Here is a 71,886-nt window from a genome sequence, read left to right as displayed (position 1 = left end):
CTTTGCAGAGGGGCTGGAGCCTCTAGTGCCTGTGCAGAGCTCTGCGCCCTGGGGCACTGGGGCCTGCATGGGCAAATCCTGCGGTGCCTGGCCACAGGCACTCACCGCCCTTGGCGTGCAAAGGGGAGCCCAGCGGTTCCTCCTCTCTGAGCGCGGGAGGGGAGGCTGCAGGGGACAGCAACGGGTGCAGCCTTGCCTTCTGGCAAAGGAGACTTTCCCAGCACGGCAGCTGACTTGGCTGCTGGAGCCAGAGCATCTGGGCAGCCTCCTAGCTCCTGGGCTCAGCCACAACAGGGGAAGCCTGCGCCGGCAAGGGCCCAGCGCCAGGCCCTTCCTCAGGCACAAGAGGTCATGGCTTTTCAAGGCAGAATCTCCGCAAGACCGCTGCAGTCTTCCAGCCATTGCTGACCCTTTTGTAAGGGGAAACGGGGGCCTTCCCTCACTGCTGGAAGAGGGGGGGGGTTACGTTGTGGCTGCCACAGACTGCTGCAGGGAGGGCATGTCCTTTCCCTCTCAGGGTGAGAACAATTCCTTCATGGCCTGACTTTTCCACCAATTCGTTTGCCCAAAGAAAAGACACTGACACATGATGGAGAGACAGGGCTGCTTCTTTGGGGAAAGGCCTGCAGAGGGTGGACGGGCAGCACAAGTCTGCAACGGGCTGCGCCTGAGGGCTGGAGCTGTCCTGCAGGCAGCGAGAGAGGCCAGGGACCCCATGACTTCCCCGCACACTCAGGTGGCCCCTGTGCGCAGAGCACCCTGGCATCAGGACGCGGCCGAGCACCAGCAGCTTCCTCGCAGAGGACAGTGCCACCGCTGCCACGCTCTCCTCAGGCGGTAGCACAAGCCTTCATCGGTGCCTCCAGATGCAGACTGCCTCCCTGGAGCTCTCAGCATCAGGATGGTTTGTGTCGCCAGGGAATGGATGGATGGGCTGATGTCCTCCTGCAAGCCTTGAAGGGCTGAGAGGGAAAGGAGGCGAGCAGAGATCAAGGCCCTGTATCTGCACAGGCCCCAGGCATCCCCTCCTGACACAGCCAGTCCCACTCAGCTCTTCCCACAGCCAGGTGAGAGCCAGGGCAGAAATGGAACATCTGGGAGCTGCTGGCCAGGAATGTCCCAAAGGTGCCTGAAATCTTCTCTCTGCTCTACCCACACCGCCCCCGCTCTGCACGGGGAGCAGAGCCCTCCTCGCCTGGGGCAGGCATGGCAGCTCCCTGCCCAGCATCTGTCTTCCTCCCACCAGTCCTGCCTGACACCCTGCCCTCACTCACCCTCGCAGATGGCCTCCAGCTTCTGCCTGCTCCGGCCCCTCATGCGCCGCCCAACGAGCCCTAGGCACACACACAGCCCCCCATAAACCCTGCTCCACAGCCCACCCCCAGCAGCAAACACGGCCCCCAGCCCTGCCCGCCTGGCCATGCGCCCACCTCCCCTCGGGCAGGGCTGACCCCAGGGCGCTTTCCCAGTGGGACACCCAAGGGCCTTGCTGTGAGGCACTGAACAAGGCTCCCACCAGCCCCACACGTGTGGCCAGAGATGGCAGAGGGTGACACGGAGCCCCCGGGCACCCAGGCCCTCCATCAGGCACTCGGGGCTGCAGCAGCCACAGTCGCAAGGCTGCTTCTTGCTGCCAGCGCAGCAGCCGGGGCTGGGGCCGAGCTGTCCCAGGACAGAGAGGGACCGCAGCGGTTGGGGCTCACCAGTGAACCTCACGGCCGCCTCTCGCAAGGACTCTTGGGGGCTCTCCAAGTACAACAGGCTCTGGCGCAGGTATTCGTCCACTCTTCTCCTGCCCCTCGCCAGCTGGGGAGAGCACAAGGGCACGGCCTTGGCACACACACCCCCATGTAGCCAGGCAGTCCCTCCACCCTGGACCAGCTTCCCCGGCCTTCCCCTGCCAGGACACTCGTCACTCCCACACACAAGCTGGGCAGTGCCGAGCTTTGGAGGGAGCAGAGGGCAGGCTGCTCCCCAGGCACGCTGAGGTGCCCTCCCACTGTAGGGCCCAGCTGGGCCAGAGGCTGCTTTAGCATCCCATGGGTCAGCAAGGGGAGAGGAGCCTGGAGAAGAGCCTGCCGGGGCAGTGTGCTTGGAGAAGGGCAGCGTGAGTGCTGCTCCAGGCAGGTGGCTCTGCGATGCAGCCGTGGTGAGGGGCACAGCTGCCTGCCCCACATGCTGGCCTTGGAGGCGAACAGGCCTTGTCCGGGCTGGGTCTGGGCACTTTGTGGCCGTCCTTACCAGGCACTTGCCGATCCTCCATGTCTGCGCTGTCTCAGCCAGGTGTCTGAGCTGCTGCCACTTGAGGAACTCGGCAGCACCAACGAGGGCTTCCTGAGAGACCTGCACAGCAGCAGAGACTGGGAGATGCCACCGCAGCCCAGGCGACAAGACCCTGCGACCCCCTCCTCTTAGCAAGCCTCAGGGCCTTTCCTGGCCCCCCATGGGAAGAGGCAGCAGCTGGGACCTGGGTCTGCCATGGGCTTCAACGTCCCGGGCAGAGACGGGGAGCAAGCAGCACCTCAGGCACCTCGTCCTGCCTTGGCAGCACAACAGCGAGCCCCAAGAGCTGCTGAGCTGCTCTGGGCATGCCCCAGGCCAGACTTCTCCACGAGCCCTGGGCAGAGCACAGGGGCGACAGCGCTTGGGGGTCAAACCCCATCCTCGGACACCTGCAGGGACAGCTGGGAAGCTGGGGCTCTGCACCTCCTCAGGCACTCAGCAGCCTGGGCCTCAAGGTGACCCACGTTCAAAGGGGCCCACTGCCAGCAGCCCTTGCTCCTCACGCTCACGCCCACCCAAAGGGGGTCAGCATTGCCCTCCCCAAATGACCGCTCACGTTGCACATCCATACCTCGGCCACACTTGGGCTTTCATCATGCAGGTGGAAGAACAGGGGCAGCAGGCTCCGGTGCACTTGCATCTTCAGCTGCTGGTTTTTGGTGCCCGCTACAGTCTCCATCACATCTCCGAAGAGCTGGATGGAGAGCTTCCGCACGCAGTCAGACTCCTGGGGGGGGAGGAAGAGGCGACACCTCAGCACTGGCTGCTCCAAGCCCATATGGAGCACGGGGGGCAGTGTGGCTGATAGGGAGATGAAGGTTTCGGAGCCTCCCTCTGCACCAAGGAGCTGTGGGCCAGCTCTGCAGACACTGCAAAATGGCCTGTGGTGGGAAGCACAAATTCACACGCACAGGGGAACACACCACAGCCGTGACCCCGCACACAGCTTCACACGCACACCAGCAGCACCCCCGGCTCTCCCCACAGCCTTACGTCATCAAAGAGTGGCAGGAGCTTCTCGGCCAGCAGCGGAGCCGCGTGGGTGATCCTCTCTCCCTCCATCACAGGGACCACATGGCTGAGCACCAGCAAGGCCTTGGTGCTCATGTCCCTGTCCACATCCTGCAGGTACCTCATGAGCAGCGGCAACAGGTACTGCAGTTCTCTTACCTGGGGGAAACACAACCTCATTTCCTGAAGAAATAAAGACTGCCCTGGCCAAAAGGCCTGCCTTGTCAGACACCAGCTTCCCCGCTGGCTTCCCAGAAGCTGGCACGGCAATCACTGCAGCAACCTCCTGGCTGCCTGGGCTTATCGGCACAGCCATGGGCCTGGGGGGGTCTGAGGCATAGGGAGGGAGGAGAGCACAGCACAGGCTCCTCTGCACCTGACCAGTGGCCCTCTTCTCCACCAGACTTGAATGGGCACCGTGCTTAGTAACCAAGGCTGCCTGGAAACCTGCCCTGGCCATGAGCAGTCCTAACCCTAGCCGGCTCCTGTCCCGCCGGGGCTCAGGGCCCCATTGCCAAGGCCCTGCGGACACCCACGGCTTGTGCACAGAGGCTACGGCGCAGCGCAGAGACCCCCCCCCCCCCCAGGCAGCACTCAGCACGTGCTGGCCTCTGCAGGGTGTGGGCTGCTGCCTCGTGGCCCGGAAGCTGCCTGTGCCCAAAGCCTGGCCCTGTGCTCAGGCTCCCCTCAACCTCCCAGCGGGACGCTCCCTCTGGCCACAGCACTCCCGCCACACAAGCCCTTTGGAGCTGCCTTGCTTGGTGCTGCGCCACGATCTCTAGCTAACACAGCTCCAGAGGCCCAGCAAAGTCCAAGCCACCCTGTTCCACAGCACTCCCTACCCAGACCCACGCTGCCTGCACACCTTCACCCCGCTGTCCCCTGCTCACCATCTCCTGTCTCTCACACAGCAGGACGAGGCCTCTGAGCACCAGCCCATGCATCACGCAGCAGCGACTCCGCAGAGACGTCCAAAGAAAGAGGTCCAAGAAAGCGTCTTCGTCTCCACGAAGGTCACTGCAGGCCAGCAGCTGAAACACACAGCACACACAAACTGGCAATGGCGGCAGGACTCCCTGTGTCACGCAGTGCTGGATCCCACCAACAGCTCAGGCCAAGGCCACCAGGCACACACAAAGCCCGGCCCAAACGCAGCACTGAGTGCCGAGAGCCCCCAGGGCCACGCTCCCTGCCCTCGGCCTCATGGCGCACTGCGCAGATCCCTCGCCTCCTCCTCTGCTCCTTGCCACCAGCTGCAGCCTCTTATCCTCAGGCCTTTGAGGAGCCATTGACTAGAGAGCTGGCACAAAGGAGGCGTCAAATCCACGTGGCGACAAGAGTTACCCCACCACACAGGGGCCAAGGCCAAGGGCACTAATCGCACGGCACCCACTGCCCCAGCTCCCTCCACTCGCTGCTGGCCATCCCACACCTGTGGGTACAAGAGAGCACCGGAGCTAGAGGCACCCCAGCAAGGCACCGCCTGCCAGCAGCCTCACCTCCACGAGGAAAGCCATGGCGGGGATCTCCCGGCAGGACTCCTCGCTCTCCAGCAGCGCTGTCAGCCGTTGGAAGAGGAAGACACGCAGCTCTCTTGGGGTCTTCCTCATCTCTCTGGCACAGGGAAGAAGGCACTGTCAGCTCTCAGCAGCCCAGGCAAACCTCTTCTCCAATTGCACTCCCAAGCCCTCTCACCAGGCCCCCATGGGCCATCACACGGAGGGCAAGGCCACGTTTGTGCGCAGCTCTGGCAGCATTTGCTCGGGGAGCCATGGTCTCTCCCCACCACACCTCGCCATGAGAAAGTCACTGCCCAGCGTCATCAGGCTCCTTTTGGCGGGGCAGACTGGAAAGACACCCTTCCTGCCCTGAAGTCCAGACTTCCAACACAACCCATTTGCTGCCCATTTTGGATTGATGCCCCCTGGGCTCTTCTAGTGTTCCTCCGGGCATCCTGCCCCTTCCCTGCTACGCTGCCCTTGCCAGGGATGTCTGCACACACACACCTCAGGGCTCTCAGTGCAACGAGCCCAGGCCCCTCGGGAGGGCACTCTAGGGCTTTGCGAGGGGACTGCTGCTGCCTGTCACCCTCTCTTGGGCCTCCTAACACTGCCTCTCCCCCAGCAGTGCGCAGAGCTGGGCAGCGATGGAGCAGGAGCTGCCTTGGCCGCTCTACTCAGCCATGTCTCCATCACAAGTGCTGAAGCTGCAGCCCCTTTCTTGCACGGATGGGCACCCCTGCGGGGCACCCTGTCTGCAGGGGAGAAACGCTGGGGCAGAGCGGGGACAAGGGGGCTCTCACCTGGCCAGCAAACCCACTCCCCTCTGGTAGGTCTCAGCGCTGAGCAGCAGGTCCCAGCCACCCTTCCTCGCCAAGGTAGCCAGCTAGTGAGAACCCGCCTGCAGAGAAGTAACCTGCCGCCACTTCGAGAGGCGCAACATGGTCCTCTAGAAGCCCATAACGGGAAGACTACATCTCCCAGAACGCCCTGCGTATTAAAATGGCCGTCCGGAGGCTCGGTGCCGGAACACTGCGCCTCCCGGGATGCTCTGCAGGCCAAAATGGCCGCCCGGAAGCCCGGTGCCGGAAGACCAGAATTCCCTGCGTGCCGCGGCGCTCAGTGAGGTTTGACCCTGTGGCGATTCCGTTCCGCTCCGTCCCGCCCCCCCCGCCCGGGACCCGGAAGCGGCCGCAGAGCCCGGAGCGCGGCTCCGCGATCCCCGACACCGGCCCGGGGCTTCCCCGACACCGCCGCGACCAGCCCCGGGTCAGCTCCGACACTGCCCCTGCCCCCCCCCCCGCGACCCCCCGCAGTGCTGCCCCTGGGATCCCCCCGCCTGACACGGTCCCGATCTGACCCAGGACCCCCCCCATCCCCGCGCTATCCAACCGCGCAATAAGCCACCCCAAACCGCAGGACTTAACCTCCATTTTCAGCCACAGAAAGAGCCCATTGATCCTCCATTTCCAGCCCCCAAAATGTAGGATGTAGCCTCTGTTTTTTGTTCCCAAAACAGTCAACCTCGCCACCGTTTTCAAGTCCCCAAAACACGTCTCAGTCTCCATTTCTGGACCCGAAAACAGAGGACTTAGTCTCCATTTTGAGTAGTAAAAACAGCCAGCTAAGCCTCCACTTCAGGCCCCAAAAACACAAGCCTCGGTCGCTGTTTGCAACCACAAAGGCAGCCAACTAAAAGCCCCTCTTTCTGGCCCCCAAAATGCAGGATTTCTCGGCCTGTTTTCAGACACAAAGGCAGCCAACTAAGGCTCCATTTCTGGTCCTCGAAGTGCTCAAACTAGCCTGTGTTTGTGGCCCCAGAAACGCAGGATTTTAGTCCCCATCTTTGACTCAAAAACGGGGAACTTAGTCTCTGTTCTCAACCAGAGAAACAGATGGCTAGGCCCCTGTTTCTGAGCTCAAAAATGCATCCCCAAGTCTCAGTTTTGGGCCCCCAAACCTCACAACTTCCCTTCCTGCCTGCCCTGGCACGTGGCCCCCCAAATCCCTGTTTTTGGGACGCAACCTCCTGCTTGCCCCTGCCACTGGCCTGTGTGCGGGGCTCACGGGAGCAGCCCCATCCCGGGCTGGCCCTGGGCGGCTCTGGGCCGTGCTTGTGAACTCGGCTGGGGTGGCCCTGTGGGGAGGGCCCGGCCCCGGGTGCGAGGCAGCCTGGGTGGCGCTGGGGAAGCAGGGGGTGCTGGGCTGCAGCCCTTCGCGCTTTATTCCCTGGCCGAGCCTGGCCCGGCCCGCTGCAGCCAGGCAGCCCTGCACCCTGGCTGTGCTCATAGCCCCAGCCCCGGTGCCCCCAGCCTGGCGTGGCCCCACAGCCGAGCCCTGCCGCTCTTCACCTGAGGCCACCGCCGCTGCCCTCCCAGCCCCCAGGTCACTATGGAGGGATGGAGGGAGGGGCGGACAGCTGCCATGAGGGGCCAAATTGAGCTCCCCACCCGCGGCAGCCCACACTCACCCCTGGGGCTCGCCCTGCCCTGGCCCCATTCCCAGCTCCACCCCATGCTCCTGGCGCCACCCCTGGAGAGCAGCTCCACCCCCGGGTCTGCACTCAGCCCCAGGTGCCTCCCAGGGACTCCTGGGGCCCCTTGGCCCCCCCTAGCCCCCACTTGCCCCCCGGTCCCTCCACTCCCCATGGAATCCCCAGGGCCCCTCTCATCCCCTGTCCCACCCCAGTGCCCCCCAGTGTCCTCAGGCACCTCCCGGTGCCCCCATCATCCCCAGTGCCCCCCACTCACCCCTGGTCTCTCTGCTCCCCTGTGTCTCTACTACCCCCAGGCCGTGTCCCTGGGCAGGGCATGGCAGGGGGGGCACCAGGGCCATGTTCTGGGCGCGGCAGGGCCGGGGTCAGCGCAAGACCTCCAGAGAGCCCAGACACAGCCGGCACCTTCCCTCTGTGGACGGAGCTTTATTGCCCTCCTGCCCCAGGGTGCTGGGGTCCCCCAGAGCAGGGCACTGGGGCTGCCGCCCGCCACACACAGGAAGCCTCGGCACGCTGCCGCCTCTGCTGAGCTGCAAAGACAACGCAGGGAGGCACCATGGGTGCTTGGCAGCCGTTTCCCCCACGGCCCTGGGTGCCCCGCGGTGCCCAGCTGGGGGTGGCTTCCCTGGCCAGGAGCCTGGGGGCCGTGCAAGTCCCCTCTCCCCACGCCCCACTGGCTTTCAGCGCCAGCGTCCCTGGCCCGGCACCCACGGGGCCTCCGGATGCCTCCCTGTCCCTCGAGGCGGGAGCCCAGCTGCCATCACCTACCTCCAAACAGGAATGCCAGGTCCCGCTGCTGGAGCCACTTGATTGGCGCGGTGTCCTGGAGGACGCCTGGCACACAGGAAAACGCAGCCATCAGGACATGGCCCTAGCCCTAAACCCCAACCCCGGCCCTGGACCCTGACCCCGACCCCGACCCGGGGGACGCAGCCAGGAGGAGTGCGAGAGCTCGGTGTTGCCTCTCACCCAGGACAATGACGGCTGCTGCCTGCGATGCCTGGTAGCTCCCCGTGCAGCAGCTCTGGGTCGTGCTGAAGAGCCTCTCCAGCAGTACAGGGCAGTCTCGGGCCTAGGGCAAAGCAGGGACGTGGGAGCTCATCTCCGGCTGCAAACGCCCCTCCGCCCACCCACGGCCGGGCAGCCCTGCGGCGCAGGAGCCATGGGACATCCGGCCGCAGGGACGTGGGCCCCAGCGCAGAGCTCACTCACCAGGTGACTGCAGACCTCATCCTGCAGCTCGGCTGCACTCAGCCCAGCGCTCTCACCCTTGAGCAAGTTCGGGTACCTCTGACATTAAGGGTCTTATCCAGCTGGTTTTTCCCTGTCCTCAAGTATGAAGGTTTCACAGTCTCTCTAGGCTTCTGTCCCAGCGTTTTGTCACCCTCTGGATGCAAAATGTTTTCTTTGTTAAAAAACTTGTTTGCATTGGAATTTTTCATCTTGTAAGCACCATGTGTAAACAGTGAGAGGGGGAAGCTAGTCTATTTAGTCTATGCCATGAGGCCTGGGCTATCTTTTAATAAGTCCTCTTCCAGACTGGCTTCAATGGGCTATGTATGAAAGTGGGACCTCTCATTTCTGTTTCTCTGTGTGTCTAGTTACCATGTACTGAGTTCAAGGGAAAAAGTCTGTACATAGGTGACAGAGCAGAAATATTCAGTACTACTGTGCTTGCTAACATGCATGCTATTTCCAGCCTGCCTTCAACCCCCCCCATGTCTGATATGGGGAAAGAACTCCTTCTCCTGCAAGGTACTGGAGAATTCAATAAATGCTTGTTACTTAAATTACTGCTTGCCTTGGTCAGTGAGGAACAGGACAGTGAAGCTGAACCAGGTGTCTGGGTTACATAACCCATGTCTTTTCTCTAGTCTTCCCTCCTCGCTCAAGCTAGGAGAGAATATCTATGAGGCCTGGTTCTTAGGCTTCCTTGAGTCCACATGGTGAATAATGCATGTATGTGATCTATTTGCTCTGTGGTGTGGTTTTCTTTTTTTTCTTTTTCTTTTTTTTTTCTCCAGGTGACTATTCCTATATCAGGATATAGGAACTGTCTCCCGAAGTCTGTGCCCATCTCATAGCACTACCACCAATGGCTTGCCTCAGTCATTTGGAGGTCCTTAACATAGACACCACTTGCTCCATCTGTCTTGACTACCTGCAGGACCCTGTCATGATTCCTGGTGGCCACAGCTTGTGTAGAGCCTGCATCACCCACTACTGGGAGCCAGTGGTCAAGGACTTCAGCTGCCCAATGTGTCAGCATGTTTGTGCTCAGCAAGTCATGTACCCCAACCGGCAGCTGGCCAGCATAGTGGAGACAGCCCGGCAGTTGCCTTTTGTCAAGGAAAAGATGCAAAACGAGAAGCTCTGCTGCCGGCACCATGAGGTCATCAGTCTCTTCCGCAAGGAGGACCAGGAAGCCATGTGTGTGGTGTGTGCAGTCTCCCATGGCCATCTTGCTCATACAGGAGGGCCCCTGGATGAAGCCCTCAAAAACCACAAGGTAAGCAAATGGTATCTCCCGGAGGTACTGCTAGAAAGCATTTCCTTCACAAGGTTTGAGATACCTGGCATTCCACTCCAGTCTTTAAACTTCTAACCATCTCATCCTAAGTAAGGAAGTAGGGCAGTTCAGACCCACCAATACTTGTTAAGTCACAGGAATGCAGCAGAACAGTCTGGGAACAAGTGTTGCATCTCTAGTTTGACTTTGACGCTAAATATTTCAAAAGGGTGCTGGTGACCAGAGAAGCTCTAGAGAAATTTGTATTCAAGCACCACAGTTTGAAAGTGGAGTCTAGGGATCAGAACATGAGTAGATTATGAAAGAGGATGTAGGACCTCCCCAGTTCTGGGAAGGAGTTTAATCTAGGCATAAGAGCTGAGTGCAGGCCCAATGACTACTGGCTCCTACCCGCTCTAAGCAGCGAAGCAGAACTTATTAGCAGATTCCACTCTTCTCTGCAAACAGGGAGGAGAAAGACAGTCCCTGCTACAGAAGGAGGAGGGTACGTGCTGGGGGCTCAGGGTTTCGTTTCTATGATCCAGTAAAGAAACTGGAGTCTAATGGATAGAGCAAGGAGGAACAGGAACTAAGGCAGCTGTATGTAGAAATGTACCTATACCTCATGGCCAGCTTGAGGTGAGACCACCCAAAACTGCAGTAATGATTCCGACATCAGAAACTGATGTTACTGCTCACGGGCTCTCCATCTTGAAGCTGAAGAAACATTCCAGCAGCTGAGTGGGATGTGTGGTTCACCCTCTGAGGCAACCTCAACCAATTGAGGTGGCTGTGTTGGTGGCTAGAACCAACAGTCTGACAAGTGTACTTATTCACTTCACCCGACAGTAGATGCATGGTCAGCTAATTAGCTTTCTAGAATACTCCTGTGACTATACTGACATCTAGTGGAATTTAGGCATCTAATTCATCTAAATTTAGATGTCTTAATCTTGGACAGAATCCCAGCAAAGGTGTCTGCACAAGTTGCATCCAAAATGTTGGAGGCATTTTTCAGGGCCCTCCCCCATTCTTCTTTTTTTTTTTTTCTCGGAATCACAACTTAGGATTCGATTAGTCGTTTTCAGAGGCAGGAGGGAGTGTTAGAGCAAAATTTGTGATGTTGAACTGAGTAATTCCTGCTGTCCCATATCTGAGGGTGGAGTCAGAAGTTCCATTTTGATTCAGAGATACAGTAGGTTTCCTGGAAAGTTGCTCTGGTGATTGACTCCCTAGAAAAAATTAATCTATACAGTGTAGAACTATCTTGCTTTGGCTCCTTGTCTGCACTTCTAGCTGCTGTTCAGAAGCTAAATTTTGAAGGCAGAGGACTATTGTAACCTGTATTGCTGCTGTACACACAGGTGTTCAGAACTTTAACCCAGAAACACTCTGTGTAGTACCTGATGCAGATGTTCAGTGTGAATAGCCAGAGGATTGCTGGAATTTATAATTGACACCCCATGAAAGCAAAGTGCGTGAAGTGACATGTCAGATCAATTGGTATATGATTCTCAAGTGGTATGATCCAAGCCTTCTCAGTGCTGGTTCAGCATCTGATGCCTTGGACCATTTTGCCTGAGTAGAATCTCTTGCCCTTCCCTCTCCAGGATAAGCTACAAGCTTGCATGGAGCATCTGGGCAGAAAAGCAAAGGATTTGAAGGAACATTTATCCATGGAGAAGAAAAAGCCCAAGGAGCTGAGAGTAAGTGGAAGAAGGGGCAGAGCTGGGAGGAGTGGGGTAGGGGCCTTCTCTTTAGGCCCACCCAGCTGGAGTGAACTGGAGTGGTGTGGTGAGCTCAGAAGAGTTGACAAGAGGGGCTCTTCCCTTCCCTGGGGGTGTTGCCTCAGGTCAGTCCCCAGCTGGGAGATGCTCTCTAATCTCCTGGTGACTTCTCTGTCCCACAGGAGTTAGTGTGGAACTGTCATAAGCGCATTACCTGTGACTCTGAGGAGCTGCACTCCTTCCCAGAGCAAGAGGAGGACCAGCAGTTGCATTGCCTGAGAGCAGAAGAGATTGAGATGCTGGGGGGGCTGAAGACCACCACAGCACACCTCTCGGAGCAGTGCTGCTCTCTCAACACCCTCATGGTGGACATGGAAAGATGCCTGGAGTCCAGAGCAGGGGTGCTCAAGGTTTGTATGCTGGGGCTTTTCCTGCCACCAATGTGTGGATCACAGCCTTTCAAAGAAGCTCTTGTGGCAGTCGCTTTCTCTGGGGCAGGGGTGAAGCTCTGCCTTGCATTTTTAGAGGTCACTATTAATCTGTATGGCCCTCTGCAACCAGGAGCCCTGGATCTCCCTGTTTAATCTCTTCCATGTGGTCTAGCTGATAGCAACATGACTTTGATCTTTCTTGGTGAGGTGAGGAAAAGGCTGAGCTTTAAACTTAGTCATGGTAGGTCTCCACCTTGGAAAGCAAGACTTTATACTCAAAGGATAAAAATGGGGTGTGACTCATCCAGATGTCATGAGCCAGACCTTACAAGTGCTGCCTTTCTTTCCATTTCCCCCAAATAATTAGCAGAATTAATAACACCTGGGTTAGATAAAGCCCAGCACTAACAGGCAAAAGGATTGCTGGGCATGCAGACACACCCTACAATATTTATGCTGATGGGGGGGGTTTTGGTGGGATCTGACTTACTGTCTTCCCTCTTCTTTTCTAGGACATGCAGAGTGTCCTGCAGAGGTGATGTACCCTATTCCTCTTCCTATTTGGGGGGAGGGGAGGGAGGGGATAGGGAAGGAGCCGTTAGTAGTTGAAGATGCAATTGCTTGGTAGGAGTGCTCCTTTCCTCTGGGATTAATGCCATGCCAGTGTTTCAGTGCAGTGCTAGGAGACTGGCTGCATTGCACTGTAATAGAATGATCCCCCTGGAAGATAAAACCTGATATATTGGTGGTCAGTTCCATCCTTTGCCTTTTCTCAGACCAGGATAGTTATACTGACTCTGGGCCAAATCCCAACATATATGAACTGTCAGCTTCTTCCCCTTAATTTTTTCCTGTCATGGTTTCTCAGTGGGAATATAGACTTTTGGTAAGCTTCCAGCATTTCAACCTTAGCATAGCAATAATTCCTAGAAACAGCTGCTGTGTTGTGTACTAGGGAATGGTATCTTCTAGACGCTGTGATTGATTTGATTGCTAGATAAGGTCACTTCTTTCCTTAGGCATGAAACACTTAAGAACCTGGAGTTACCTTCTGTCCCTCTTGAGCTGAAGAAGGTAATGGCCTGTTTCCCTAGGCCGTTATTTCAGCTTAAGAAGATGCTGAAGAAGTACACTGGCAGTCAAGCTATATAGAGACCTAGGTCTGGGACTTGAGTCCAGTCCTTGGCTCTGAAAAGTGTCTTCTGTTTGGCATTCTGAATTCACCTGTATGTCTAGGCCTGGTTTAAAATGCTGAAGTGACTAGACTTGACTCTTCTCATTTAAATGGTTATCTTGTTGGTGAACCCAATGAACGGGCTTGAGGGCTCATTTGTGGGCCCCTTTGTGGAGAAAGCCCATTATATCAGTGCATGTGCTCAACAGCACCCCTGTCACTCTGCCAAAGTGCAGAAGTGACCCCTGGTCCCAGTATTGTTGGTGCCTGCCTGAATAAGGGGTCTAGAGTGGGGCGCTTGAGAGATGAAACAGATGATAGTGCAGACTATCAGAGGAAGGTAAGCAACTTCAGGAGAAAGGTGGCATAGCATAGAGCTAAGACAGTTTGGGGTAGGGACTCAGAGAAGGCAATTCAAGCGTGTGGTATGGTGAGGAGATGGGGCGTGGAGGGTTGACAGATGCCCAGCTGCCTTGTGGTCAATGGGCAAATGGCTGTGTAATTGCTCTTCTCTAGCTGATTCTTCTGGGGTGAGGTGTGTGAATCCATTGCTCCCTCCCCCTTGGTTTTCCCTGCTTTCTCATAGTCTCTGCTCTGCCAAAGGAGATGTGTCTCTGGACCCTCAGACAGCTCATGCCAGTGTGGTGCTCTCGGAGAATCTCAAGAGTGTTTATTTCACTGACATCCCCCAGGAGCTGCCACACAGCTCTCGGCGTTTCACCGCTTACCCCTGTGTGCTGGGATCATCTGCCTATTCATCAGGCTGCCACTGCTGGGAGGCTGAAGTAGGAGACAAAACCCACTGGGCCCTGGGTGTCTGTTATGTGTCTGCCAGCTGCCATGTAGAGGACCCCAAGCAGGAGACGGGCTACTGGAGGGTGCATTGATGGAATGAAAAATACGTGGCCATGACCACCCCCTTCACCCCACTGCTGCTTGGTGTCTGTGAGTGTCTCTTAGAACTGAGTCCCACCCTTACTGTCGGTCAGGACACTGAACTCTGTGGGAGGCTCTCTAGCATCATGGTTTTGATATGGAAGAACCATTGCTTTCCTGGAGAAAGTCTTATGTAGGCTGTTTGAACAGTGGTCACCAGCTGACTTGTGGAACGGTCACCTGCCAGACTTTTCTGCTGTGACAGCTTAGTACACTATTGTTCAGACTCGTGGGAAGAGCAAAAGAGTCTTTTAAATTTGTCCCTAATGGCACAAACTGTTGGTAAGTACAGACATGGTCCCTTCAACAGCGGGGATGTAATATCTCTGAATATTGATTTCAGTCTTCTTTCTCTATATTGTCAGGAGGCAGACACCTGTGGTGCAGCATGAGCACAGGAATAGTGTGCCCCTCTCTACAATCAACTTAGATGTTGCAGATGAAGTTGAATGGGTATGATGTACAAGGCAGCAGCTGAAGCACTTCCTTGAAGCCATCAAGTTAAATTTGACAAAATTTAGGCTCTTGCTTAAAATGCAATCTGTTTCAAGTGTGAAGAGAAATACTTGAATGAGCAGCTGGAATGCATGGAGCTCTCCGTGGGGACAGGTGAGGGACCAGCTGAGAGCTCATGGGTCAGGACTGGGGGGCAGACCAGCATGGGTGACCATGTAATGGGTGTCTGCTGTAGACAATCTCTTCAGGAAGAAGAAATAGGTGAGGCGATGCAGTCATATCAGATACTGTAGATAATTCAACACGAAAAATTGTAATATCTATAAGCATGTCCATTTTTGAGGGTGTTAAATATTAACCCAGGGGACTAATGACAATATAACTACTGGCTCTTAATTATTTCACTTGTTGATATCAGCATGCAAGAGGAAAGACTTGTTTACTGATTTGTTGGGAGGCGTCTTGTTCTGGTGCCCCTGGAGGGTAAATGCTTTTTTTTTTTTTTTTTTTTTTTTTTTTTTTTGCCAAAATGTGAGAGAGAACCATCAACAGTTATTCTGTATGCGACCATTTATAACAGTTATATACGAAAGAACTGGAAGAGAAAAAAAAACCATTTCTGAATTAGCATCTTATGCTCAAACTGTTTTGTGAAGAGAAATACATTTATCAAAAGTAGCACTGAAGGAAATAATCTTGGTTAGATGTTTTTTCCCAAATTAAACAGTTTTGAAGACTAGATTCAATAGTCCCTTGCCCATGTCCCTTACACTGAAGTACAACAGAAGTGTTTAAAAATGGAAATCAAAACTGATCAATCTATTTCCCTTGTTCATACTGAATAAAAGAAAACGAGTAAACAAACAGCATTTACCATGGTCAGCACAGCACTGTTTGTAGGCCCACTGCTTTTGCCAGTGATCAAGGTTTTGGTTACTTTTTAAGAGATGGAAAATAAGGGAAGAATTTTCTTAAGACTAGATGAAAATTTCAGGACTTAGTAGAACTCAGCTTGGGGTACCAAAGCCATCCTAACAACAGAAAAAACATGGAAAATGAGAGAGAGAGAGAGAGAGAGAGAGAGAGAGAGAAATGTAGGTACATTTCTGCAGAATTATCTAGGTTATAGAATCAATTTTCCTAATTTTTGAAAGGAAAGTACATTTGATTTAATTCCCGGGTTCCAAGGAGCACAGCAGGAAGGCCAGGTGCAAAGTGGAAAGAATTAGGATGTCACTAGAAAGCCAAAGACACTCCAGCTTCTATTTTTTACAGAAACAAGCCTTCTGGCTTACAGGCCTAAGCAGTAGAAAAGTTGTTGCTTTCTGCGGGCATGACTTGAATACATTCATGCCCCAAGTCTGTTAACTACTGGCACTGTGGCTATTCCAAGTCTCATTCTGACTGCTCAAAGCATACTCCAGACGGCAATACTGTGCCAAATACCATCCTTCAGACAAGAAATGACAAGCTAAAGGGGAGTCTCAACCCAGCTTCCATTTTAAGCATATGTGAATGATAAATTTGCTGCCGAGTCTAACTCTGACTCCATATGCACCTCCAAAGATCATCAGACCATCAAAGATCCTGCACATAACGTTTATGTTCTTTTAATAAAAATCCCTGTAAATAAACAGCAGTACTTTAATAGGCATCTGATCACAACTTTTTGCAAAACTTGTCCCCATTACTGCTTTTTCTTTCAATCCAGCTGCACTCTTTCCTTCCTATCTCAGTTAAGCAATTTCCCTTTCTTTCTGAGTATCTATGTTTGTACCAGTAGGAATTCAAAACTCCTCACTATTCAGATCAAGCACATGAAACTACAAAAATGCTAAGTTCCAAGCTGAGGGAACAAAACAAACCTTTGTCTCCAGTGCATGGTCAATGTTGCAAGACTGTAACACTCACGGCTGACCAAGAAATGCTTATTAAAGGTGGGAGAAGAACAGACAAAGGAAGAGTGGAGAAAATGAAACAGAGTTACTGATACAATGAAGTGGGAAGGTTTTTTGGTTCAGTTAGAACTCCTGATTGCCACAGGCTTCTTATATGAACTTAGAACTATAAGACACAATCGCATTGCACTTCATGTCTCTTTCGTAAAATAGGAATAAATACCACCTTTTTTACGAGGCTTTGAAGAGATGCATCAGCTCCAATATAATGGATTGGTATCAGTGGACAGCAAGGCCTGGCTGCTCTGCAAGGGATGGAGAGCCAGGACCTGAGCGTGCTAACAAGGTAGGCAGCAGTGACCTCATCTCTAAGGAGTTCGGTGCTGAGCCAGCAAGTTCAGGTCAGGATCAGCTCTGGAGACAGTGACCAGGGTCAGTCGTAGCCCAGCGATCACCCAGCAAGTCACAGACAAGACGGGTCTGAGGTCAAGCCAGGAAGCCAAGCCAGTGAGTTCGGATCAGGGCCAGAACCAAGGAGGTAAGAGACTGGGCACAGACATAGCTGCTGCACAGCTAGGATGTAGCACAGCCGAGGGCCAGTGATAAAGCTTCAGCTTAAACAGCAGCTCACAAAAGAAGGACGGTGCAGGCCCCTGCATCTAGCTTTCTTCACAACAGCTCTTAGCAGTGAAGGAGCAGCTAGCTAAACTCCTCAACTCGGCCAACAGAACTGGAAGGGAGGAATGTGCTCAGAGCCCCGTCAGTTGGGGCCAGCTCCAACCATTACTAAAATGGCAGTCCCTCTCAGATTATTGTTTTTAAAAGTCTTAACATTAGTACACACAATTTAATGGATTTTTTCCTAAAGCTGTGGTCATCTGTTTTTCCATTTTGTATGAGACATCATGGATTATATATAAAGGATTAAACATTCATCCTGACACTTCAAATAATCTAGTTTCCCATCAGCTCAAAGAATCTAATAAACAACTAAACATCAGAATTTTATTACATTGTGCAAAAAACTTTCATGGTAAATTATAGATTCACTGTCAATATAACTTTGCTGATGTATTCAGCTATAACTGTAAGTATAATTATTCCCAAGGAACATTACTCCTCACCATTTCAAGGCTTAAAATATTATTTTATTTTGTTGGGTTTAAAAAAAAAAATTTTTTTTTACATGACAAGAAGGATGCACAGTTTCTAGTAAACCTATAGGTGTAACTACATACTGATGTATAGAATCAAATTTCTAAAGTATAGAAACATAGCTAGATGTTGACAGAGGAAAGCTCTTAACTTATGTACTTAAATTCAGAGAATTTAAGGACAGACTGAAAATAAGTCTGTGCTTAAATGCTCTACTGAATAAGAATTAAGGAAAATATCCTTTAGCCTTTCAGTTCTTCTGCTTTGAAGTTCAACTTCTGATGGTTATTGACTGTTATCTACCATGTGCAAGACTTCAGGCTTTGCCTTTACCGCTGTACTTAGGAAAGTTAGTGGGAATTTGCAAGTGATGTATTAGGAATAGAAAAGAACATACAGCTTTATTTTGGAGTGGAAGCAATTTCACATAAATTGACTTTTAATCTTTTTATTGTCAGCAAGAGTGGGGCTGCTCTACGACAGGAAGCAATCCAGGAGCCAAGGGTGACCACGCACAGAGAGGGGCAGTGACCTTGCCAACAGGGGTGCAGTCCCACAGCACCGAGGCAGGCAAGCAGAACAGGGCTGGCGACAGTGACAGGTTCTGTTGACAGTCCAGCGATCATCAGAGAAATGAGAGGTGACAAGTCAGGTCCATGGTCAGTCAGGGAAGTCCAGTCAACAACTGGGGGACAGGGCTGAGCACGGGTTCAGGGCTGCCCACAACGTAGGTGAGGACTGGGGGCACAGGCCAGAGCTTAAATAGAGCTCCCTGGTAGAGGTCCCAGACAAAGCTGCTCAGGGTAGTTAAGGCCTACTGGTGCACACAGGGCCCTGGCATTTCTTGATGGATTAACATTAGATTTCACTACTTTGATATTTTAAGAATTCACAGAAAGAAAAATAAATCTCATGTTAGATACAAGAACAAGCCTCAGGCTCTTGTGCAAACATCCTAGTCACAGGAATTTATTGCTTTTAGACAACCATTTCTATTGACATATGCGATATATATGTTTACAAAGGATCTTAGAAAGAACGCAAATTACTTAGTGAAAGGAAGAGAAGAAATGGTTAACAAACAGGAAAGAGCAATGGCTTAGTGTTCTGTCAACAATTCTTTTTCACAGATTTCAAAGTGCTTCTCAAAGAAGCTGAAGAAACTGAAACAGAGCAAATCAAGGAACTGTGACTAAGCCACCCAGTAGATCAAGATCAGAGAACACAGATCTCTTGAATTTACAGTGGATCACAATCTGAACAAGAATCAACAATATTGTGCTGTTGCCAAAAAAAAAATCATATTGGTATGTCAATTTTATATCAAATATACCCCTTCTTTTTAATGAGGGGATAATCACAGAAAAACAGGGCTGTTAAGACATCTAGCAAGGTCACCTCATCCATCGCCGTAACCCAAAGTAGGATCAAATAGATCAGGTAAGTGCTCCAGATTACAGTTAACTCCGAGATGATAATTGTAGTGTGAATCAGTTTTCTCATACAGACAACCACATAGCCCCAGAAAAGCTTATGCTAGCATAAGGCGGTGTGAGAGAAAATGAGTAGCAAGGGGAAGAGGAAAGGCAGTGATGGTTTATACCAGCTGACTTATACGAGTATGAAGTGCTGAACTAGGATGCAACTTGTTCTTATTGAATATGTTCCTTGTTATTTTCTTAAACAGCATTTTTCAAAATTGTAAAGACTATTTTAAAATGTAATTCTGTTACCCTCAGCTTTGTGTCACCTACAAGATTAATAACCATATTCTCGATTCCATCATCTAATTGTTAATAAAAAATACCAACCAGAACCAGACTAAATACAAACTCTAGGAATCCAGCAATATAGTCTTCCTTTCTGAGGGTGAACTACTGCTGGCTATCCAGCCAGTTCTGTATAGCCCTTATAATAGATTTATCTAGACCGTATTTCTTTAATGTTTTAATGAAAATGTCAGTTTAATTAGTTTTTTGACACTCACATGACAACAGGTCATCTGCTTCTGTCCTTTCCCTAAATTCTCTTCTTTATTGGAGGAAAAAAATCAAGTTATCTGGCACGATTTATGACATGCCCACGCTGATTGCTCTCGTTCCCTGGTTATCACCTAGGTGCTAATAATAGTTTCTATGATTAATTGTTCCAGAATTTTTCTGGGGATTGAAGTTAATTAAATTGACCAATCTGTATTTCTCAGCTCCTGCCTCCCTCTTTAATAAGAGCAATTTACAGCTGCTGCTTCTGTTTTTCAGCATCTCATTCATCCTCCTAGAGCTATTAGATATAATTGTTTATGGTTCTGATATTAATTCAGTCAATTCTTTAATTATCCTTGGATCATATTGATCAGACTCAGATAAATCAGATGTTTTCAAATGGTCTGAGTGCTCCTAATCTGTTCTTTCCCCATTCTGGGCTAAGATTTTGGCATCACCTGTCCTAACTATCTGCTTGCAGGTGATCTTTTTATGAAGTCTGATAAAACAAAGGCAACAATTACTTAGCTTTCTTTATCATTTGTTGACAGATTTTCTTCTCTATTGAGTAGGGTATTAATCCTCTCCTCTGTCTTTCTCTTACTACTAATACAGAATAATTCTTGTTATCTTTGATGTCTCCTGACAGTTTAATCCTCTCATGACATCTTTTTAGTCTTTTAGTCTTTATACTTAGTAGTCTGACCCATCTTGATTTATATTTTCTTCTCATGCTTAATGTCAATAGTGAGCTCATGTCATGGTCAAGCTAACCTTACTATTATCCCTATTCTACTCAAAATTGGGATAAATGTGCCCTTAGAATTATTTTTCTGAGGAACTGTCCCTCTTCTTAGCTCCTTATTTCCTAAGACTTCCTTCCTATGAGATCTTAGCCATTAATTCCCTAAGTTTTTTGAAGCTTTCCTGAAGTCTAACTGTTTTTTTTTAGCTGTCATCTTTCCTTCCTTTTCTATGGACAACAAACTCTCTCATTTGCAAATGCTCTCACACAAAACACTGCCCACTTTCACATTCCCAGCCGGTTCTTCCTCACTGGTTAGAACTGAACTAAGAGCCTTATTTCTAGTTGTTTTCTGCATTCTCTGTAACAAAACCAAACAAATTGACCAATTCGCCGTATTCTTGTGGCTAGTCCATGCTCTTTTCCCAATAGATGTCCAAGTAGTTAAAATGCCTTATTACTACTAAGTTTTTCATTTCAGCTAGTTGATCTTAAAATAACCATCCACCTTGTTATCTTGGGTTTCATGGTCTGACTGTAAGCTCACCTTGCTGTGATGTGCTTCTCTCCTTTCATTATTATCATGTATATTGTCGCAAGTCTAATTTACGACATATTCTGCACCCCAAAACAATGTATGTTTTCTTGCTATACAAAGCAAAACAAAACATCCTCCCTTTTCCTATCCTTATTTGAATAAGGATATATTAATATCCTCATATTAATATTCTAGTTTTCTGTTAAATTATACATTAATTATATGGAACTATTCATGCTAATGAAGTCATCATTTTGATCTTATTTTAAGACTTCCAATGTCTCTTATTCTCCCTGAATTAGTACACCAATATCTAAAAGAATTAGTTCCTTGTCTTGCCTATTATTCTATTATTAATAACTTTTTTTTTAGTTTTTATGCCTTGTTACATAAGAATGTGCATTCATCCACAGAACAAAATCCTCTGATTTGTTAACAAAGCATCATGCATCTCAATGGTAGAGAGATTCAAAGCTCTTTTGAAGCTGAGGAAGCAGAATAGAGCTATCATACTCTAAGATTCTGAAACTTGACAATGTTTGTGTGCTTTCAAAGGAGGCCATGTTCAGTTAACTAGTGAACTTACTACATTATATTTTTAAATGTTAATATTTATTTTGGGAGACCATCAACTTGCTGACTACACACTTTAACTGAAACCCAACTGGTGTTTCTGTGTATTCAGGTAGAAATAATCCATACAGTGATAAATCCTTCTGGCAACACACTTGCTGAAATCATCTATGTCTAGAAAAGACTCTTGGTTTTAGGAAGCCTCTTATGTATCCATATGGATACAGTGTAAGACAAGCCCTTAGCAAACTCAAAGTTTGGCTGATAGAACTAAATTCATTATTATTATAAAATCCTCTTTATACCTGTTAAGAAACATAGGCTATTTTGCCACTGCTGTTAAATTTTCACTTATTAAATTTTGAAAGAGGCTATAGCAGTCTCTTGTAGTTTCACTTTCCTGTTCTAATGGATTCCTCATTAATCCGCTGGTATGATTAAGATCTAAGCTATTCTCATCTAAATGACAATAACAAATTGAGTGATCAATAATTAAGTGGATCGGTCTTGAACATTTGAATGTGTTTCAGCTGCTTCTTATGTGCTGTGATTGTAATTTGTTTCCTTTCTTTACTTTATGATTTTGAATATTATATAAATAACATTTTTACTTTTATATATTAAATATATATTCTTTCTCCAAAGATTTATTGCAACCTTTATTGCAAGGTTTCTATATTTAACAATAGTAACAAGATCCCCCCCCCCCAAGAAATAGCACTAACACCAATAGTTTGGCAGTTCTTTTCTTTCCCTATTTCTAAAACATAACAATACTGCTTATAAAGACAAGCACAGATTATTTTCCCTCGTGGGGTCTACCAACTGGATCATCTGCTGCTCTGGACAACCTGGAACAGATCCATCTCTTTCCACTTCCTTAACCCCATACAGTAGAACAGCTACTGCTGCTAAAAGCCATGGCAGACAGACTTGTATCTTGCGTCTGCGTGTCATCTTGTCTCTCACCTTTTGCAGCCTCTGCGGTCTGCTTCTGGGAATTCTCATCTCCTGAACTCCTCTTCTGTGAGGTGAAAGTGACCTGTAACCAGAAGAGCAATACATTGTCAGGCAGTCTTACCTCAGATGCAGCAATTTCCTTAGATTGCTTTCACAAGGAAATGAGTCCTATGTACTCAGGCTCTACCAACCCTGTTCCTCATAACTGGGTATATGCAAGAGATCTAAATGTGTGAGCAAGTGAGGAAAAGGCCAGAACATGAGCACAACAATGATCTGTTTTGATGGCCTAGTGACAAGCCCATGGGTGCATTTGTATTTTTGAACTAGCCTGAGCTGGAATGCTGGTTTGGAGTAGTCAGTAGTTTCTCAAAACACACAGAAGTATGAGGTGTTGTTATCCCCTACACTGCTGAGCTACTAGACCTTTTCACTTTTGAGAGGGGTCTGGTAAGAAAACTTAAAATTTAGAAAGCCCCTGCAGACAGGAAGGAAGCTTGGAGGCAGGGGATTGTTGGGACATTCCTTAGGCTTTGAGGCCTCCGATGCTGATAACGCTTAGAGGTACAAAAAGGAATCAGGCAGGAGTTGGGGTTGTGTGGGGAGAAGTGTGGATAAGGTGGGAGTTGGGGCTGTGTGGGGAGAATCAGGGAACTGCGAATATTGAGGTAGGAGAATGTAGAATATATATCTGTAGGAAAAAATGAGTTTTGCTGCTCATAAACGTTCTTTTCCTTCAGACACGAATTTCACTTCTCATATCATCCTTGCAACATAGGCATTATTATCACCATTTGACAATTGTGACATTTTGGCAAGAAATTGGATTACTTGCCTACATGCAATAAAAATCATAGTCAGTGCTGAAATTCAAGAGTCCATATAATATAAATGTCTCTGGAATAGAAACTGTTCCAGAAGATATATCAGTGTAGTATCAGTGTAGTTAGTGTAGACAGTCCTCAGAATATCCTTGACAACTGATAGTATAACAATAACCGGAAACATACAATAGCTATAGTCTTTGAAACATGGTCTATTTTTTCATTAAATCTATGTAAAGAAGTCTGTCTGATTTCCCCACTTGTAATAATGCAAGCTCCCAAAATAAAATGCATGCGCTTCTGATAAACTGAGCACTCTAGATTCACTGTTACACTATAATAATTGTCACGCACAGGCTGTAACAAAACAGTAATACAAACTGTTCCCAGTACAACACGCATTATACAGTACCCTACCGAACATGAAATGACTAGTTGCACCCAGGCAATGGGCAGACTCTCTGAAGCAAAATCTATAAAGTGAGACAGCTGTCAGGGTGTATTCACTTACAGTTCTAACTACCTTGACAATATCTCTTTTATCCACTGTTCTACCTACATCTCCATCTGCCTTTGTCCTTCAGACAGAAACAGAACTGCATATTTGCAGTATAATTACTTCACAAAACCATAAACCAGTCGACTCTAAGAACCAAACCTGGCCTCTGTTTGCAAAGACTCAGTTTTGCAGGTATGTGTGTAAATCACTTATGCATGCATATAAGCGGTGTCTCTACTGTACATATTGCATGACCACAATTTCCACATATAACTGACTGCATATACTTACCATGCGTGCAGGCAGGGACTAAGCTGAGGCCCCTCTGAAGTTTGCCCTTCCATGGTGTGCCGGAAGGAAGCAGACCACTGCAATTTCTTGGCTGACTAATGCTGCAATGGCACTTGCAAAACTTGTTTATCAAGTTAATGCTGCTTGTTGAATCAGTTCAACAAACAGCACTGTGATGGTGAGCACCCAGCTCCACAAAAGGCAGCAGTGCAGCAGCCAGAGCCCGAGGAGCACAGAAAGAACTATTCTTGGCTCCTTTACTTCCTCTCTGCCGAGTGTAGAGGGGAGCCGGGTCGAGGGAGGACCCAGAACAACCCTCGGGTGTCTCATGGAGGCTGGTTTCGAGAGGGAGGAGGAGGAAAGGGAGGCAGCTAAGGGAGAGCAGAGGAAGGAGAAAACAAGAGAGAAAGGCGAGCGAGAGGCACCTAGCAGAGGACGAAGAGGAAGAAGTAGCAGCGAAGGAGAGCGGCGGGGGAGGCAGCTGCGAGAGGCGGGAGCAGCCGCGGCGGAGGGAGGAGCGGGCGGGCGAGCGCAGCCAATCCAGGGGGCTCGTCCATTTTTCGGTGCGAGTCAGGCACGTCAGCGGGGTGATGCTACGGCACTGGGAAGGGGCTGGGAGAGCCGCGGGACGCGGTAGCGGTGGGCACAGCCCGGCCGCTCGGGCTTGTAGGCGCCGCCGCTGAGGGGAACACTGCTTCCTCCTTCCCCGCCCGCCAGGGCCAGCCCCGTGGCGGGGGGCGCCGGGCCCGCCTCTGAGCCGCGCTCGCTAACGGAGCCGATATCCGCCCCCGCTGCCGCTGCCCTGAGGGCGCCGACCGCGGCGCGCGGGCGAGGGGCCGCTGGGCGCGCGGGCGAGGGGCCGCTGGGCGTCCAATCAGCGGGCGTTCGGCGGACAATCGCGGGCGTTCGGCGTCCAGTCAGCGGCCGCCGCTGGCCGCGCAGGGCTGCCGAGGGGCGGGGGGCGCAGGTGGGGGAGGCCGAGGCCGAGGCCGAGGGGAGCGAGCCGAGCAGGACGGCGTTGGGGCCGGGTAAGGGGAGAGAGGCGGCCGCGGGGCGGGGCGCGTGGTGGTGCCGGCCGGGGAGAAGGGCAGTCCTGTAACGTTCAGGCGGGGGAGAGCGAGGGGTGTTAGCGGGGGTGGGAGGGTAGAGGGTCTGGGGGCGAGGGGCTGGCGGCGCCGTTCAGTGACCCCCTTCACCTGTAACTCCTCTCCCCTTGCAGGCTGTTGCTTGCAGTTACCGTCCTGGCGTCAAGAGGAAACCCCCAAATTTAGCCCTGGTCTGAGCTGGGCTGCTGGCTCCTCCTGAAGCTCGGGAGGGAAGGAGTTTACAGAGGGGACGTCCTTACCTTTCGTGTTTCGTCAGCCCAACAGCATTTTGGCTTTGATTCCATCTTGCTCCTACCTGTTGCCAGATAGTGACGGGGAGGAGAAGAGGCGCTATCCCACCATGTCCCGTTACAGCCTCCGTAACCTCTTGGGCTGGCTGTACGGGGGGGTGGACGCCAACTTTGCTGGCAATGGAGGGCCAGAATGTGCTGCCTTTCTCTCCGGGCAGCAGCGTCTGCTGGAGAGCTTGGTCTTCCTCAGTGTGGGTTTTGTGGAGATCCTTCTGTCCTTGTGGAAGCTGAGGCAGCTGCATTTCAGGGAGCTGGAGGGTCATCTGCTACAGCAGCCCCAGGCTAAGCAGGAGAGCTTGGGCAAAAGTCTGCTACTGGTGGCTCTCTGTCTTGTCTTTGGGCTGGAGGTGGGGTTCAAGTTTGCTACCAAGACTGTCATTTACCTGCTGAATCCATGTCACGTGGTCACTATGATGCAGGTAAGGCCCATGTGTGATTACCAGGAAGTTTGCTTTAGCTTTATACTTGCAAAGCAGTATTTTTATATAGTCAGTTGTGGACCAAAAGTGCATAGCAAGGGTACAAATGTCAAGAATTGATATAAACATTTTAATACTGATTTAGTTTTTAACTGGCTGAACTGAAATCTCTGAAGAAACAAAAGTCAAATGAAAATACTAATGTCAGACTTCCTGCTTGGAAAGGCAAAAGATAAAAACTCTCATTAGTTACCTTTACCTGATTATTGCTTCAAAAATAGAAAATGCTGTTTCCAGTGACAGTAGTGGTAAAATTTACCAATTTACCAATTCACCAAACTTAATGAAAGCAGGCTATTGCTAAAGGACCTATGTAGTTCACAGGTAAGTTTTTCAGGTAAGCTTTTTTCAGGGATGCAAATGTGTTTTGTGAAGTTGTTGAAGAAATGAATTACTGCTTGTGCAGAATTTTGATTTTGACTTTCTAATTTTAAAAGCCGAATGGTAAGGAAATCAGTGTTACCTGTGTCACATTTGTCTGTGGGATGAAATAACCGGGCTGGCTGAGTACCTGTGGATACACTGTGTAACTTAATGACTTGTGTCTAGCTTGCAGATGCACTTTAATATACAGTTTGTGTAGCTGTTGGAATAATGGAAATACTCATAAACAATTATTGAACTGTGATATCTGTGATACGAGCTATATTTTCCAATAGTCCTGTACATGTATCTAGAAGTCACCTTCACTGAGACTAATTATTTTTGACATCTCCCAAACTCCTTTATTATTCTGTTTAATTTCTCTACTGCTCTAGCCTCAACACTGGACAATTTACAAAATTTAAGCTCAAAAATTAATAAAAGAATGTCGAAAAGACTTTCATAAAAGCTGCCATAATAAAAACATCTGTCTAATAGCAATAACAAATAAAAATCAAACCAATGTAGTTCTTACTCTCAGTCTCCCTTTGCAGAAGGCAAAGGATCTGAGGCAACTGATCTAGGCTATATCAGATCAAGCCAGTTCTTACTTTCACTCCTGGAGAGTATTTCCTGAAAAAGGAACGGTAACATTTTTTCTTGTTGTACCAGAGGTCTAAGGAAGATGGGTATCCTTTTAAGAGGGGAAAACCAAGCTCCTTACAGAAATATTCAAGACATTTACAGCGATTAACTTGCTGTTCCAGAACTTAATTAGTAGGGTATGTAAATTCCTTAGCAGTGATGCAACATTAGCTCATAGGACTATAGGACGCTTGCTGCCCATAAAGTGGTAACAAGAGCTGTGCAATCAATTAGTCAGTATTGGTAATGAAGTGGATGTTAGAGAATATTGGACTGAAGCTGTCTAGAATTAATTGCTTAGCATAACTTGCTTAGCATTAGTAGCTAAATTTGCTGAAGCCTTAGGCCTCGGGCTGTGAATTTTTACCTAGATAAGTAAAAGGGGGCCCCAGAGCCGGTTCAAGCTGGAGGGATAAAGAAGTTACATGGACAGCAGGAGTAGCCAGCCTTGAAGATAAGAAAAGAAACAGCCTGCCTAGAGACAATGAAGGGGCCCAAGGAAGAAGGGGAAGAACCCAGACCTAACTATTACTATTGGTCCAAACTCTCGCTTAAGGGGTGGGGAATTTAGATTATAAGGGTATAATTGCCCAGGGATTTCTTTGTTCGGGGTCCCTCTTCAGAGGCCCCCAGCTCGAGCTGTAATTACCACACGTGTATCACTAAATTTTATTTCTCTCCAGTCTGACTTCAAACTTCTGCCTCAGCAGGAACCTAGGGTCGGACCCTGTTATGGAGGCCAGCGAGCCGAATAGTTTCCATAACATGGAAAACATAAGTTATGCAAGAGCTGCAGAAATAAAGTAGTAAATTTTAGCTACTCTAGGTAGTAGCCCGGCAACATATTGGGACATTTACATCTTGAAGTTTGAGTTTCTCTCAACATCTGAGTATGCTGGGGTTGTAATAATGCTGATTTAGGAAAATCTGCTTGCATCATGGCCTTTTTTTTTCCCCTCCACCAAAAGTGATTCATAGCAAATGTACTAAAGAGGCACCGCTGGATTAAAAAACAAACAAACAAACAACCTCCCCCCCACCCCCCAATTCCTTTCCTTTCTTACCATGTCCAATCTGGCAATACAGTTAAATGGAAAATAGAAAACTAGGTGTGTCTGACTGTGTTCTTCACCTCTTTCCAACTCATACTGGTGCGCTTGCGCATTGCTGAAGTCTAGATTTGCAAACTGTGAAAGATTGTTTGAATAAAATTATTTCTGTATGAACTGGAAAAATCAAATAATGGAAACCTCTGATATCTCAAAATTGATCTGATAATTGCAGCATAAGTAATACTTTAAAGTGCAAGAAGTGAAAATACTATTAGGGGTTACCATAGTGCATGCAGATTAGAAAATTAGTTCATATTAAGTGAGCCATCAGGTTAATGTTAACATAGTTCATTGTGGTTTCATAAAGTTGCAGTCTTCTGTGAATTTTAGGTGTTTGTTCCAATATTAGATTTTTTTTTCACACTTCTGAGATGTGGATGCATTTTAATATTTTTGCCCCTAGGAAAACTGATAGAATCAATCAAAGCCCCTAAACCTGCTGCAAGATACCACTTTATTTCAGTGGATATCTAGCCTTTTTTCCATGAATGTTATTTTTGACTTCTACCTAGAGATATTATTGCAATGTCAAGGAGTAATTTTTTTGTAAATTCTGACTTCTAAAAATGAATTTATAAAACAAAATACCTGTTTTTCCCAGTTCCTTATTTCCTTTGAGTGGTTATGCTTGCTTCCAGTGATTAAAAGGGAAGGAACTTAACAGGAATTTGTGGAGGGCAAATGTAATACTTTGTGATAGCTACATATCGCTATCTTGCCAATGCTGCCAGGAAATTAAAGGTAGGGAAGGCATACTTTGCAAAATATTCCTTTTGGATTAGTTGACAAATGAAGAGTTGAAAGTAGTTTTGAAGTCCTACAGAATGCCTCCTCTCATACATTACCATAGGAATAGTGAAGACTGCCTTTCATCTCTCTGTGCTTTTTGCATGGGAGGAGAGGATTGATACACAAGGGAAAGAAATGTTGCATTGACCTCACTTAACAGTGGTGTGAATCCTTATAGACTTTGTTCTGTTTACTTCGTAGAGAGAACAGTGCATCTAAGTCCAAAGGAAGAAACGTTTTGCTCTAGGTCATGATGTTTCTGTCTTTTGATCCCTGTGCAGCTCTGTAGTCTCTCACGTGATCCTGTTTGTGATTACAGGAGTTTTCCTGAATGAACTCATGCAATATTATCTTGATATGGTCTTCAGAATAGTCCTTTTACATACAGGCTCTACTACCTACCACAGTAATGCAGATGACTAATAAATTAGATTTAAGAAAATAATGATCTCTGATGTTTAAGGAACTCAGACATGGTATTTCTTGGAAACTCCATCAAATACTGAATGACTGGATCACGTATATGTTCACTCTAGAAAATTTTTAAGCATATTAGTGCAGGGGGGGAAATATCCTTTTCCTTCTTTGCAGTCTGTCCCAGACCTACAGATATCACTTGGAGCTTTCTCCTCTTTCTTGGTGCATGGCTCAAGAAATGGAATGTGGAATAGGCTGATTCTTGGGTTGGTTCAATGCAACCATGAGTTTAGTCTCTTTCAGGTCTCCTCTCAGTAGACGAATAGTTAGGCAGTGCAATCTGCCTCTTCCTTACAGTCTACAACTTATAACAGCCCTGCTGACCCGTCATGTGTTCTGGTGTGACCTTTGTATTTGGGCTTGTGCAGAGGGAGTGCTGGTCGTGCAGTTCTTCATGCCAGAAATATTTCCCATGGGGATGGACGATATTTATGGCCTTGCAGAGCAACTAGGAATTTGACTGGCTTTCTGACTTCTGTTTTATTCTGGGTCCTCAGGCTTGAAGTGAACTTCAGTTTGCAGATTTACCAGTGTTTTGAATTTCTTTGTAGTTTATTACTTGAAAAGAATCTCAGAATCTCCTGATCCTGTGCTGGTGAAAGATTGAAACGCTGCTTTCTGTCTCTCAAGCATCCTGACTCGCAGTGCTGTGCCCACATTAAGGAAACGCGCGGATAACAAGTCCTAAGACCACACATGATTTTGTATCTTCTCTTTCTCTCACTCCCATCACCCAAAATCTTTTTCAGGTTGAAGATTCTTGATGTGTTAAGTTGATCCATGTATAGAAGCTATTCAATATATTTTGATCGTTCTTGTTGACTTCTGTAACCCTTTCCCAAATCTGCTGTATTTTCAGTGGCGTGTGTATAGAAGTGAGAGGGAAGGGAATGACTAGAACTGTGCCCAGAATTCAGTATGTCAAACAATGGATGTTTTATAGCTTATTTTTCCTCTCTAAAATGTTACTTTGTACATTTTGGGCTTCCAGTTAATTCTTTTGTCCTTCTTTTCCTTTGTAACATGCGAAAATGTAATGGGTAACACATCTGGCAAAATGAGGAGGGATATTGAGGTTGTTTCTTTAGCTTTTTTCTAAATTGAAAGTTTAGCTATTCTGCCTTGAATGTATGCAGTGATGATCAGATAAAAACGTGTGTGGAAGAGCCTCCTTCAGTGTACTTTAAAATAGATGTTGTCTTGTGTCTGCAACGTATCAGCTAGGATGGGGGCTATTGTCTCTGCTAGTCTGAGCAAGTAAAACCTTCAGAGTTTCACCAGGAAAACAGAAGCTGGGTACTCTTCACAGCCATGTCACTAACTTAATATGATATTGTTCAGTTTATAAGACTTGGCTGTTTTCTACCTAAAGGCTAAGGATGGTGTTTCCAGTATGAAAGTGAAACGTAATATTATTATGGGATGAGTATGTGAACACTCAATATGTTAGAGCTTATGAGTGTCTGCTGTGAACGAGATATTTTCAGGCTGCTAATTACTATGTGAGCTGAATGATAATGCTCTCTAATGTTTAAATGTACTCTGTGAAATAATCTTTTGTAAATCTGATACAAGGGGTCTGTAAAGCGTTCCTTTTAAGAGGTGGTGAGGTTTATTTATCATGGAAAGTAGGTATTTAGAGAGAGAGTGCTTGATATTAAATTGCTAAAGCTGAAACATTTGACGATCTATTCCACTGTCTTTAAGTTTTAACATAAACATTCTAGTTAAATTCCCTGCTATCCTTTCCAAAAATGGAAGTCAAACACATTTTTCTGAAAGATCCCTCATAACAGAGGGACTTGCATGCTCAAAATACTAAATATTTCTTTTGCCATCACAAATCCTGAAACTGTGTGTGTTGCTGTAGAGCTGACCTGAAAATGAGCAGCTGTGAATCCTTTTCTCTTTTTTGCCTGTCTCTGAGGCAGTAAAGTATTTTTGATTAGGCTGATGTGTTCGTCTCAATCTTTGTAACTATTACGACCATACTTTTTAAATACTTGCTATTGTTTCACCACAATGGTGAGATTCAGCTGGTACATTAAGATTCAGCTGGTACATAGAGTTGTACTCTAGTTTTTCCTCTGCTGTTCAGTAATTGGAGTGCTCTACAGTCAGAAAAATAAATGACTGGTGTGATTAAGACACATTTCTGTTTTGATTATTTTGTGTACACAGAGAAAAAATATATATATATTTTTTAAGATGTAGGAGATAAAAAGAAAAAATAAAATATGTACTGGAGGAGTAGAATTTTCTTCATTTAAGTATGAACAATGCTTCTAATGTAACACCTCTCTTCTGTCATACTTATGAATGTAAGGAAATCATAAGATACCTGAATTTAAAGCTTCAAATAAACTAGTAGGACTCTAAGTGCCTTATCTCATGGAATGTTTAAAAAGTTTGACTAATATATACAAAGAGCATGGGAAAAACTAGGTCTTATAAAAGACCTGTAGAAAACTTTTATGGTCCCCACAGAAGGGAAAATTTTATGGTCCACCACAGAAGGGATATACTCCACAGCTGAAGGAACTTTAGTCTAGTTAGTAGACAGTCTGTTGCAAAAATATCAAACGATGGAATAATGAAATGTAATTAGTAAGCGTTGGACACTTTTCCCAGAAGCCATATGGGCCTTAATGTGTAAGGTGATATATAGACCTCACATAAGATTTTGTGGTATATACTTTTTTTTTTTTTTTTGCCTTTGCAAAGAAAGCCTCAACTAGCAGATTGTCATCATGCATCCATTGTGTTCGCTTACTCTTTAACCTTCCTTGATGAGTTGAAATGCCTTGCTTTTTGAATAGAAGGCTGTAGAGTTCTGTACGACTAAGGAAAAAGATTTTTTTTTTTCCTGTGAGTGTGTGTACATTCTAAACTGTTATTGAGACTGATGGACTTGAATTAAAACATACAAGTTGATTAGAGAAATAAATGGCTGTATATTAGGAACCTGCACTGGAAATAAAATATTTGAAATGTGCACATTTATTCATATGGTAATAACAGGCCCTTTTAGACACAAGGGCTGAATAGAATGATCCAGGCTTCAACCTTTCTGTAGTTGCTGTAGCAAGTACATGACCTGATAGTAATTAATTTGAACATCTATCAGTTACCTGGCCAGGTAGGCCCTGTAGCACTTCAAAGAAATATGTTTGTTGAATTTATCCAACTTGTCCCCAAAGCAGATATGTTCTTCAAATATTCTCACTTGAAGGGATTTAATGATTTGACTAGTAGCCTGACAATGAAATAATCTATTGTGCACTTCTTTTAGAAACAAAGAAAAAAGCATGATCCATTTTTCACTGAAATACTTTCTCTCACAGAGCAGACTAAACTAGGTAGGATTTTCCCCCCCACCCCTTCCTCCCAGTAGTGGGCAATATTAAAGAAAAATGGCGGGGGGAGGGGGGGGAGGATTTAGCACTGAACACTTGCACATTTTTTTCTTTGTATTCTGAGTAAAACTTGCTGATATGAAGTGTTTTAAGTTGCTGTGAGAGGTTTGGACAACAGTATCAAAGGATGACGGTTATCCTTGAAAGTTGGATGGGAGACTGTTGCTAATCAACAATATTTTATTACATAAAGATTTAAACCAGGTTGTATTTATGACAGGAGTCTGGCCTATAAAAAGAAACAGATATATGCTGCTCACACTGCATTATGTTACTTTTCATCTTAGGAAATAGCTAGTTAATTACTGGTGAAATTTAAACAGTACTTCAAAAATACTCTATGGAAATAAGGCAACAGGCATATTTAAAGATGACTACTAAGGTTATCCATAGAACGGATACTGAGATATCCTCCGGTCATGATAAGGTCACTGCTGTGCTGAATACCAAGCATTTATGATGACAAAGCTCTCCTTTGCCTCAGCAGTGCAGGACCCAGCTCTTGAAGATCTAAGTGATTGGTAATACAGTAATCTGCTTTACAAAAAGCCCTGAGAGAGAGTTAGATATATCTATATCTAAATATATATATATATATTTAATAATGACAGAATTTCAAATGGACTAGAGTTTGACTTGCTTCTTAGGAACTGGCAGAAGCTGAATCCTAGATGCTGCTCATACTGCTTAAATCCTTGTATATGTAGGTAATGTTAGACCTTTTAATTTGTTCATGATTTTTAGTCTTTTGCAGCTCTGCTGTAAAACAGTCCTTCTAGTTAGAAATGATCTGTGACATACAAAACTGGGGAAGAAAGATGTACAAAATAGAGTTTAAATAAGATTGTATCATTAATTTCTTTCTTTTTTTTTTTTTTCCTAATGTTTCAGATTTTTCTTCTTGCCTGTCCTCCGTGCCGGGTTGCAATGATTCTTCTCAGGTAATGCCTTGTCCTTGCTACATTTCTGTCTACTTGCATGATGTGCTTTAGAAGTTGATCATGGCTTAAGTCATAAAATATTAAGATATGCATCCATCCCTTAGTTAGAAAGACATACTGGTTGGACTGAAAGATGAGACCTTGAAAAGGATCATGGCTTCAATTGTGGGTGCTGAGTCCACTTACCCTTGTTTCTTTTGTACTGGTGGTGGCTTTGGTCTCACTAACAACATCCATTAGTTGATGAGAGCACAGGTGTCCTTCTGCAGATTAACCTATGGGCTTGTTTAATTTATGTCATGTGCCTTGTACTTTCTGATTATCTTCACTAAAAACTAGTAGCTGATCTTCATGGAAGGCCATATGTACAGTATGGGTCTATTTTTTAAAATGCGGAGATAAGTTAAATAGTTAAAGCAAATTCTTACTGATTTGGCTATTTCTCAAATGTGTGCAATCTTTTCTATAATATTGCTTATCGTTACTAATTTTAGGAAGTGGTCTAATGGACTAGTGCAGTAGAGTCCAGTAAACAGCCCATACTTTTAACAGGTTTGTGCCTATAGGGTCTTAGAGTTCTTGTTCTCAAAGGCGCTCTCTCACGTGCATTGCATGATAGGGGTACCACTAGTCATGTTGTGGGGAGGGTCATGGGACTTCCCAGACAGAATGATAATCAGGAATGGCTGTAGTTGCCACCATGACAGTTCACTCGTCTCTTTCTTGTCTTGGTCTAGGCAGTGCCTGGAAAATATGATGCTGGGGGCATGCCTCATGAATTGTTTTGGAGGTGCTACTGTCTGGCTGCAACTTTTCCCTGCTGCTCCTTATTTGGGCAGGGAGTAGGCTGAATACAGAGATACAGTACTAGTGCCTCTTCATCTCAGAGAGCGTGCAAAGTAAGTCTGGTGTCTAGGAAATCCTGGAGTTACTATGCATTTGCAAAGGCCTGGTTGCAGGGCAGAGGCTGCAGTATTTGTTCTTCTTCAGAATGAGCCTTTCTGTTTTCTGAGGTCCTGACGTATAAATGACATTTGAAGAACTGTTTTGGAATTGTAATACCTTTTTTCTTTTCTTCCCCCCCCCCTCAAGTTACTTACAAACTTTGTAATTTTTAATAGAGTTTATGACAGGCAGTGGTTGTATAATGAATTTTATGCCTTACTTTATCTCTTATATAAAGTAAACTTAAACAGTTCTGACCTTACTTCTGTGTGCACCTGATGCAACAGTGGTTCAGGGAGAGAGGACTGAAAGCTGTACGAAATACAGCACTGTAAGTTAAATACTACTTTCTTTCCCTGTTCTTCTCTTGGGATTCACTGTTGCATCTTGACAAATATAATTCTTCTTTTATTTAAGTGACTCAAAAATCAGACTTCTTCCAAATTCCTGAAGCTTTAGTTTGATGTCACGTACGTTTATGGAGTTGGATGGAAGTAAAAACTTCATCAAATATCTATTTTAAGCTCTGAAAGCAAAATGAACAGCACAATTTCAACCATTTAGCAGCCTGGACCATGAACAGGATTAATATGAACAGGCAGTCCAAACCTTCTAGGAATCCAAAGTTCATTATAGAAAGCAGTCCTACTTCAGGAAATTATTTAAATGTTTATTTAAAGAGAGTTTTTATCCTGGTTATTGCAGTTAACAGTGGCTTTATTCAAATTCAAGCCAGCAGAATTTTCTCAAATCTCTTGCTACCGTTTATGAAAGACATACTACATAAAATACTACATAACTATACATAACATATACATATGACATACTACATAAAAAAATTTGCATTTCATTTCCAATCTGTGAAAATAATGTCTCATCTCTCTTCTAAGGTTACAGATGCATATGTTAAATGGGGCCCTCTTGGCATTGCTGTTTCCTGTTGTTAACACGCGTCTGGTGAGTGTACTATACCTTTCCTTCTCTTGTGTGTGTTTCTACAACGCTTTCTCTAGAAACGTGCTTGACCCTTGCTTGAGCTGTCTTTAGAGGTGGCTAAATGACACAGATTTGGTTTAGGAGGTATACTTCTAAAATACTAAGCAAGTTCTGACAGTTAAAATTTCTTGCTGCATGTAAATTCACTGGCCATGGAAAACTTCTTTATTCCCATATCTTTGTTTCTGCAAATATTTCCTCCCTCTTAATTAAATTCAGCAGGATACATACTGTTTGCATAATGAATCTGAGTGATCTATAAATACCTGCTGGATTTGTGTATTGAAGAGATATCTAAGACACTGAGAAAACGATGGGATGAGAGTGTTTCACTCAAAGCAGGTAAGTTAGCTCTTTTGCTAAGATCTTTCTGAAGTACTAGATTATCACTGAGTTGCTTCTTTTACTATGAAGAACTTGCCACTTTGAATATGGTAGTCAGATTACTAACACTTGCAAGTAGCTGCCTTTCTTCATCCCAGTCCTTTTTGTAAAGCTATCTAAAAGGTGTTTCTTCTACATTGCTGGAGCAAACAAACTGCTTTCTGAAATGCAATTTTTTCTTTGTAAGTATTTTGACGGTGTTTGAGACAACGGTATTGAATGCCTGAAACTGAAGAACTAGTTTCTTTTCAAGCAGGTGCATGTAAAACTATAAATAAAATTTAAGTGTAAAAAGAAGGTTAGGCTGTAGAATGGCTAAGTTGTGAGATGGAGCTGTCAAGCGTGACTTCTTTTGGAGGTCGGTTGCTACACTGCCCTACCTTTTGTCCTTGTGTTTTACAGGGTAAATTGATTATGGGGGAAAAAAAGTTAATGAAAAAAAGTAGTTTATATCTTTCACATGATTAGGTTAATTCAAAAGTCTAAGCTCTTTTGTAGGGTGGCAGCAGTGCATTCAGGAATGTAGCCGTGGCATCGTATCGTAACCAGGGTAGGTTTAATCTAGGAAACTTTGGCAAGCAAGACCAGTGAAGATGTGGCAATGCAGTTTGTGTAGGCTGCTAATACAAGGGCATATTCAGGGTTCGAGTTGTATAGTTGGTGCTGAAATCTCTGCTGCCAAAGTTTTGATATTATTGGTACTGAAGCAGGCTAGATTGTTAGTAGATGTATGCCTGTCAGCATCATTTAAGCCTTTGAATATGCTATAGATATGGTCTTTTATTTCAGCCTGGTGGGAGCTATTAGTCCTACAGATGATAGTTTGAATTAGATTTTTTGCTTCAAGTTATTTACCTCAATCAATAAGCTTTTTTCCTGAGTGAAGTCACATAACAGCCCTCCTACGATCAAAGTGAATGCTAAGTAAATATATTTGGTTTTAGGAAAATTCACAGTCCACTTTACCAGCCTGTAAATTCCTGGTACAGGTCACTAGAATGGATCCAAAATACTAGTCTTGGAATTTTTTGTGATTGTGCTTATAAATCCATGTGGAGAGTTAATAACGTGGAGAGTGGAAGTGTGGAACAAAGTTCTTTGTCGGTTCCACCTTGATCTTTAAACTGACAGTGAACATGATGGCTTTGAAAGCAGCTTCAAGGAAAGCATGTGGCCCATGGTTAAAATGCTGTAGTGGGAGACTAAAACAACTAGAAATGGGTACACATGAGTATGGGAGATTCCTCAGGCCTGGAAAATGCCCAGTGTTGTTGGTGTCTGTCACCTGCTCTCCCCCCAAATTAGGCACAGCAGGGTTTCTTCCTCCAAGTTTTCAAAACTGCCACAAAATTCCTGTCTTCTGGAAGAAAAATTAGCCTGTTGGTGTCCTTAGTAATACTCAAACCTATCAAGAATTAATGCTAAGAAAAGTTGTCCTGAATCTGAGCCGGATAAAATATTTCTAAGGATTATTTTTAAGAGCTGTTAATGCATGCACATATGGGTACGTATGTATGTATGTACACATGCTTGCTCATTTTTTTTCAAGTAAAGATACCTTTGACTTCTTTGCAAGAATTTTTTTTGTTGCAGTTATTTAAATGTTTCTTCTAAGATAGTGTTCACTCTTAACTTTACCTGCTTACATATATATGGTGTCTGGATAAAATGTTCATATCTGTATCTGTATAGCATATGAATTAATTATATTATTAGCAAGATTATTACTTATCTATATTACTGGAGTCTGAAGTTGCCATTGCAGATCTTACAAGTGGTTGTCCATTTGCAAATCTTGACAGTCTTAGTAGGATTAAGTATAAAAATCTGCTTCCATATTGAATTTTATGGATGATATGTTGATTGGCCACACTGGTAGCTAGGAGACCTGAAAACTGAAGATTTTATTATGGATTTGTACATGGTCTCTTCCTTCCCTTCTTTAAGACTATGAAACTTTGCACTGAGACAGGATTTAGTTACCAGAGAAAGGATATTAATGGCGTTCATCTGTAGGCTTTTGCACGTTAGAAATAATCTTCCATACAGCATAAGACACACATGCACAGAAGGCTTGATCATCATTCTCAGATTTCAGTGTATTCAGTAGCGTAAGCCTAGAGTTTCTTCAAGATTTAGGTTGTCCTTCCTAATCTGGTAACTACACATATTCTTTTTCATACTAGAAATGCTTATTTTCAGTTTGCAATTGTTTTTCCTAAAACTAGTTACTGCTGAATAGAAAGGGCATTAAATGAAAAATTCAAATATGATTTCTTGATAATCGAATACTTCTCATTTCATATTTCAAATTAGGTAGCTTTCTGATTTCTATCGGATTTTTAGGAGTAACCTTTTAAGGTTAAAATACTAATGTTGAAATGTTTTAATAAATCATTAGCTTGTATTTTCTCTGATATTATAGTAGATCTCATTTATATTTGGGCAGTAGTGATTGAACAGGAAAAATACAGACTACTTATATAAAATTCTGCCCTTAACTAGAGGTAGAGGAGCCAAAGGACTATGTCCAAGAGAAAATATTTTTGGAATAAATACAGCTCTAAGATATTTTTGGCTTAACAGCTGCTTGCTAGGCCGGTCTCTTTTCTGTGTGTCTTCTGGCACAAGATAATATGGGTGATGTTTTATAGCACTGCAGCTTTGGCCCAAATTATCTCTTGGTAGACACGCATTCTGCTCTATAACTGTCATTGCAATTGTCTACAATGACATTTTCCTGAAAGCACTGAATAACTCTTAACACTTAGTAGGAAGTTCAAAAAAAAGTGCAGTGAATTTGTCCATGCTCTCTGCTCCTCTGCTCTGATTTGTAATGCCTTCCTGAAAAGCTTTTGACTCAGTCAGGAATGGTCATCATTTTATGCCTCAACTTTTTATTTCAGTTTTGTGATATTTTAAGACATATATTTTACTGTATACATGGTTGATATAAAAAATTTGTATAGCTAGTTACATCTGTAAAGAGTTGTAATAGATAGCGTCTGGCAGAAAGTAAGAGCATGAGAAGCTGGACACCTGACCCAACTACTCATTTAAAAGTGGGGGAGGGAGATCATGCTTATGGGCAGGTAGGTGGGAGAGAGTTCTGAGATCAGTGAGATCAAGGAAACAGGAGACTGTTGCTTCCCATCACCTTGAGAGATTGTACCAAACTGACATCTTCTATCTTGGACTCAGTTCTACAGATGCCTGATTGTGTCCCTAAAGTCATTACATGTAAGCTGGTTTGTACGATCAGATTGAGTGACCAGGAGACTGGGATGCCTTTTTATGAGATACAATAAACATCAAATCTAGCACTGGTCAAATAAGGAAAACACTAATAAAAGTTAAAATAAACGCATACCGTTGAGCTCAGCAGTGCATTGAACAACTGCATTTTCCTAACTTTCTTGGTCAGCTTCATCCTCTGTAGTGACAGGCCAAGAAAAAAATTCCTTCTCAAGTTAGCAGCGTTTGGGTATGTCATGAGTTGGAATCCTGGGGGTTTGCTCTAGCTGGATTTTCTGACATTTGTATACTAGTAAAAATATAGTTGTTCTTGTTTTGTTATGTTTCTGATCCCCTCCATCCCTGTAGCAAGGTGTTATTCCTAGTCCTGTGTTCCACCATGTCTTAACTCTACTAATCTTCAGCACAAACAGATTCTCTTTATAAATCTCATGACTGTGCTTGTGCATGCTAACGCTTCCCTTTGGTAGCAGATGCAGATTCTGATTCTCTCCCTCTGTGTATATATGCCCACCCTCATAGGATTAATTGAAAATGAGAACTAGATAAAACTGGATAGAACTGATCAATTAATGCTACCTTAAGGGATTATATTATAATTCTCTCTACTGACTGGATTGTGTAGACGATGGCAGATGCCTACTTGAAATTGAGATTAGGGTTTTTTGGGTGGGGGGGATGACACTCGTCAATATGTATTTGTATCAGTTACAGACAAGCAGGTGTATGGCAGGAAATCTGAATGCAACAAGCTGCCCCTAAAATATCAGAAAAGGAATTGTTGCAAATAAAATCTGGGGAAACTGGTTGAGACCTTAGCACAGATGTCACACGGATGGGTGCCTGATACTTAGCTACAGCCCTGTTACTCACTTATTTTAAGTGGCTTTGCTGTTGACATTAATGCCAACATTAGCATATCTTTATTTTTGCCTCACTCAGGTATGTGGGAATCCCTTATCTGATCTATGCCAGGTGGACAAACTGGTGCCTGAGCTGTAAATTGGCTGAATAGTGTAACAGTAACTTGAGCCCTGGTCAACTTCTTGGCTACTTGCCAGTTTGGATGTCTGCTTGAGAAATGAGTCCTAGCAGGACTGGAAATAATCTGTTTTCTGAAGGCCACTTGTGTTTTTGTTTTGGATTTTTTTTTTCTTTTTAAAGACTTCCACGTCTGTCCTTAGACCATTCTCCTAAACTTCTCTGGCAGCTGTCTCTCCTCTGCCAAGTAAGTTATTTGCTATCCTGAGTATGTTGAGAAGTAACCAACATCTGTTACATGGGCCTAGTAGCTGTTTGCCCCATGATTTCTGCATTGTACAGCTACACACACACACACACACACACACACACAGCCCCTATCTCCCATTTCCCATATACTGTGGTTTGCTTTTCAGGTTAAATTAAAAAATCTGCTTGTGGTTTATTTGTGGATTACTGACCCTGTCTAGGAAACTAGTCCTTAATTATAAGTTATGAATCTGGGTTACTGACTGTGTCTAGGAAAGCTACTGGTACAGAATGCCAGTTATGTTTCCTGCAGACACCTAGCCTTCCTGCTGGGTGTGCTATAGAAAAGGGCAGAGTTGAATGACTTTTGTCCCTTTTTCTGTCATATCCTGCAGTCTTTGTAGGGGATGGTGGAGGGAGAGTTCTTGCACAACATGGTGCTTGTGCTGTTGTTGCAAATATAAAACCAAGGAATAAATAATTAACAGAGGGAGGAGTACTGCTTTCAGAAAATAGAGCAAAGTAGCAACCTCCTATTCCACTGAAAACCAACTGCTGAGTTGAAGTGGGTTTACACTAGTTGCCACACTTTGCAGGGCAGGGAGGAACTCGCATCTAAATATCAGCACTTCGAATAGAGTTCAGCCCAGAAGCCTATAGTTTTGAAGAGCTTTTTCTAAATCTTAGTGCAGTCAATGGAAAGACCTAATTGTTTCCTTAGGGCAATAGCTGGTTTAAGTTAGGGCATCCGTTACGTGCTCAGAGGACTGCTGTTGATGGCTGTGACTTTTCTTGCTCAGATAAAAGACAGAGGCGAGTTCTAATCCTTCATCACATAGTTTCTCTTTTCTGCAGTCTCACAAGCAGTAGAAGTGGCTGCTAAGAGTTTAGCTAGACCACTGAACGTAACTTACCTGTTCCTGGGATGAAAACTTACTGCCTGCTCACTATTTATTCTTGGTACGTCTCCAGTGAGCCCTTAGCAAGTCTCCTGGGAATGTGGCACTTTTGAATCTGCACCATACTGGGCTGATGTGGGGGCAAGCAGCAGATGTGGCTACTTTGAGCTGAACTCTTCCTGGAAAAACAAAACACCATATATATATCTTCTAACCAAATTTCATCAGAAAATGTAAAAACTGAATAGTCTGAATGTTTATTTCAAAATATGCTAACATAGTACTCTGGATTTTGTATGCCTGTTTGAAGAATTGTGTATGTCAGTATTAGGTTGTGTTTTGAACATGGCACGATTTTATACCAATGTTAAAACCAGTGACTGGACAATGAACAGATTTTTCTTCGAGTAGGAACCTTTAAAGGAAAAGAACCTATTATCTTGAGTAACAGGGCAGCCTGTACTCTGTGTTCATTTAGACTGTTAAGAGCCTAGAATATGAGTTAGTAGAAGAAATGGATAATTTGTCATTTTGTCTTGTACCTTTATTTGTTTTAATGCCCTGAGAAGGGAAACAAGGTGAAATGCAGGAAGAGTGATGCTAGCAGCCTGCAAGGGAGAGAGGAGTTTAGGGCAAACAGTCAGCAAACAGATTGAAAATTAATATACAGAGTTCAGAGTGGTCCATCTTGGTAATGAACATTCAATGTTTCTGACTGTGGGGACAGGTGTGGATAAAGAAATACACCATCAAGACATTGGTCTGTTACTAGGGAATTCCTTGTTGCTCTTGAGAGTGGCTGCTGTGTTCCACCAAAGGCATCTGATGGGAGAAGACACGTCTGTTGGGGCCTGTGGCAAGGGTCTACTTTAGTTTGTTGGAGTCTGGATTTAGATCCTCATGGCCTTTGCAGCTGCATACCATCAAATGAATTGATGGTGAATTAACTCAGGAGGCAGTATTCTGAGCTCCTTTGTGTTCTGTGAATAAGTGTTGCTTTGATTTTTGGATATCTCAAACTTGATCACATTCTAAACTGCTGATTTGTTTTCATGAAGAGGTTTTTAAAATCCTGGATTGATGGGTGATCCTTTCTATGTTGTCTCCACTTGCAAATTCTTGTTGCACATTCAAGATACCCATCTGCTATCTGTGAATGAGTGTTTATTGATAAAACAATTTACACACCAGACCTTTAGAGCCGGATGAGTCAGTTGTTCTGTACCACTTTACAGTTAATCTTTTGTGTTTGTTCTTTTCTCTTTATTGTAGCCTGGCTGTACAGCTTGAGTGCCTGGCTGTACAGAGAAGTCTGCGTTGTCAGTTCCATACCAGGAAGTGCACTTGCATAATTAGCCAGGCTTCAGAACAATCAATCTTTCACAGCAAAAAAATGTTATTTTGTTTTACACAAAAAGTTACTGTCCACACTACTGCGGCAAAATAACTGTTACTCTGTTCTCAGAAGTGTCCTGAGTGTGATGTTTGTGTAACTGACCCTCACAACTCGGCGAGTGCAGAAGCCCTTATGAAACCACAGGATCCTAGAGAAGGCTCCTTGGCAGGGACTGAGTGCCTCGTGTTGTATTGTTTCTATTAGGAGCTATTGTTTCTGAAGTGTGCGTATTCCAGCTGGGAGAGGTACAGGGATTTTTTTCCATTACTAAAGCTGCGTTAGCCTCTTTTCAAATCTTCTTGTTTGATTTCCTTATTTTGCCCTAGGTGTCTTTCAACAGGTAATACAGGAGACAAAAGAAAGATTAATATTGAAGAAACTTCAGAATTTCTGTGAAGTTCTTGCTTTTGCATACTATTATCTTGGTTGGTTTTATGTTTTGATACAGAATACTGGGAGCAAATTAACCCAACAGCTTGTATGGAAGATCCTTTAGCTTACTCTCCCAAGAGCTGGCTGAACATGTTGGAGTTTGCGATCAGGACACTGATAGTGTTTAAAGTATTCAGCTGGGGGATGCCAGGACTAATGGAATCCAGCTGTTGGGTTTAACAGCTTTTACATTCAAAATTGGATTTAAAAAAATTGTAGACTTTAAAACATCACTGTAGTATTTACCTGCTCTTTATTGACTTATTTAGGAAGAAAATTGAACTGTTTCAATCTCTGACTTCTGCTGATGCAGATTTTTTTGGGGGGGTGGGGGGTTGGTTTTTTGTTTTTTTTTTTTTTTTTGAACAGACAAGCCATGATAGTAATACTTGCATCCGGAGTCACTTTAGCATTTTAGCATTTAAAATGAGCCTGCATTTAAACCAAAGCTAATGATTTGGCTTTGCATTATTCCTGTGAGATTTCAGACTCAAGTAAGGGTACTGTCCAATTTTCACATCTGAAATATATTAGAAAAGTATGTCTTTTCAGCCTTTTAAGTGAACTGCAACAACAACTTGGATTCTGAAGTTTGAATTTGAAATTTTCCTGCCATTGTTCAATTTTAAATGTGTTATGGTCTAGTTTGAGCCTTTTTTTTTTTTTTTTTTGTAACAAATGGATGTAGACAAAAACACTTACAGGAGATGGGAATAACTTTCAGGTATAGTGTATTACTTTTTCTAACTCGTACAGAGCTAGAATTAGAATTAGTTGGGCTCTGGTTCAGGTTAATTTTAGAACAGTATTATTTTAGCACAGTCTGTCTGACCTCTCCTGTGAGAGGAAACATGAATTCAACTAAACAGACAAATGTCTAACAGTAATTTCTCAAAAGTTGTTAGTGGTAAATCAGGTATTGCTCATCTGCTAACAGGTAACTTGTTTATATGCATTCTTCTGCAGCTTGAAGATTGACTGGTATTCATCTATTTTGAATTTTATTGGTTTTAAGAGAAGCGCAGTAGTTTTGCACATGTGTGCAGTTTGCTAAATCAGGTCTTTTGAAAATTTTTGCACAGGCTCTCCCAGCAATAACTTATTTTTCATTACAATGATTTTAAAATACCTGCTTTATAGCCTTCTATCACTTGCAAGCTAGCAGTTAACTTTTTTTGTAAATAGGCTGCTGCCATGTGGGGGGTGTTTGATTACTTTGCTTTTTTGCATTGTTGTTGGTAATTTATGCTAACTAGGAAAAGGAAGAGAGCAAGCTTATGTTATCTTATGTTATTCCTCCTTTATTGTGCCTCTGGCTAATTTTGCGAATTCTCTGCTAGAAGCACTGTATTGTGTTAGCGGCAAGGAGGATGGGACGGGTACAGATAGCTGCGTTTTCAAAGCACTGACCATTAATGTCTGTCATCACTTTGTTAATATACACAGTGACAGAAGAACTTAAATGAAGGGATTCTTGTGGGGCATGAGGAGCAGTTTTCCTTCTTAAAAATGGTTCCTTGTGACTCAGGTGTTAATAATGAAAAATATTTACAAATATTTTCCTTATTCCTCAGCTCCCATTTGAAATGGAAATTTACTACATCCAGCATGTGATGCTCTGTGTTGTGCCCATCTATCTGCTGCGGAAAGGCGGTAGGTTGGCACTTTGCCCTTTGTATGTTGAATTCGTCCCACCCAATGGAACAAGATGTGCCTAATGGCTACCACAAATTTTGCTCTTTTTCTTAAAGTATATATTACTCTTTTGTATGTTGTTACTTAATAGCTTCTGGTGATATGTTGGAGTTCCATCCTGGATAACAGCATCAGGCCCTGAATTAGGGGAACAAAAAGATGGTCTTTTGCCCAAAGGCTTATGTTGTTTTCAAGACTTTTGCCTTCTTGGATGTTTCTTGGGAAGTACTGCACCTTAAACTGAGCTGAAAAGATCTCTTTTTATCATTAGATCCCAGGTAAATATTAATCAGCTAGTTAGATAATTTCTTGGAATTCTGAAGCTCTAATGAATTGTAGTGGTGCACATTAGTAAAATAGGCTAGCTTGCTTGTTGTCTGCTCAAACAGGATTACTATCTTGCATTCACTTTACTGCACTGTTGCAGTAAGTGTGGGAATCCTAAACCATTGCGCCGACAGGGGGTTTTCTAATCATCACCCCGAGAAGGTAATGTAGAACGTATTCCTCAAGCGCGATGCTTTGTCCCCCTCTAGTGTTGATGTGCCCTCAGCCGCATTGTCCAGCAGAGCTGCATTGTTTCATTTAGGAAACAGAAGCTCATAATGTATGGTCTGGATGTTCAGTAGCTTCAATTGACAACCTAGGGATGTGATGCCAAGCAGTGGGATACAATTTAGCACATGCTCAGAACAAACTCAGCCTGTTTCATTCTGGTGAATCTCTTGTGTTTTACAGCAGCAGCCACCACTTATAATCCTTTGCGCTTACTATACTATAAGTTTGTAACCTTCTTTTTGTTCTTGACTATTGAGTGAAGTGAAGTAAAAAATGATCCAAAGAAAAAGTGAAGTACAGTAATTCAGAGATCATTCTGTTTGTCTCTTGTTAGTGAAATATGCCAGCCACATATTTGTGCTGTGAGCAAATGGTATCATTCCACAATGGTATGGAATAAGAGTTAATATGTGGCTACTCCTTAGCAGTAGAGTTCAGGTGATAATCCTTCTTACAGTTTGAGATCTCCAGCATATGGAGCAATCTGATGTGTGAACAGATGTACCTGAAGTTCCAGGAATATCCTTTATGCTTAGTCAGAGGCCTCTGTATCAGTGTCACTTCAGTGTCAAACAGCGTCGTTGTATGGTTCAGACATATTAGACTGCAGGGGGAGCTAAGTCTCCAGCATCCTCTTTGTTAAGATGGGTGTGCAAAATTCACAATTCAAATCCAGGTTGTCCACACTGTGGAGAGAGTAAAGTGATTTGGTTGTATTTTGGGCAGGGGAAAAAAATAAATCTCCGCTTGCAATCAAAAGAAGAGTAATTTTCTACTACCTTATGCTTAGATGGAAATACAAAAGAGTATTAGTTTCTGTTAAATTCTGTAAAGATTTTCACAAGCCTATTTTTTGAGAAGTTTGAATAAAAATAAATAATTAGTAAGGACACTAGAACTAGCGCAAGACTTCATGGGGGAAAAAGTATAAAAGAAATGTAGTCTCTGTTCCTTGTTGATCTTTAGATTTTAAAGCCACACTTCCATTGCCTAGATGACAGAATTAACTATTTGACTTGTCCAAGGTCACGTGAGTTCTTATTGCAGAAGCAGATGATGAACCCAAATCTCCTGAATCCATATTAAGTCCTTCCCAACAGCGCTACTGAAATAATAAAGTTTAAACTGAAATATCCATTACCATGCTATTTCAACACAAGAGCAAATATACAGCCTACTTGGATGCCCCTGATCTGGAATGGTCTCAACTGTCTGGGGCATGAGCGTTTCTGAGAATGAGATTAGTGCCAGACTGGCAGTCGGATTAAATTTTTTTGAATGTGCTTAGCATACCGTATAAGAACTGCCTGTGATTCTTAGTGAATAGAGAGATGGCGAAGCTCACCGCTACATATCGAAATTGATTTCCCATGTGAGCAGCAAATAGCTTGTGACAAACCCACCGCAGGCCGTTCAAACAACCTCTCAGTTGGATCTCAGTTTTCCTTTTTGTATGCCGTTGTTAACAGACTGTGTGCTAAGGAAAGTAGATCACCCTGGCCTGTTAAACAGTCATCTGTTGAATAGCACTGTTGCAGAGAGGTAGAATCTGTAGCGATTATTTATCTAATGAGAAATGTTCACAAAATATCCCAGATATGAATTTAAAATTAGTATCCCAAAACACATGTGGGAATCCAGATCGCTCTGAAATGTTTCTGTGCGGAGGTCGTTGTTTCCTTTTTGTCCCTCGATGTCTGGATAATGACACTACTGAATATCATACTATTGTTTTCAGGATTGTGAAGTCTAGCAAGCGAGGGGGATTTTCTATTATTTGGTGAGATCAGAAGTCTGTGGAGTGTGAGAGTAACTATTTTTTTTTTAATTTTGCAAGAAAAAAAAGAGGATGTAGTAGTGCAAAATTCTTAGCTGGAAGAACCTGAACAGCTCTCCTAAGTGTCTGCTGAAACATGATTCTCTGACTAGATTGTTCGAGCTGGATACGAGAAACATGGGTTCAAAGCCAAACTATGCCATTGCTCTGCTTTGTAATCTTGGGCAATTTACTTAATCTCTTAAAGACTGCCTTCTTCCTCCAAGCCTGTTTCATAGCTAGGACCACTTGTCTATTTTAGAGTTTTACACGTTGCCTAGTGAAACAATGTAGGCCCCTAAGTTGTCCCCCAAATATCAAGGTCTCTGAATCCTAGCTTTTCTGAATGTTTACCTCTTTAGTCTAGTACCATCTGTTCTCAGGCTTTATAGAATACTTCTGAAATAACATAAGTAAATGTCAGCCAGGTGAGTTCATGTGAAAACAAATATGGTATAGCACTACTCTGCCAGTTCCTGGGAGCTGTTTTAGATAGCTTAACTTATTTAAGTATTATTTTGTATATTGCATCTAGGTTAAAAATGCACCTAAAACTGCAAAGACAACACTAAAAACTTTGCAAGTCAAATGACATTTTCTTTACAGCTGGGGAGGCAGCACAAAAGTTTATGTATAGCTTGACCAGGTCACTTAAAGTTGGTACTTTGGTGATAGAGCTGTGGTCGCTTAAGCTCTGACACCAAAGCTACTTGCTTCCTCTCTCACTATCTATAATGAAAAACCATACGTCAGGTGGTATCATGTATCTGCCATCTTACCGACGTTTTCAGGTAGCAGAGTTTAATTAATATCATTGCTATTTAAGTAAAGCTTTCTGTACTGGTTTGTAAACAGGATACCCCCCAGCTCTTAGATCATACTTGCTAAGTATGTTAGAAGTATTAGACGAGTCTGAATTTTCTTCCTTTAACTACAGAGGACTCCGTTATTCATATCAAGTTCACTTTTAACTTTGGATTTTGCTTGTAGTTCAGACACTTCCTCTGACCTTCATCCGCCCACTGGAAAAGAACTCTTCTAAGCTGCCTTACGCTTTCAAAGTAGCTTCCCTGCTCCTCTTTGTCATGGCTGCATCAAATCACAGGTTGCTTACTAACACATGGTATGCAATTGTATTTTGGGTAAAATTACAATAATGTTGTTGTTTATTAAAGTCACAGTGAGAGCGATTGATATATGGGGTGCATACGTGTGCTGTCATTCAAGTATACAACCAACTTCTTGCTCTTTCCTGACTAGGAATGGAGCCGCTATGTTATTTTCAGTGGACAACGGATAGCTCTACTGCTTTAGAATGTAAAGTGTAGGTAATTTTGGGAAGAATATTGTAACTTTCAGAAATTTCTCTTTAAATTACATTGATTTTGCTGTAGCTACCTGGCATGACAGCCAAAATTACAGAAAAATAAATGCAGGAAAGGATTGTAAAAGGGCAATAAAGATGGAGAAAGCAGTCCTCTGGTGGTTTTAAAACAGAGAGCATGCATGACTGAATGGTGGTGTGGTGAAGCAGGGAAAAGGAGTTATTTGCCTTTTTCTTCATAAGATACCGTACATAGGCGTACTCATACCAGCTTTAGTGTAGTGAGTAGTCATAGCTACCTACACATGTGCATAGTTATTCTCAGTCCCCAGTAGACTTGTACAGCCTATGCTGAAGTCTATTGAATCTTTATGGTTATTGCTGAATGTGCTAGCTAGTGAAGGGTAATATGAATATGCCCGTCTCTGCTACAAGGCATCCTTTGAGTAATGAATATTCGTGTCAACATTTGATAATATCTAACAGGGCAGAGAGCAGGCAAAGGCAGATAAAAATGACAGTGTATTTTTATAGTTGTCTGAAAGTCTACAACTTTTTACAGAGTCTGAACAGCATGACAGTGTGCATCTTTTGTGTGTGTGTGTCCCTAGGTTATTAAAGTCATAAGGAAAGTAATATTTTCCCCACATCTTATTAACGTGTCTGTTAGTAAGACTGACAACTCTGTAAGCTGTTTCTGTTCTCGCTATATGTGTGACTATTCTAAAAATAGTCTTGCATCTGAAGGTACTTTTATTAGAGTATTCTTACTTCTTTGGTAAACTCTAGATCATGTGACATTGTGTTTTTTTCACTAAATCGCCAAAACTCATTTTCAGGAGGAGAGGCCCAAAATACTGTGGTACCTGCTGCTTCATTTGAGGGGGACAAATACTTTACAGCATCTGTGATATCTACTGAACATAAAATTGTTTATAGGGTATATTTGAGAGTATCTCCACAGCAATTTTCACGTAAGAGCATGGTCTGTCACTAATGGATTGACTACTTTATAAAGGTTTTCTGTTCCTGTGCATTATTGGTGCAAATTACTTGAATAGATGTCAACCAACAATAAAATAGGAAATGGCTATCAAGCCACGCTCCAGTACAGGACTGCGCAGTAATTGCCACTACCTGGGTTAGTTCTGTGCATGCTAAAGTCATAGCTCCCATAACGAGCAGGTGTCTGAGTACGATTAACAACCTGATTTTAGATACATTTAGTACTTCTGTGTTAGAAGGAAAAATTAGGTAAATGAGGTGAAAATCACTGGTGTTGGTGGAAAATAGGCAAGCTTAATGAGCTAATACACTGTACGTTTTAATGCTGGAGCAGAAGGAGGGAAGAAACTGATCCAGATGCTCCAGGTAGGAAGTAAGGCTCTCAAATATTAATTACTATAACAGTAGTCACTAGGTTATCAGCTAAAACCAGATACCCCAACATCTAGAGGAGAAAAGAGGATTTTCCATGAGTGTTTGGACACAGTAATTCAGCTGAATACTAATGTATTCCTTTCTTTTCAAGGCATCGACACTCCAGAACCACTCTCCAATTTCTGGTGGGCTCTTCTGTCTACTGGGCTTATGTTCGTATATCATTTTAGCATCTTGCAGATTCTGGGATTGGTAAGTAAATGTGCATTAGTACATGGATAGTTTGCAGGTACATTCAAAGTAAAAACACTCACTAGTTTTTCAAAGTGTTCAGATTCCCATGGATAAAATTACTTGAATACAAATTTTTAATTGCACATCCTAATGGCCATTTGTATCTCATGTTTCACAAGTAGTGGCAAAACCTTGTATAAATCAGCTATGCACGTGTATAAATCCATCTTTTAAATGCACAACTGCCTTCAGATCTGCTTTCCTTCTGAAAGCTGGCCTACTGATGGTGAACAAAGGATTGCCAGCTAAACACTTTTGATTACTCTGGTAATTTGAAAATTACCATTTTAGGTGTCTGAATCAGTGCAACACAAAATGTTACTAATTTATAAATCTGTTGTCCATTTCCTAGGTCACAGAAGTGAATTTGAACGACATGTTATGCCCAGCCATCTCGGACCCTTTTTATGGGCGCTGGTATCGAATCTGGGCATCTGGACATCAGACTGTCATGACTATGACTCATGGGAAACTTATAATCCTACTGTTTTACAGCGCCGTCCCCATCTTTAAATGTAGCGTGGGCTTGTTTAGATTCCCCACTAAGAAAACAGACTGAAATTTCTCCTCAGGGAATAGGTACATACAGGAAGCAGAGACACCTATACTCATACTGGAAAAGAAAGAGGAGGGATGAGAGGACTGTGTGTTTATACTTCTTCCCACAGTTTATTGCCTCAAAAACACCTCTGTAATCAAGTGAGTGTTTTAACTGCTGTTTCTCATTGTTAATTGCCAATGGCAGAATTAGTGACCTTATTCTGGAAATGGTCCGTGTTTTATACATTTTGTGTAGATTACAGTAGAATCTTGCAAAGCCACCCTTTAAAATTAGGCCCAGGATCTGTCCACATTCCAGCAAAGAGAGTGTCAGTGCTGCCTCGTTTTATGACTTTTTTTCTACTAAATATCAGTACACTTACATCCCGGAATAGGAGATAAAGCTGAATTATAACTCATCACTGATAAGAACAGAGCATATCTTGAAGTACATCATCCTAGCTTAACTCTTAGTGCTTGAATGTTGTCAAATGGTCACAGTGAAGAAATGTACACTGACTCTCCCAGTGACAAGTGTGAAACAATGAGGTTCTACTGTATTTTCATTAAGCTGGTTGAAAATATGGGAGAATAACAACAATAACTTGTTGCAACAATATTTGTAACAACAAAAATTGTTGCAAACAAAAACTATGTTTTAATCGGCTACTTTATTTATGAGCTGCTGTAGATTAATATCCAACTAGGTCCCATTTGTCTTAAAGCTTTGGAGATGTTTTTGAGTGACTGGAAAAACACCAGGTTGAAACTATTTCAAAAAGCCGTGTAACATCTAGGCTGAAATAGGTATTTCATCCACTGTTCTGACCTGCCTTTGAACAAGATGGTTATTGACATTTAGCTTAGATTGGAGCGGGAGTAGAGATACAAAGTGCAATGTGAACATCCAATTTTTTTTTTTAAACTTACTAGCTTTTGAAACATTCCTGCTCTGTGCTCTGCACTGACCTCAGTAGAGTGGTTAGTGAGGGAACAAAATTAAATTATTTTCTCTCTACAGCTCTGATATGCTCTGTATACAGATTTAGAAGTATAGGTATAAAAAGCAGAGTTAAATCAGTCCACCCTCTACTGGAGAGGCAGTGTTCCAGTTTACTAGTATGATTGCATTTATATGAAGAGATAGCACTAAATTTCTTGTTGACACGTTTTGGAGTAGAATGGGATGCAAGTAGAGAGCATTATCAACAGTCAGCTGGTGAACCTCTTCAGCTCTGCCACGTCCAGAGGGGGAAAGGGCTGCGCGGCAAGATGGGAACTCGTGACCTGTAGCTATTCCGATAGTTAGTTTTAAGGCCATTGTTTGTGCAGACTGTTGTATTTCAGGGCTGCAGGAATTTTGTTGTACAGAAGTTTGTTGCAATTTATAGATTCTTTTCATTGCATTGTCATGGCTGTGACTTGTAAGATAAAACAAAACCACCATACCTCCTCCTTCAGCTCAGTCACCTGAAGATATATTATGGAGTTAAGGTACAGTCACGCATACCTCAAGAAGAAAAGTAAGAATGATAAGCGTGGTGGGTTTTTTTTCTTTCCTGTTTTAAAAGAGCAAAATTTTCATTGGAGAGAGAGCAAGTGGCTTCTCCAAATATTTTAACTCCACTTGATTTAAAAAAAAAACAAAAAACCCCCAAACTTGAATCAGGAGTGCTTTGCCCCATGTTCTAATTTATAAACTGCTTTCTGGCTTGCTTCCGTGCCTGGCTGTAAAATACAGGCACACACACACACACACACTCTGCCCTCCCCCCAGCTACTGTTAAGTTTATCTTGTTTTATTTATTTACTTAAGAAATTTGCACAATGCCTTGAATTGGATTAAATCCGGTTTAGGAAGAATGTTTAGCATTGCATTAAATTTTGCAGCATTGGCATTTATTGATTTTTTTTTTTTTTTTTTTTTAATTTTAGTTACTATTATTTGAAGAACCATTCCTGTTTCCTCATCTGTTCTAAAAAATACTGTAGCTACTGGAAAAATTTGAGCAACAAAAAGAGAAGCGGCCTCCCCCCCTTCGCCTCTCCCTCCCCCCTTCCTTCCCTTCCTTCCCTTCCTTCCCTTCCTTCCCTTCCTTCCCTTCCTTCCCTTCCTTCCCTTCCTTCCCTTCCTTCCCTTCCTTCCCTTCCTTCCCTTCCTTCCCTTCCTTCCCTCGCACACACGCACGCACGCACACCCTCTTTCTCGCGCGCGGGCCATTGCTCTCTCGCGCGCGCACGCCGGCTCTTGCCCCCTCTCTCTCTCTCTCGTGCGCCGGCTCTTGCCCCCTCTCTCTCTCTCTCGTGCGCGCGCCGGCTCTTGCCCCCTCTCTCTCTCTCTCGTGCGCGCGCCGGCTCTTGCCCCCTCTCTCTCTCTCTCACGCGCCCCGGCTCTTGCCCCCTCTCTCTCTCACGCGCCCCGGCTCTTGCCCCCTCTCTCTCTCTCTCTTCTGCGCGCCGGTTCTTGCCCCCTCTCTCTCTCACGCGCCCCGGCTCTTGCCCCCTCTCTCTCTCTCTCACACGTGCACCGGCTCTTGCCCCCTCTCTCTCTCTCTCTCGCGCGCCGGCTCTTGTCCCCTCTCTCTCTCTCGCGCTGCCCCGGCTCTTGGCCCCTCTCTCTCTCTCGTGCGCGTGCCGGCTCTTGCCCCCTCTCTCTCTCGTGCGCGCGCCGGCTCTTGCCCCCTCTCTCTCTTCTGCGCGCCGGCTCTTGCCCCCTCTCTCTCTCTCTCGCGCGCGTGCCGGCTCTTGCCACCTCTCTCTCTCTTGTGCGCCCCGGCTCTTGCCCCCTCTCTCTCTCTCTCACGCGCACCGGCTCTTGCCCCCTCTCTCTCTCTCTCTCTCACGCGCACCGGCTCTTGCCCCCTCTCTCTCTCTCTCACGCGCACCGGCTCTTGCCCCCTCTCTCTCTCTCTCTCTCACGCGCACCGGCTCTTGCCCCCTCTCTCTCTCTCTCTCTCACGCGCACCGGCTCTTGCCCCCTCTCTCTCTCTCTCTCGCGCACCGGCTCTTGCCCCCTCTCTCTCTCTCTCTCTCTCGCGCGCCGGCTCTTGCCCCCTCTCTCTCTCTCGCGCGTGCCGGCTCTTGCCCCCTCTCTCTCTCTCTCGCGCGTGCCGGCTCTTGCCCCCTCTCTCTCTCTCTCGCGCGTGCCAGCTCTTGCCCCCTCTCCCTCTCGCGCGCGCCCCGGCTCTTGGCCCCCTCTCTCTCTCTCGTGCGCGTGCCGGCTCTTGCCCCTTCTCTCTCTCGTGCGCGCGCCGGCTCTTGCCCCTTCTCTCTCTCGTGCGCGCGCCGGCTCTTGCCCCCCCCCTCTCTCGCGCGCACTGGCTCTTGCCCCCCCCTCTCTCGCGCGCGCGCCGGCTCTTGCCCCCTCTCTCTGTCTTGCGCGTGCCAGCTCTTGCCCCCTCTCTCTCTCTCGCGCCCTGGCTCTTGCCCCCTCTCTGTCTCTCGCGCGCGCCCTGGCTCTTGCCCCCTCTCTCTCTCGCGCGCGCGGGCTCTTGCCCCCCCTCTCTCTCCCACACATGCCCTCTCTTGCCCCCTCACCCTCTCGCATGCGCCCTCTCTCGTGCGCTCACTTTCTCGCATGCGTTCTCTCTCGTGCACTCACTCTCTCTCCATCTCTCTCTCTTCCTCTCTCTCTCTCCCTCCCGCTTTCTCCCTCTCCCCCTCCCTCCCCTTTTTTCCCTCCCCCCTCCCCCTGCTCCCCCTTCTCCCCCTCCCCCCTTTCCCCTCCCCATCTTCCCTCCCCCCTTTCCCCTCCCCCCTTTCCCCTCCCCCCTTTCCCCTCCCCCCTTTCCCCTCCCCCCTTTCCCCTCCCCCCTCTCCCCTCCCCCCTCTCCCCTCTCCCCTCTCCCCTCTCCCCTCTCCCCTCCCCCCTCTCCCCTCCCCCCTCTCCCCTCCCCCTCTCCCCTCCCCCTCTCCCCTCCCCCTCTCCCCTCCCCCTCTCCCCTCCCCCTCTCCCCTCCCCCTCTCTCCTTCCTTCCTTCCTTCCTTCCTTCCTTCCTTCCTTCCTTCCTTCCTTCCTTCCTTTCTTTCTTTCTTTCTTTCTTTCTTTCTTTCTTTCTTTCTTTCTTTTTTTTCTCTCTCTCCCTTCCACTACCCCATTTCCCCCTCTGCACTTGTGCTTCCAGGCACTGCAAACCTCTCGACAAAAGCCACTGTCTCTCTATCCCCGTTGCCTTCCTCCGGCCTCCTGGCCCACCCTGCCTCCCTCTGCGGGAGCTGCAGTATCTCCCCCCCCCCCCTTTGAAGGGTAGTTTTCAACTTCCAAGTTAAAGCCAAGGTGATTTTAAAATTGATTTTATTTTTCTTCAGGGTCAATTTTGTACTTTTTTAAAAGATCATTTCTGCATTTACCATGTCATTATCTCAGTGCTGCAGAGGACGTAGCAGGCAGAACAGTGAGCGTGCCCCCACCGCTCTCGCCAACCAGCCTGTGCCAGGGAGCTGGCACTGCTCGTGCACTGGGCTGAGGCACAACGCTGTCTTCGGAAACTCGCAGTTCCACTTGCCCAGCTCTCTCGTTCAAGCATCATGTTATGCAGGCACAGGATGGAATGGCAGGGACAAGGGTTGGTGTGGGGAGGCTGAACTGCCGCATGTGCTGTTAGTTCTGAATAATCTGTAAGAGTGTTCTACATTTAGTAAACTTTGTAATGTGCTAAAACTTGGTTATGAGGTAACATTTGCAAAGAAGGGGTAATCTGTGTATTTGTTTTTGTAATTATTTGGTCCAATTGTTTTTTGTTGCGCCCTAAGTCCAGCTCACTGGGCAAATAATTGTTAAATCTTTATATTAAAACAAATAAATGCATTTTAAGGGATACTGTACAGTTTGTTTCATTCTAGACATACCAGACACTGTGTCTTGCTTATGACTTTTTAAAACTAGGTAGGAAAACTGAACTTGGCTTTCCACTTCAAGTTGTAATACTAACAGATTCCTAGAGGGCCTTGAATATTTGACAGCTAATCATCAATCCAAAAGATGGATTTGGATTTGGTACCGCTACCAAATCTGTAAAATGCTAAAATGACAAGGTAAGCTATTTACTTGAGGAGCTTTTCCCTGCAGAGTTAATTTTTATTTTCCACATCGAGGCTTCAAGCAAGCGGAGTAATGTCTGTATCAGTCCTCGACATCTAAAGGTTACGTGGATTTTTTAGTTATTTATTTTTTAGGAATTTGCATCTATGGACAGGAGACACAAGTCTTAGATTAGTCAAAGACAAAAACACTTGCAGAGGCATGTTAAAAATTTCTTGCTTTGTCTCAATAATTATCCTACAGAGGGCGTATGTTCCCTTTCACTCATACGCAATAGAAAATGCCTCTCAGCGCAATAGGCATTTAATTCAGGAAACACGGCTTTAAAAGTCAGTTTTACCTCTGTCTGGGACTGTGTTTTGTCATCAGCACAGCGGGATGGGGGCTTTGTTGCCTCGCAGGGACACACGCCTTCCTCGCTCCTCAAACGAACATCCCTTCCCTTCCCTTCCCTTCCCTTCCCTTCCCTTCCCTTCCCTTCCCTTCCCTTCCCTTCCCTTCCCTTCCCTTCCCTTCCCTTCCCTTCCCTTCCCTTCCCTTCCCTTCCCTTCCCTTCCCTTCCCTTCCCTTCCCTTCCCTTCCCTTCCCTTCCCTTCCCTTCCCTTCCCTTCCCTTCCCTTCGGCAGGAGCCCAGCCGCTGCCCGCCCGCCCGGGGGGAGGTGCGCCCAGCCTTCCTCCCCTCCTGCCGGGCGCCCCAGCAAGCTCTGCCCCCAAGCCCCTTGCTGCTGCGGGGACACCGAAAGCCCCTGCTGAGAGTTACAGCTGTTGAACTCTAGTGGTTCTGGTACGCTGTTCTCACTGGCTCTCCTTCCCAGGTTAAAACTTAAAAAGGGCCATACTGCCTTAGACTAAAAGTTTTGGGGTGAAATAAACCACTCATGGCAATGCAAACCTTGATATTCTTTAAAATTACACCTTCTACTGTGAGAGTAATATAAAGAAAGTATACTGAAATTATTTACTTGAAGATATTATTTGATATAAGTTTTGCTGCATGAATTCATTTTTCAACTTAACACTATTTATCCTGTTGAATAATGTTCCTATTGTACTGCAGGGAAGCGTGTTGGTCACACCAGTATAACTGGTTCTGCAGCCAAGCCGTGTTTTAAAAAAGTTCCGAGAGAGTAAAAGGCCCAATGCTGGACACAATTCAGTGCTTAAAGTTAGACATAAAAAGTACAGAACTGGACCTGAAATGCGGAGAGAAGTTGGAGTGTTCAGTGACTCACTTCTGAATTAGACTGCAAGCTGCACCTGTCCAATTTGTTCCTACAGCAGGCAAAATGAAGACTGAGTTAATCACAGGGAAATATTTCCTAACATCATTAGCATCTAGAATTAGCATTAATTTTAAATGTTCCAATAAAAAAAACAAAAAAAACCCTGACCAAGCCACACAATTAAGGAGAGAAACATAAAAAGAAATGGTGATTCTTCTTCCATATTTTATTGGATAAATGATTTAAAAGGTAATAACAATAGTGTTAAAACTACTACAATATCTTTCCACAGCCATATCTCACAGACCCACAGATAACCTTCTATATAATTTTTTTTGCTTTTCCTCATTTTTATCTTTTTAAGCCATACTTATATTAAAATGCCCATTTCAACAGTTTCTTCACACTAATAGCAATTAAATGTGGAAGGAAGGAGGATCTAGTTATAAAGGAAGGGGTTTCGGGTAATCTGTGATATTACTGTAATCAATCAAGTTACTAAGGAAGGAAGGAAAAGAGAGAGGCCTTACAAGCTACTCCAGGTAGCTTTGAGCCTACTGTGTCACCATTGCATTACAGATAACTCAAGATGCTGGTGAACAATTCAAAGTAATTTTCTGAAACATATAAAACACTCAAATAACTTAGAAACTAGATCCAAATATTTTGAAAGAATCAACTTTGATATACAAAAACAGTCATAAGTTGTTACAAAAGTTTCAAACAAGTTTGTTTTCTCACTGTGTTTATGTACCAGCGCAATTACTGGGTCCAGAGCAAAGAAAGAGGTTTTTATCCTTTATTTTTTTCTTTAACAGTAATAAAAAAAGAGGAAAACATATCTTTGTATATAAAGAATCATTGCTGGTCTTAAGAATAAATGTAACCAGAAACCCTTAAATCTGAGAGGCACGCTTTGGGTTTCCTTTTTTTTTTTTTTCCCCCAACATAAAAGGAAAGTCACCAGTTTATTTAAATGGAGTAGATACTCAGACCTCCCCAAATAAACTTACTTCAATTAACATCACTAGCAAAAATCAGTTAGAAACTGCACAAAAATAAAAAAGTTAATACATTTAATCCTGCAGGGATTTTGTAAGGACTGGAAGGCAGGCTTTAGGAGCAGCATTTGGGCACGGCTGGAGGCTTCTTTGGTTCGATCTAACACACGCAAGAGATGTAACCTACTCCAGACAACAATTTTAAAAACCCGCACATTTGAAGACAAGTAAGGAGGTCCATATACAAACGCCAGGGTGTGCCAGTGGATTTGACTCTTGGTTAAATAGTAGCATATCCGAGGTCGGAGCGCGAGCGGGCCCTCGCCCCGCCACGAGCAGCGCTGGGGTGAGGTGGTGAAGCGGCCGTGCTGCAGCAGCCTGGGCGGCAGGAAGGCCGCTCGAAGCACGACCAAGCAAGAGCTGCACGTCAGCTCTAGGGGTCTGCCGTCTAACTCGGTTTATAGAACGTGGGTTTTAGGAACGTTAAGCAAAAGAATTGAAAGAAAACCCTTTCAATAGAATAAGGCAAACTGATTAGTTCTCAGTGGAAGTTAGCGTTCCAGCGTAAAAACAGTGAAACAGGCTACTTGGTTGTACCTTAACTACTCATAAAGTACCCCAAATAATAAAAAAAAGTCTGCATCTAAAACCAGCAATATATCTGAAAGGGCAATAAACATAATTACGAGGGAATGACATTTATGAAAGTGTTTCTTGATCAGCTTTAAGCAAACAGACCTATTCTGTCCCAGTGCATGTCACAGTGAACTGCACATTTTGTACAAATAAACCCACAATTACACAGAAACAATCTGTAGCATTCTCAGCACTTGCATGCTGAGGAGGTAGGTGCCCTAGAAACACTGTAGATAGACTGATTATTCTAAGCATTTTTATAAAATATCATACAAATCTGATTGACCATAGACTTTGTAACAGTTTTTTAATTAGTGATACAAAACTCTGGTCCAGAAGGGTCTGGCATTAACTCATTTTAAAAGCACACCTTTACAGTTTGTATAACACCCTTTGAACTATATTTTTAAGCAGCAGCTACTGAGAGATAGACAAAAATGCGTTGTGCATGATGCTGTATACAAAAAGGAGACAAAACTATCCTTTTTTCCCCCCAAGCCATGGTGGGAAGTATTGCTGACCTTGTCCTTAAAAACCTGCAGAATTGTTTATTCATCAGTATATCATTATTACACTGGTAAGAAATTCTGTATAACATCTGCATATATCGAAGATTTTTTAAAAAATCTGATATGATTTTAGATCCGCATGACCAGTCACGTGACCTGCTTGAGGTTGATTAGCACCTTTCAATACATATATATTTTTATATATAATAGATCTTTTTAAAAAACTTCTAACAATGAGCTCATACAGAAGCATGAGCTTGCTGTAACGAGATGACAGATAAAGATGGGGTTGGATGACTTTTTTTGCAGCAGACAATATGATTCAGTTTGTGCTCTGTTTCCCTAGAAGGGCAAGGAAAAAAAAACAACAAAAAACAAACAAACCTCTGTCAGGTAGCCACTTGTTCACAATTTCCACTTGAAGACTAATCCATTTAAAAATGTTCCCCAAGTAGAAACACAACAGTATCATCCAAAATAGCCTCTATATAAACATCTATTAATTTTTGCAGCATCTGCCTGGCACCTCTTGGCTCCTGAATTTTCAGGCCCTCTGTTTACTTATAAATTAAGGCATCACAACTGAAAATGTTAATATTTGGACATCAAATGCTGTGGATGAAGGAATACCGAAGACCTTCTATAAGAACCTCTATAAAAATTAAGTAGCAAAGCTAATCTCACATAAGGGATGAGCATAATTTATCCAAATCTTTTTGAAACATTGAAACATTTTACAATTAGTCTGACATTTGTTACATCTTAACTCAATTTATCTATTTGAATTATATATATATATTTATATTTTTTTTTAACAAACATTTGTTATTTGAAATATCTGTAATTTCTGCTTACTGTAGTTTACTCATCCATATTAGAAAGGTCTTTTCTATAATAGATGGGATGTGTTGTCCCTTAGAATACGCACTGAACTATATCAGGTATTAGTGGTAGTTCTGCAGGCACACGAGCAAGGAGCTAGCTCCCAGCATGTCCTGGGCTTGCAGCTATACCACACATACCTCTTACTAAATCCTATTTTTACAGCTGTAAAAAGTTCCAATTGGTTTTCTTTCTTCTAACTTGTGGAGAGTTATCAGAATTACCACACAGTACTTAGAGCTCTCAAGTACTATTCCTGCAATACATGAAGACATGTAAAATTATGGCATACTTGTCCTGTGCTCTTTCATAACACAATCATATATTTTTTAAAAGACAGTAGTTAACTTTTATCTAACTATGACTTGATATAACTCAGTAAGTCCAAAAGAAAAATGAACAAAATGGGGGGGAGGGGGGGAAGGAGAGGGGAGGTGTCTTTTCCAAAACAGGCTTGCTCAAAACAAACAAACTAAATATCCCCCACCACTTAAAAAAAAAAAAAAAAAGAAAAAGAAAAAAAAAAGAAACCTGATGCCAGATCAGCAGAGAACTCAATATATTTTGCTAGAACATCTGGCGCATTTGCTATATTTTTTCTATGAATTTTATATATAAGTATATAGTTATGTCATAGTCAAAGGCACTAAAATCTAAATCCATTTTCTTCCTAATATGACATCTGCTACTCACCAACCTGTTTTTACAAACCAAAGTGACTCCTAATTTGAGATCATGAGAAAGGCATCGTCCCATTCTAAATGCATTACTATGACTAGTCCTGACAGGGCTAAAGCGCCCTCGGCTCCCAGAGTGGAACGGGAGACAAAGGTGTCTAGCAGCCTGATGGATTTTGTCATGCCTTAGCAGTTAGACCACTTGATTCTGAAAATGCTTCCATATTAACATTACCTCTCGCTGTAGATACAACAGCTTCTCTTCATCCAAAATAAAGCTTTTTATATGTCATCCTTCAAATTTTGGCTGTATGTGCTGGGTCTGAAGATCATGTATATAGCTACATGAAATCTTTACTGCAGGGGTGAGATAGTGTACACATGACACTATTAAGAAGGTAATGAAGATGCAATTCATTGTCTAGTTTAATACCTGAATCTGATATGTTTCATTCCCTGCTACAGCTATTAATGTAAAAGCCATAAATGCCTTTTTTTCTGAACAAAGAATGCCTAACTGTAACCCTTAAACTCTTTCCTTCCATCCACAGTCACAGAAAGTCTTGATTGATATAATTCAATGTTAATGAAGTAGAAATTTAAAATTTCATAAAAAACCCAAGGGCTATATATGCTGCAAAAAAATCTGCAGTGACTCAATAAAAAAAAGGTATGGGATCTTTGTAACAATGCAGTTTTCCCACCCGTTGCCACGATGAGCTTAACCGACTAAGGAGAAGCCTCAACATGGCAACGGAAACTATCATCATAAAATGGGACAGTAATAGAGATAGCTAGACCAAGAAGGGGCAGGGTCTCCTGGGAAGAGGTCTGCAGAGAGGTCCAGTGACTGGTCATGCAGCTCAGTGTCGGGAATAATGGTTGTACGGTGGAAGGGGGTGCCCAATGCCATTTTGGAAGTGATGATGCTGACGATGGGCAAGGTACTCTGTGTAGCTCATGGTCATCTTCTCACTACGGTACCTAGAAAGGAGCAAAGAAGCGAATTCAACAAGTTTTACCAGGAAGCTACGAGTAGCAGTAGAAGTATAGCACTAGTTGTACGTTTAACAATGATAACAACTTTGTACTTCTCATGTTAGGGATAAGACTAACCTCAGTTGCACAAGGGTGGGGAGATCACCACTGGTTTTCAGGGTAGTTATTCTTGAATCATACTTAGACAAATCATAACCTAAGTGCTCATATAAAGATATTTAAAAATACAGAACTCTTATAAATGGTTACCTACAACATTACTTGAGGTAGAAGGAATAGAAATGATGGTGACTTATTGAGAATGTCCCATAACCTCAGCCAACTCTCTACACAAAGCCTAGGAGAAAAAACCCTGGAAAAAAACACCACAAATCTCTGGATTCTTAAAATAATAAATATCAATTGTCTACCAAATTCTGCTTTTAAAATAATCACAGCTACATCAAGTGGACTTGCATCCTCTTTAGACTATATGCGACTAAATCAGAAACCTGGTCCCAACAACAAATATTTTGGTTAAACTTAGCATCAGTACTTTCAACAGCGTGGAACATATTGCCACATCTACACTCATCTGTAAAACTGTAAATCATGTATCTACACAAAACAATGCTATTCTGTATTTCCACAAATATCACCTAGAAAGACCTTGCATAAGAGATTTGACAGATGTGGTGAATCCAGCTACAGCGGTTCAAAATGTTGCCGCCTCCCGTTTATTGTATGTCTTTTCTGGAGTCGTTCCCATCGTCTCCTCCCCTTTCAGGGCTGAAAAAATACAACAGATGCCTCTGCCACTTGCACTCGCAACCCAGCACAAAAGTTTAAACTACTGTTGGGTTACCAGTTGCAGCAGCTGAGGTGGCAAACACATTTGCTTCCGCTGCCTCTGCTAGGGGAAACCATCTTTGTCAGCAGAACAGAGCAAAGCACCTTAGGCAGGTGCAGCCTTTTGCTTTGGTGCGTGCGTTCCCGAGCACCAGGGAGCCTACGCTTACTTGATACAACAATGTTTGTTCATAAGGTACTAATTTAACAAATGGCCAGTGGCTCTGGCTGAGAGTTTAGCTTCAGCTCCTCTTGAGCTGATATGATTGGAGCGGGGCACTCGCTGCACTTGATGCGTAAGCTGATCTGTGCATGAAATCCCCTGCCACTATCAAACTAAACCGTAAGCTTGGCAGTTAATGAAGCTGGGTGTAAATGGGTCAAAGCAGGCCAAGGGCAGCCTGACCAGAATCACAGCTGCTCACTTAAGGAGATGGGAAAGAAAATGCAGTTATCCTAGACCTTAGATATTCTGCACATTTCTTTCAGCTCTGTTATTTGCATTTATTTTAGCTCTGTTCTTCAAAACATGGCCAGAACTACTGGCCATCAACTTGAAGTGAGGAAAATTAGCAATAGAGTAGTTTTCATCAACTGAAAGCTTTGTTCATACACAGGACAGTTCTTGACAAGTGAAGGAGCTAGAAAGAACCAAAAATCTCAGATCTTTGCCCTATAACAGTGAGCAAACAATCAGGAGAATCCAAATATTTTTAAATCTCTAAAGTGAATTGGATTGGGTTTTAATTATGGACCAGGAAGTCAAGTCTGGCTTACGCCTAGCTGCACTGAGAAGGAAAGAATTCCCAAGGAAATCAGGACACAGAAGAAAAGGCAATATATATAAAAAAAATTAAAAATAATCTTGTGATCCTATGAGCCCCTAAAAACTGATGAAATATAGGACAAAGCATTCTAACTACTAAGTTTGTTATCTGTATTAATAGTACGTCAAGTGCGGCCTCCCTGAAGAGATAAAAGGAACACGATGGGTGAAGAGTTAATACTTCCTTATGACATAAGATTTATAAAATTCTTAGTTCTCCAAGAATGGAATCGATTACAGTATAAAATGACTGAGCTCTAGTTTTCTCATAAAAATACGTATTTTTAGAGGCTTTCTTATAGGCACCTACTCCTCCATCCTTCACCACAACTTTATGGGCAGGGTATCTGCCAGTAATTCTAAAATATTTTAGCCCTCACCCACCAAGAAGCCTTCAAGAACATATTTGATTAAACCAACACTACAACCAGCACTGCAAATCAAAGCACGCTAGTGTGCGAGAGCGAGAGTATGAAAGCAAGTACTGGATCCGTGGCTTTGCTACTGAGAATACGCTGCCACAGCCAAACGGGCCCCCTGACTGTCAGATGGGGCACCTCGCCGGCGCACCTAGCGCTGGTATAGCAGCCAGGTATAGCTCTATAGAGGCATACCTATAGGTGTAGCTGTTCTAGCTGGGATAGCAGGGGAAGCCGCTGCGCCACAAGAGCTAAAAAGAGGCGATGCTTTCTCAGGGACCAGACTGCTGGTACCGAGGGGCCGCCGGGACCTCACAGCAGTGGGCCCACAGTGCACCGTACGCTCAGATACGGGCTGACAACAGCAAGGGATCCCTGTTAACCACAGCCCCCGGAGATCCATCACAGCCAACAGACAAACTGGAAAAACCAAGATCTAAGGCACTGCTAAGATTTTTCAAAGTTGTGATGTTAAAGCGATAGTATGAAACGAAACATGCAGGCAGCCTGACACATCTGCAGCCTGATATTTAATGGCAGCCTGTTCTCTTCCTTGTTTAGCGCCAGTAACCCCTGTTAGGCTTAATGCAAGACACAGATATTCTCAGAAATCCACACTGCTATTGCGGAAAGAAAGAAATTAATATAAACAAGAATGCTTACTGTTAATGTCCGAAACAGCCACCTACCACAAATGAACATATCACGGTATTACAAAAACAATTTATCTGTAGTACCCCGTGATACATACCTGGTTAGCTTTATGGTTTTCCTGAATTCATTAGTAACTGGAGCTTTGTAGCCTCCTTTTCTCAGTAAGGAATCTATGGTCTGAATGTGGTCCCATCCTGTTGAATTTTATAGCAATAAAAGTTAGTGAAAAATATAGTGATAAAAGTAGATGCTGCAAAAATACAGTACAGCATGTAAGTGCTTGGTTGAAGTTCACTATAAAACATCTCCATTTAAGAAAAGACAGTTGAAGGAAACATGATGCATAGGATTTCTTTCTACATTAAGTTTGCTGTACAAACACACACCTTTCTTTTGCAGTTGAAATATTTTAAAAATGGACCCGCTATAACCCAGGTTTCCTGGATTGGGGGTTACATACAAAATTACACTCTTCTGAAATGTTAAGTTATGATCATGTATCACTATCACTTTATTATACATTATAAATGGATACAACAGTATGAAAAGTTAAATTTCTATCTGAAATACAATTTAAAAGATTAGCTAAACATGTGCAAAGGACTTAGAGATTGGACTCCGCCATAAATATTGCTGTCAACTTTGCAATGATACTTCTCATTTCAGAACTACTAGATCATGTTATGGGTGTCTGGTTAATAAAAATTATAGATTAAAAATCCAGATAGAATTTAGGTTCATTATTGCTCTCAAAGTCTTTTTGCTATTCAAAATTCTTATGTATTGATTTAAGAAAGCCTAATATTTCAAGGGAGCGGTTAGACATGTTATTTCCAAAGGCACACTATGCTTAGATTAGTCATATCATTGCAATAGAAAGAAAGAAAAGGAAAAAACAGAAGAGTTTTGGGTGCCATGAAGAATCAGATCATTATGTATGGTCTATTAAGAATATTTAAAAATTTTTACCTAAATAAACTCCTGAATTTTATGAAACCTCCTGTAAGTGATCATCAAGGGTCTTGAAAAAACACTTCTCTAACTGGCAGATCTTTAATTACCAAAAAAAAAAAAAGCCTTGGCAATCTAAACTTTTAAGTGACTGGTTAGAGACAGAATTATTTATTAAAGATGATCTTTAGTGAAGGTTTCATTGTATTCTTTAGTACACCAAATCTGAACATAAAGAGGTGAAATTAAAAAAAAAAAAAAAACCCACCAAACACCAACAATGCAAAATTTAAAAGACTGAGACATCCTGTCAAGCCTGGAAGAGAAAAACCGTTAGTGAGTAGTCCGAGTTAGCTGCTTAGCACAACAGACTGCTATCCAACAAAACTACCGTACGTAGTTCTTTCAATTCACAGGCTTCAGTCTGTGCCTCTGTTATAAGGGACACTTTTATAATGACATTATTTGGGCTTTCATTATGAAACCAATTCCCTTCTGTCTATCCAAAAAACCCCAGGAAGCCAGTGCTTTTAAAAGGGATTAAATACCAGCAGTGAGTAGTACATAACTGAAGAAAACTTTAGCACTGCAAGTTTAGGGATAAATCAGCTGTTAAAATCTCTGACCAGACATCCCATCGCTTAATTAGGAGAGTTTCTGCAAGCCACCGATAGCACAACATGACAAACGTGAAAGTCGGTAGCTTTTACAAACTGTAAAGATGGTCAATAGCACTGTACCACCCACTCCATATTTCATTCCACATATAGCTATACTGCATTTAGGACTTGCTTTAAAAACAAAACAGAAACAAAACACTGCTACAATTTACTGAAATCCCTATAAGGGGATCAATTTTATACAGACATGTAATTTGCATTTTATAGAAGAGTCTTTTCTTACAATTAAATATTGCTCCATCATCTGACATCAGTGCAAGGTCAAATATTGCATTTTAGATTTATATGTATGTTTAAATTCTTCACCAGATCATATGAAATAAAGTGCAACAATGACCTTGCTCCTTTGCAACCTCCGGTAAGTAGGTAGCGGTGCGTTTTGATCCTTTTTCATTGATGAATTCTATTCTAATGCCATATACACCCACCTGCAAGAAATTGGCAGTTTTATTAGTACATTAAAAGGAAGGAAAAAAAAAAAAAGAAAAGAAAAGAAAAAGAAATTTCTAATGCAATAAAGCCCAGAACGCGAACCTTTCAGTGGTTAATCCCCTCATAGGATAATAGTTTCAAAGGACAGTACGGAGGTGAATTTAGTCCAACCAACAGCTTTCAAGGTCGCCCGCCGCACAAGCCTCCTCGCCACCCGCCCCAGGGAGCCCCAGTTCTGGCCCGAGGGGGGCGGCCGCGGGGCTCCTGCGTCCCCCACCCTGGCAGCAGCACTGCTGCTCACAAGACCCCCCCCCCCGGCCACCAGAGTGACTTGAGACCACCAGCTGTCTCGCAGGCCGCCCAACAGCCGGCAAATCTAACGATGCTTCAATTACGAGCCACAGTCTCATCCGAAGCGAAAGACCGGTCACGCCGCCAGCCCCACCTGGAGCCCTCAAAATTTCTGCACACGTGCAAAGAGGAGCAGGAGGTGTTCCAAAGCATCAGCAAGACGGTCAGCTTCAAATTCCTGCTGCCGTAGCAGTAAGTACTTGAGAATGACACAAACCGTCAATACGGGACCCAAAGTACCTGATCCCACGGAGTGAAATGGATGCGAAGCCTAACTGCCAAAAGGAAAGAGGCCGGGCACCCCTTCCAGGCAGCGATCAAGGGCTCCAGTGCCAAGGCACAAGGAGGCTGCTGCGAGCACCCGTGCGGGCTTCAAGCACGCCATGGAAGATCTTCCACTGACAGGCAATCTGCAACTGCTTTCGAGTGATGTGCATAAATACATTAGTAGACTCACATTTTTATTCTCAAGGCCACCTAACTCAGATTTTATTTCTATTTAAATCCTGAAGTTCCCAAGTGCATGTGGAAATGAATCACTTATGTTTAAAAGAGTATAATGTTATTTAGTTATGGCACTTGTTTTTGAGCACAAAATTAATTGATTGCCTCAAAAATGCTGTAATAATTTTTCCATTGACAACCTGTTTTACCATAACTGCATGACAGTCGGAAAGCAGGTAAGGCATGTTTACAAAGCTCTACACAACCACTTGCTCAGTTGTCATAATTGTTTATATTAAGATTTTTTTTTTTAATTAAAACTTCGCAATCTTCCAAATGATGAGAGCATGGTGAAATGGGAGGAAGTCTCTCTGGTGGCCATGACCTTGACAGTTCTCCCCAGGAACCTAATATTTCTCAAAGAGAAAAAGTTACTTAGAGACTGAGATATTTGATTCACTGCTAATATTCCTAATACTCACCTAATACTGCTAAATCTAACTGTCAAGACATGAATATATAACCACTATAGAGATCAAATCTATACGCTCAGATGATGTGCTTACAAACCTAAAGGGCCTGAAACTAGAAAAAAAATAGTGTTAGAAGCTGCAATGAGCCTGCCTAGTTTATTCCTAGAATAAGGACAGGATGCTTTTGGAGCTCAAAGAACACTGCAAATGAAGATCAGAACTTAAGACCCAAATATCTCACATTAACAATATTCCTTTGCACGTGTTTGCTCATGTGAATTTTACAAGGCTTTATCAGAACACAGAAAAAGAAGTACAGACGGAATTAAAGGAACATTGTAACTTCAGACTGCCCTAAAATATAGCTTCCCTCCAACTTACCTACGTATATGAAGTACATTCTGTTTTTATTTTCCTAAAAAGTATCAGTCAGTCAGTCTTCCAAAGCTCCCCAGCTTCTGGGTCTGGCATACTGTGAAGTGTGAATAGGTGAGAGCTGGGGCGTCCTGATGTATAAGATCGGTACTGCTGGGAATAGCTCAGAGCCTAATTTAAGCAGCAAGCACTAAGCAGCAGAAAGGGGAAAGATCCAGTAGTGGTTACGAAAGTAAGACATAGTTAAATAGGCTAGCTAATGTATGCTTTATTATTCTATTCTATTTTAGATCTCACCAAAAAACAAAAAAAACCCCAACAACATAAAAACTGTGTCTACTTACAAATTCTAGAAATAATTTAATGTAGCCTTTTCATAGGATCATTTTCAGGCTATTAAACTTTTATAGATTTCCAATCTGCTTCTATTAAGTAATTCTCAGAAAGCCACCCATTTTTGTTAAGGCAACATCCTATGAGAATACTGACATTTTGGTTTGCAAACTGTCAGAATGACAACACTTCATTGATTTTACCCCCTTCCCTGAACAAAAGAAGATGTAGAAGAAAAAGATTCATCAATAAGTCCAGCAATTTGGTGGTGGACCAAAACACTTTCCATCAGCACTGAAACTCATTTTTCTATTACCATGCACCGGGGGGAGGGGGGGGGAGATCTGACAGGGTGTAATTGAAACCTATCAACTAATGCACAAATCACTAGGTTTATATATAAATTTTGTAGGTAAAGTAGGTTATGCTGCACTGAAAAAAATATTACTGTAGGTAACGGTTGGAAAATTGGATTTACTTGGAAAAATGAAAAACTGAATTTGTTATTCTTGTGACAGCAACATCACATCGAGTTGTTATGTATTTGCTAATTTTGTAACTATGTACATTCAACTACCTAAGCACTAAAACTAAATACTTAGTCCTTGCACATCTTCAAGTCCTGTGAAGTATTAAAGATTCTAACTTCCTGCACAAGATTTTTTGCATAATAGCGCCCACATAGTATTCATGAGAAATTAAGCAGGGGCACCACTCATGTATTAAACATGATGCAGCTGTCGGGCTGTAGGTAATTGCATTGCACTAGATGTTTCCCATTCACCATTTTAACAGCCTTGTCCATGCAAGAAAAAGATTTAGAGCAGAACAAGTAAGGCAGCATGATCACACCCACAATTTCTCTGTGTTGGGAAAGTTTCACAGCATTCTGCGGAGCACAAATTCCAGCGGCTTAGCTAAGCACGACTCTTAGTCCAGTCCAAATGGCTTTTCCTTGTTTAGCTCCAGTTAAACAAAAACAGGCCTAAATTAAACTAAAGGGAGCCACAGATAAGCAAAATAAGAATGGTCCACACTAGGATTGGCATGGGCTCAGTTACAGCAATTTAAATGTACTTATTTGGACTTCCTCAAGAGCCCCGCTTTCCTGCATAGACTCCTGTGAAATTCCCGACAATATTCCCCTCTCTGGCAGGAAGTGCGGGGTGGTGACATGTTCAAAAGGCATCACCTGGACTGGAACTGGCCTGCCTGCCAGGCTTCGCCCAGAACTTAACCTACGCAAAGCCTGTGGCGTGCTTCTCAAATTAAATAAAATTATTGATTTAGTATGTACTGCACGTCAGACAAGTCTGTGTGGAATAACAACGTCTGTGCAGGGCAGCAAAACAAGCCAGACAATATTCCTCTGCAGACGGAGTTTCAGTTCTACCTTGCCCGTTACCATCTAGCGGGGAAACGACCACTCGGAGACCCTGCTGCACTGCAGGGTACAGTACAGCTGTAAGAGCCGTATACGTTTTCTGGTATCGCCTCCCAAACGAACAGGGCATCTGTTTCCAGGAGCTGGCTATCGGGAGAGGGAAGTCAAACAAGGAGAGTGACCTGAAAAGGCATCAGCCAGCCTGTTCCGACAGAAATATCTCTGCACGGTTTTATAGTATGGAGTAATACTGTTGGATATAAACTTCTTGTCCTGGTGCGTAAGTAGCCAGAGTCTACTTAAACCTAGGTCCAGAGACTACAGTGAATTCGAACACACAGACCTTTCACTAAATCTGAGGATTGTATGAAACTATGTTTTTTATTTTACTTCTGAAGTGACCTCAACAGAACTTCAGATTTTGCTTTGTATTAAAACAGATAAAGTGCAGGATAATACAGGACTGAAAATTTCCATACTGATCAAGTATTTAGCATTTTTACTTAGCCATTTCTTAAAACTGTTTACAAAAACATTAACACAGACAATTTGATATCAAACACAAAGTTAGCTATTGGCACAGCATGAGGACAGGACCTAAAAATCTAGCGTGTACTATTTTGCCTCAGGATGGGGAAAAGAAACACGCCACATATTTACTGTTTTGCCAACAGCTGATGGATTATTGCTGATAATACGTATCAGGTGGGCCAATAGCAAATTATTCCAAAATCCACGCTGGGACCAAAGTTCAGAAACGCTCCAGCTGTCGAGTGCCTGGTTCTGACTCAAAGCTCCAAGCAGAGTTTACAAACCGGCTCCCCAGCTGGACCCGGAGGAAGAAATCACACCGGTCTCACTAGACTGTCACCTAGGAATTTGAATAAGCATCTAAAACATCAAGCCTTGCTGAAATTTAAGCTTCCAATCCACTGCAAAGTAAATTACTATCAAATAAACATGCTGTTCAGTTTTATCTACTGCACTGAGATCTTTTAAGATACTGGCATATAATTATCACTAATGAGCTTGTAGGACAAATTAATTGTAAACACCTTTCAGAAATACCCGAAGGCAGACAACAACGGGTCCGTTACAAAGGCCCCGATGTGGAATACCAGCCCAGCGCTCCCTGCACTTCCAAATACGTGTCTTCCTGCTCTAAGCTCACTGGGGATTTGCCTTCGCTCGAGCCCAGCAACGCGGCCCAACTCGTGGTGCCGGCACGCTGCTCATGCGGCTTCGCCCGCGCAGGCGGGGGGTAGACGCACCGTGAACCAGCCCCGCGTGCTCTGGGTTAAAGCTAATCCTTTTGCTGACTTACCATTTACAAGCTCAGTTGTTGAACAGCAGCAAGCTGTAAAGATTTCCAAGCAAATAAATTAGTCTGTAACATGTACAGGATTCCTCATGATAACACATGAAATATTATCCTTCCCTTTTATTTACTTCCACTAGTACTATGGAAATAGTGGTACAGAAACTTATCTGGAAATGGAACATTTCAGATTACATGAATATTACTGCACATTAGAAGCTGATCCCACTTTTTATTAGCTGAAGTCTGCAGCTTTTTAGCATCGAATTTGTAACAAAGAGGCTGGCTTCATTCTGATCATCTTTAAGAGAGCTTAAATACTTGATTTAATAATGGATGCAAATGGCTGCTCAAGAAAGATGCTCTCCAATTCATGACACCTGTTTTTTTTTCTTAAATGAATAATTTATTTACATATATGGAATCACAGAATACTGCCCAAAGAGTATAAAATACTGAGATCAAGACTATTTCTTCTCTATAAAAGAGAAGAAGCAGTAAAAGTTGCTGCTGCCATTGCACTCATTTTTGGGAGTGGAAGAAGGAAACAAAGTCCCACAACTCTTAAATGTCAACCGTTGTCTGCAACAAAAACAAAAAGCCACCTTTCAGTAAACGTTATTGGCTACAACTATCCAAGCTAATGTTTAAACCAGTGCATACAGGCTAAGGGCCTTTCGTACCACCAGAGTAAGCATGTACA

The 71,886-nt window shown here is 43.9% G+C and overlaps 1 protein-coding gene and 1 long non-coding RNA gene across 2 annotated transcripts; one reads left to right on the top strand and one right to left on the bottom strand.

Annotated features, from left to right (window-relative positions):
* Window positions 1-18,098: 18,098 nt before the first annotated feature.
* Window positions 18,099-24,134, bottom strand: LOC136996579 (uncharacterized). The gene is made up of 3 exons (XR_010887604.1): window positions 23,986-24,134; window positions 22,381-22,453; window positions 18,099-18,177 (listed from the first exon to the last, which is right to left on the bottom strand). It is a non-coding gene; the product is annotated as an uncharacterized lncRNA (long non-coding RNA).
* Window positions 24,135-25,431: 1,297 nt separating this feature from the next.
* LOC136996578 (transmembrane protein 164-like) lies at window positions 25,432-55,098 on the top strand. The gene is made up of 7 exons (XM_067317475.1): window positions 25,432-25,800; window positions 33,554-33,603; window positions 35,439-35,505; window positions 44,715-44,793; window positions 50,065-50,165; window positions 50,560-50,906; window positions 55,081-55,098. The coding sequence occupies exons 1-6, from the start codon at window positions 25,432-25,434 to the stop codon at window positions 50,764-50,766; spliced, it is 873 nt and encodes a 290-aa protein (XP_067173576.1). The 3' UTR covers window positions 50,767-50,906; window positions 55,081-55,098.
* The last annotated feature ends 16,788 nt before the right edge of the window (window positions 55,099-71,886 follow it).

Source organism: Apteryx mantelli, unplaced genomic scaffold (assembly GCF_036417845.1).
Source record: "Apteryx mantelli isolate bAptMan1 unplaced genomic scaffold, bAptMan1.hap1 HAP1_SCAFFOLD_44, whole genome shotgun sequence".
Lineage (NCBI taxonomy): Eukaryota > Metazoa > Chordata > Aves > Apterygiformes > Apterygidae > Apteryx > Apteryx mantelli.
Note: the sequence above shows the minus strand (reverse complement) of the source record. Positions and strands in the feature narration are given on the sequence as shown.

What these genes read in the sequence shown, in the direction of transcription:
- LOC136996578 (XM_067317475.1), top strand. Translation starts at nt 25,432, where the DNA reads ATGTCCCGTTACAGCCTCCGTAACCTCTTGGGCTGGCTGTACGGGGGG. An exon ending in GTTGCAATGATTCTTCTCAG is followed by an intron (nt 33,604 to 35,438) that starts GTAATGCCTTGT and finishes CTCTCTTCTAAG; the next exon opens with GTTACAGATGCATATGTTAA. An exon ending in TCTTGCAGATTCTGGGATTG is followed by an intron (nt 50,166 to 50,559) that starts GTAAGTAAATGT and finishes TCCATTTCCTAG; the next exon opens with GTCACAGAAGTGAATTTGAA.